Below are 72,089 nucleotides of genomic sequence, written 5' to 3' on the forward strand. Positions count from 1 at the left end.
TCCTCTCTCCCCACACATATAATAAATTATTGAAATAATAAAACATTAAGGCATGACTGACTGAGATGTGTATATATATTTGGTAAGATGTAATAAATACATTTATAAGTAAATAAAAGGAATTGTTTTTTTTTAAGTGAAACATTCAAATAAATATAGGAAAATGTAAAAAATATGAAAATAAAATATATACACAAAAAGTAAGATTTATAATCTATTCTATATTATAGTTTCTGAATGGAAGAACTAATGGAGATCAAAGCAAATATCAAAAATGGAAGAAAAAAATAACATTTTTGATAAATATGCATTTTCTGCTGGTAAAAATGCATTATTATTATTATTCAAATATATTGTTGTTGAGTAAAATATATACACAAAAAGTAAAATTGATAACCTATATTGTTATTTTTTAAATGAAAGAATTAATAGAGACCTAATAAATAAAAACATTCAAGCAGTCACATTTTTAATAAATATGCATTTTCTACTAGTAAAAATGCATTATTATTTCTATTATTATTATTATTCAAATGTAATGTTGTTAGTTGAGTAAAATAAGTAAAAGTAAAATAAATATACACAAAATGTAAAAAAAAAATGGATTAACTGCCTAGATTATCATTTCTGGATAGAAGAACCAATAGAGACCAAATAAATAAAAGTATCAATTTATAAAACCGAGCAAATATAAAAAACATATCAAATTTCCTTTTTAATAAATATGCAATTTCAACCGATAAAAAATGAATCATTATTATTATTCAAATTAAGTGTTTTAAATTGAACATTATTTACATCACAGAGCCCTTTTAAATATAAATATTCATCAAATTAAATGTGTTTGTGATGTGATATTAAATCTACATCTCTCAAAATCATAAGAAATCCAATAAGGCTCATTTGGATATTCTATCCTTTAACTTTAACTCTTTAGTAATGCTTTAATATTATAAAAAGGACCAATCAGGGTGTCTTCTTGTTCCTTTAAATGTTACTTTTAGGGAATATAACTATACTAAAATGCCTTAAACAATACACACAGTTCAAAAGATTATCTGTAATTTAATTTAAAACAATTACTTGTTTCATTTAAACAATCTTATATCCTATTATGTTTTATTTTGAGGTACTTTGGGGAACGAAAATCCTTAACGAGGGGGTGCGGGGTACAAATTCCACATTATCAATTACAGACAATCACCTCAAATACCCAAAGATGTATCAGCTTCTGCTTACTAAACTGAAAGAGCAACTCCAATCCACTGAATATATATATATATATATATATATATATATATATATATATATATATATATATATATATATATATTATACATGCTGTAACAGCCGGCAGTAAAAAATAATGTTTATTCCAGGTGAGACGCTTCATTTCCACCATGTGAACAATGTCGCCCTCTTCTGGGCTGAGAGGCAAAGGATCAATCTTTCAGAAAGCCAACATGACGTGTGTATGGAGCACAAACACACACACACACGCCATACATCTCCACACCAAATATTTACATATAAAACACTGCAGCTCTGCAAATGCATTCACTATTCAGCCTGAACCAGTCCAGCATTAACCCTCAACATGCTCATCTCACTGAATTAAAAGGCTGTAATTCAGTATATTTCACACAACGTTTTTTGCCATTTCCCCACAGATTGTAGGGGTTGCAACACAACCAGAACCAAAGACGTCTACCATGTTAACAAATAACATTCATCACGGTCAGACTAATACTTCACAATCAATAACAACACCTTACCCATTGATGACATTAGGTTTAGCCAGGGTCCTCCCAGGGGAACTGAGGTTTGCTTTTCATTATTAAATCCATTAAATCCACTGACTGCATCATGATGGCCTGAAAGGAAATTGACAAAAGCAACAAAAACAGTCAGAAAAAGAGCTTAAAAGAGAAAAACAGAAACCCAACCAAGGTTTTTTTTTTTTGCTTCTTGATTAAAGCAGATTTGGGTAATGGTTTCATGGGTGGAGCCAAGACCAAAAAAAAAGGTTCATCCACCACCTGGTCTCAATTGTCAGCAATGATAGCCCTCCAACGACCACACCTGGCTGTGTTCAGGACTTTGTGTGCCATATAATCCAGATAAAAGCAATATTTAGTAAAGTGAAGCCCCCCGAAAGTTGATTTATTTAGTTTGCAGTGTCCAGACAGTGTCTTAATAGTCACCCAAACTTTCATCATTCCTTTTTAGTCTTCGTAGTGCTCATGGCAGATTTAGTGAGTATTCAAACCAGCTCCCTGTTGAGGTTGATTCCACACTTTCACCTAAAATCAATCAATCCCAATGTCCATACTCAAAGAATGGCAGACTTTGAGGCATGTTCTTGGCTTGTTCTTGTTCTTGTTGTTACTTGATTTTTATACATATTTTTAGATCGTTATTTATTTTAATACATATTTATTTATATTTATACTGATTGTAGCTGCTACAAGGATTGCTGCCAAACGAAATTTCATTGTATCTTGTGTGCAATGACAATAAAGCTTCTTTATCTTTACGTTCTAATTATGTCCTCAAGGGTTTAGGGCTCTCTCGCAGACTTTTTGAGCTCTTTATTTATGCACAATTTCTGTAAGTTCACATTTCTGTAGACTTTGCCCTGGGGGAATTACACGTGTTACAAGTGTTGTAATGTTAAATATAGGATTAGCAGAGGAAGCCCAAAAGCGTAGAGAAAAAAGGTTATGTACTATTTCTAGACCTTGCAGCTTCTTGTACTCAAGCTTGCCAGGTGGGACATTGGGATCAAATAGCTATTCTCTCTACATTGTACCAAACTATGAGAGGATTAGCGATGTGTTGCCTGTTAATTACGGTGAAGTTGATACTTTCTATAAGACATTACATTAAAACAAAAAGGTCTGCTAATCAATATTTTATTTAACCACACTCATAATGTTGGTCTGTTGGTCCAGCACTGTGGCCCAAACTGAAATAACTCCACAAACATTTGATGCATTGCTGTTAAATTTTGTACACAAATTCATTGTCTCCAGAGGACGAATCTTGAACAGACTGGTGATTTTAGGGCGATTGTGGGGTTGAGAGTTTTAGTTTTGTGGCAAATGTCTCAGGATATATTTAATTGCCATGAAATTTGCTACAGAAATTTAAAGTCCCCAGACGACTACCAATCCTAATGACTGTGGTCAGGGTCCAAAATTAACATCCTCGACCAGCTAAGTGTGGGTAGAATTTCCTTTCGGTTGCGTAAATCTCGGAAAGCTATCCACCACACTGTCGAGTTAAGGTTAGTACCAAAAATAGTCACGCAATAAAATATCTGGCATGATGGCTAGGAGGGAATTACTCATGTTTGTCCCTTTACAGTGTAGACGTGCACCATATTACATTTTTAACGTGCGTCTCAATAGTGTTGCAAAACTAGGAGTGCTCAAGATGATCTGAAGTTAAGGAGCACCAGCCATAGCGCATATATACACAACGCCGGATATCTGGAAAAACTGATATATTTTCAGGCGTTTTTGCCTGTCATCCACACGAAAACTCCGGTCAAAGTTTTAGTTTCCCGAACGTCACAGTATGCAACAGAAAATGCATCAACGTCAGGTGTGCGACCTTTGTTTAGGCTACTGTGAAGATCAGTATGGATGCTGTTAAAGTAGTGCTCTTGGTCATGATAGCGCTCGGCAGTGTATTTAAGCGGGTTTTTGTAGATGAAAACAATCTGGTGTGTACAATGTTTTTATTGAAAACGGAGGGGGGGGGAATATTCGTTTTTATAAATACCCAGCCACGTGTATACATGGCCATAGAACGCCTTGGGTGCTCCTAGTTTGGTGGCACTATTTACTGTACGGGGTATCAGCTACTTGACATCGCAGCTCTCTTGCCGCTACCTCTAATGCTAGCTACCCTTAATTAAATAGCTATAATGTGGCGTAATTTACAATTAGAAAGCCAACTATTACGACAAAAAAACACCAACGAAAATGTGAAAAAAGCTTCAAGAAGCTGGCTACACTATAATGTTGAGGCTATGGTGGTAAGTTGCTTGGTGTGTTTGTATTCAACATAATACCTTATTATTTCAATGAAATATACTGAAATGAATGCATATGTGACATGAAAAAGGTCATTTATTTCTACCAGTCCCCTTTGGCAAGTATTCAAAAAGTTAATTTCTGACACTGACTTTGGTGATCCCCCGTGACTTCTCATGTAGCGCCTCCAGAAGGTATAAATTTCACTTGGTCCAATACTTTTATGACCTAATTTATTACCTAAAACTAATAACATTTCCATCAACCTCAGCTGTACTTGTTGGTGGTGTTTAGTGTTAATTTGCTAATGTTGCCCTTAACACCCTATGTTAAGATAGAGACCAAAGTAAATATTATATCTGCCACACTTCTGCATATTATTAGAGCTGAAATAATTAATTAAATAACTAATTAGTCCATCAACAGAAGATTAATAGTCTAACATTTTGTGGTTATAGCTTTTCAGTTGTGAAGTTCTGTTGCTTTTCTCTGTCTTATGTGGTTGTTGACTGGTAGTTAGTTGGGCAAAATAAGCACTTGAAGAGAGGCTTTAGAAAATGGTGAATAATTTATGTCTCTTGTTATGTTAACACTTGGTTAAAAGGACATGTAATCTATACATGGTCCCTGATAATGATCCAAGTCAACTATGTAGTCAACTTAACGCCAGTTCATGCACATTTAACCACCAGGAAGTTCTTCTATAATGCAAAGCAGCTTTTTGATCTTCAGCACAGTGGAAACTGAAACCACAGGATGTGAATATGTATTTGAATATATGTTGGATGTACATAGCTATCCGTTTTAACTGATTGGTGCCTTAGTGAGTTTTCTTGTGAACTAACAAACGTTTGGTTTATATTCAGTGTCACTCAACAAAGCACATTGTCTAAAACAGTCATTGTAGGTTTTTCCTTCCTCATAAAATATTTGCAAACTGTTTAAATATTTTGAAACCTACATTGTGTTACATCTATGTTTAATAGCTAACTGTTTTTTTCTTACCTGAATTTGTTGGCACAATGCTGTGTTTCTCAGTGGATGCCTACGTGTACGTTCAATGCAAATGTGCGTCCTCAAGCGAACAGAGAAAACAGGGACTCGCCCTTTTATTTAACATTTCTAATCATCCTAGTTCAACCTGTGATAGATTAATCCATAGCCCTAAATGTGTTACTTATTTTCTCAATTCATTAATTAGCTATTTGGTCCAGAAAATGGTGAAAATGTTGACCGTTTTCTAAACCCAAGGGTGACATCCTCAAATGTATTGTTTTGTCATCAACCCAAAAATAAACAGCTTACTGTCACATAGAGAACTAAATAAACCAGAAAATATTCACATTTGAGATGTTTTTTTTCTTTTCTTAAAAGATGACTCAAAAAGATTAAAGAAGTATCAAAAAAGTTGGCGATAAATTAAATAGAAACTTGCCGACTTATAGATTAATTGCTGCAGCTCTAGATACATTATCAATATGTGATATTGTAATGCACTCGCTTTAAAAGTACTGAAATGTATAGTTTAGATACACACAAACTGTTCTGTTGTATGGCAGGTGAGCCTTTTACCATTGGTTTATGGTTATTTGACCTTTGGATGGTGGTGTATGCATGTTTCTAGTGTGTTTAAAAAACTAAAATTGGAAGTTAGAAGGAGGGGCACAATATGACGGACATATTATGATTGATAACTGCTTTAAAAGTATGGTTACATTCATATAATAAAGTACTAAAAGAAGAATGCCCTGAATTATTCTTGGACTTCCAGATATTTGTCAACCCTGCTATTAGTCAGAAATATCACATGTCAAATGAAGAGTCAGGTCCTTTTGTGTCCTGTCATGTGACCATTTAAAGTGACAAAGTGAAGTAATAAGCTGAAGAATAATCAATGAAAATATTTTAGGTTTTCTAAGTCAGTGTTGGTGACAGCTGTTTAAACTTATCAAAAACACGTTAACACACTAGCAGACCATTTTTAAAAGCCTTACAATACAATACTTTCATGCCTTACATTCTTTGTGTCAGCCTACAAAAGTGTCATGTGGGTGGGGTTTGTCCCACAATACCCACAGAGTTTACACAATCACAGGAAAGCACAGGAAACCCAAGTTATTGTACTTTTCTGGTTGAGAACTCACCTGGTCGGCTTGATGTAGCAAACCCCCTATATATGTGTTGTTTTTTTAAAAGCAGCTTTTATCAATAAATTTGAAGTATTGACAGTGCTGCTGTCATTGCTAGTCACCATGAGGCAGCTCTATCCTCGGCTCTGGATGCAGGATTTCCAAGCTTATTTTTTTACAAGGAGGCTAAATTAAGTTTTTAAATTGTATTTCAGTCCATGTAGGGAGAGGCTAGTGTAAGAAGGGGAGCTACAGTGGGTTAGATAATGCAATGGGGGGGAATATGAGGGATCAGGACCCATGCAGGCCAGGGCCAAGCAGTTCCCTGACAGACCACAGGAGCTGTCTGGCACTGTTTAGCCACACACCCCAAAAGCCTGTGATCCAACAATGTAACATTTCCAACCAAGATGATGATGAAAATCCCCTTAATGTAAAAAATGATGTCAAATATAAATAATGTATAGCTGAAGCTCTTCTTAACTCATCATCTACACCTTTTTTTTTGCTACTGAGGTTTTTTTCTGTCACTCCTTTTATAGCCAGATCAGATTTCCCCGACCTTGTATTTGAGCCATTACAATACAACGAATAATGAACTATATCTTTTTTGTTTTTTGCACAGTGAAATACATCTAATTCGCCATGATTGCACGATATTAACAAGCTGTTTGCTTCATGTGTTGGCAAAGTGATTGGGGAACTTGTGTGTGGTTTTTCCTTTTTTTTTTTTTAGTGCTGAATTGCATCCAGCTGACCAAGCTAGGAATTTGATTGCGTGTATGAAATCATCTGATGCCCAGAAACACACTATTCACGATGGGGGCCTCTTTTTTCTCTCTAAGCGACCAACATCATCATCATCATCATCATTAATATTATTATTATTATAAAAAATAATAATAAAAAAATTACTCACCATGTCGATATTTCTGCAGATGACTTTAAAACAGATGGGTGTACATTTTCTTGCAAGTCAGAAGTACAAAAACACACAACAACACACACAAAAACAGGCAACACGACGCAGCTAGCCAACTAACATTAATGCTAGCCCACTGCTACTTCTCCTAGCTTTATAATAATAATAATAATTTTTTTTACAAACGACACGATAAAGCTGGCACGTAGAGCAGCTGTCCACTTTCTATCCACCGTCGTCAAACAGCCTATTTTTTTTCTCCCAGTCGATGAAAAAAGTCAGTATTTCCCCCTTGTCGATGTAAAAAAAAAAGCAGGCAGAAACTAGAGAGAGAGGTGGACACCAAAGTGCTACTGTTGGGGGTTAACAACTTTGCTGTAAAAGACGGCTGCTGATTGGTCGATGCGAGCCACCAATCACCTGTGGAGAGTTCCTCGGTTGGTGACGTCACAGCAGCACCACGGGTGGATGGAGCGAGACGTGATTGGCTGACGGTGTGTCACGATGAAGTCGATGAGTATTATTAAGCTCAATGGCTGGTTGTTATTCTTATGGCCCACTGTTTTATATTCGTTACTAGTTTTTAAAGTTTTTTTGCTCCTCATAAAAAACAAAAAATAAATTGTCACACCATCAACTGCTGTCTTCTTATGTGAAATAATATTTAAAGTTTAAAAAAAAGACTGATACTGCACATGCACAACAGAGGGTATTTACTTTACCTTTCTATGTAAAATCTCAGGAATATTGCACATTATTTTTTATCTGTATGAAGGTATATTCTGTATGTGAATCCTAGGGACATTGCACATGTATATATCTTAGATTTTCTAAATACATAAATGATTATTGATGGGGTTTTTTTTAACACTTGCAGGGCATTGTATGTCAAACACTCGCTGAGCCCCCCTAAAGGTCTGATCCCAGAAAATCGCCGATGGTATGAGGGTATATTCTGTATGTAAATCTCAGGAACATTGCACATGTATGTATTTCAGATTTTCTGTACATTGCACATTCATTTTTATCCATTTGAAGATATATTCTGTATGTAAATCTCAGGAACATTGCACATGTTTATAATCTCAGGAACTGCATATTGCAATTTTCTATATTGCAGATTTATTTACACAAAGATCCAGTTTAAGATAAGATGCATCATTTTCGATCCCCCTTAGGAGAGATTTAAAGTGACACAGCACCTTACTATGTACATCCCAGGAACATTGCATATGTCAGGAACTTCTGCATATTGCAGATTTATACGTTGCTGATTTATTTACACAGAGATTGTTTACTGTGTATAGTATTTTATTTATAACTTTCACTCTTACACTGCTACTTTTTGAGAAATACATCTTATCTTATCTAAAAGAAAAGTGATACTGCACATGTACAACAGAGTGCATTTACTTAACCTTTCTATGTAAATCTCAGGAACATTGCACACGTATATATCTGATTTTCTGCATATTGCACTTTTTTATATTGCAGATTTATTTACACAAAGATCCAGTTTACTGTATATAGTATTTTATCCTATTTTTTCTTATTATTGATTCTATTGTTAGTACACTTTCACCCTTACACTGCTACTGTTTTCCCCACAGTACTGCTGTGTCAATCTGAATTTCTCCCAAGGGGGATCAATAAAGATAAATCTTATTTTATATCTATATTACAATAAAAAAAGGGCATGTACGACATCTACAGACCACCTCACAATGTGAATGTAAAGTATTTTTAAACCAACAGCATTATTTCAAAGCATTAAAAACTAAAACTCAGACACAGGGCAACTTTCTCTTGAAGAAAATCTCAAGTCATGTCATTTAATCAACTGACCCAACACAGAACATTTCGCTGTAAAATAGTCCGCTCAAATGAACCAATCACATGTCATTTATGTCGATTCAATTGGGGTAGGAAAAGGGTAGCCAATTCACTTGATTTTACTTCATGACAGTGCTTTCTCAAACTTTAAGTAAAACCAAGAACATTAAACCATTAAAAAACTTTTCCTGAAGGTGAATAGTGAACTGATAAAGTAAGCACACATTTTGAAATGTAAATAGGAGTTCAGTATTGTTTTGAAAGGCCATTTTTCATACTGTGGATTATTTTAAAAAAAACAAAAAAACATGCTACATTTTCAATCAATACTTTCTCCACATCACTGGATCTATGGAGCAAAACTGAAGGGTACAAAAGTAAACTTTGTACCATATTTTTATCAGTTAAAATGAAACATTTAACTAACAATTCATTTAGCGACCTCATTTTAACCAGCTCAGTTTTCCCAGTGCTTCAGTATTATCTTTAAGACATGAATCAATAACTTCCTTTGTCCTTGGTTCTGATTGTGTCGAGGCAGATCATTTGTTCACATCCCTGTTGAACAAACATCCCCACATCAGGTTCTTGCACAATAAACAGACCTGGTAAGAAATGTATAATCTAATACTGGCTACAGAGACACACTGAACACACCGTGAGAAAATTATAATTGCATAATAATACTTTAACAATATAGGGGTACATTGTTTCGAATCTTTATTCAATAAATAATTTCTGAAATACAGAATTTCAAATGTGAATGTGTCGTGATGAAATTTTTAAAAAGGCACTTAAAAACAACTGTGAGAAGTGTTACCTTTTGTTTTTTTATCTTAACGTAAAAAACAAATTCTAGACATCCCTAGACCATTCCCTTACCGCTGGTCTTTAAAAACCTTTTCTGCTTATTTTTAATAAACAAGAAAAAAACAAAAAAAAATTTGATCGAGGCACCAAAACAATTACGTTGAATTACTGACATATAGAAACAAAAATGGGAACAATCCCCAAATTCATAACCTACGAGTAACACAAGGCATTTCAATATAGCAAATAGCAAATTTAGTAAGAAATAAGGCAGGTTTACGTGTATTTGGCATTGCTGTGAAGAATTAAGGACCTGAGTTGGCTTTTAAATTAAGCAAGTAAAAACCTGGAGCCAAACAGTAACACTACTGTACAAAGACGTCCTCTCATCTAGAAAGTCAGCGCAAGAAAACGTCTTTTTATAGATACATTTCAATTGATTGTTCCGATGGAGTAACTCTCTCAGAAAATAAACAAAACAACATACTATCGCCTTCATCCCTGCTCTGTGAACACATATATGGCTTTACACAGAACCCAAACATACTGTACACAATTCATTTGTTGCTACAAACAACCAGCTAGTACTACTACGTTTGAAGCGTTTGAATCCAAAAGAGACATTTAAAAAAGAGCTCAGCTCAGTTTAAATGATTACAGGCAGAGAAGAACTTTGCTCAGATGGCAAAAACAATCTAAAGACCTTTGCTCAACACCTGCCCCCTTTTTTTTGGAAACATTGATGGATTGGTAGCAGAAGCCCGCCCACCTTACTTTGAATACATAGTTATTTGGACTGGAACCCTTCATTTGTTGTCCAATATCAACGTCCAATTCAACCCTCAACAATACAACTGATGGCTTGTCGCCTCTATTTAAAAAAAAAAATTTAAAAAAAGTCAGTTCAACACATTCTCTCAAGTTCTGCAGAGGAATAAAACCCCACATTCATACAGACTGTACAATTTCCAGATGATGCATAGAAAATAAAAATAAAAGTTAGTAAAAAATAAAAAAAACTGAAATAGTGGCAAAAAATGCATTTGCTATCATTTGGTGGCTACAACAACAACAAAAAAACAAAAAGAAACAAAAGAAAAGAAACCAACATCAAACAGTGAGAGCATTATAAAAACCCGCCCCTCCCTTCAGCCCCTCGGCCCCCATATATTTTCCATACAGTGATATCACAGTGAAGGCAAAGCTCCATCATTTGCCTTCGTACTTTGGATTGACGACAGTTGTTACGGCACTTTTGTAGATCGGATTCTCTCCCTGTAAGGAAGAGAGAAAGAAGAGTGTGAGGGTGAGTGAAAATAGTTAACAGTGAATTCTTAACGAGTCAACACATCACAGCAAAGTCAAACCTTCATGTGGTTATGTTTTTTAAAAATCGTAATATCAGAGTTTTGATACCAGTACGCTGAACAGTTGAAGGTTAAGTAAAACAGTATCATGCCAAACAAGAAAAGCCACCAAAGAGTCAGTAGGCACACTATTCATATTCTTCACTGTCTGGCCTGGAGGCAACACTTTAGTTTAAGTTTAGCAGTGACTCTGTTGCCATGGTTTCAGCAGCTTGTGTCTGACTGCTGCTTCTGTCTGCTCTGATCCTTAAAGGGGAACTTGTAGCATTTTCAACCTGGACCTTATTTTCCCATCTTTTTGTGTTTAAATCGATACCAAGTAGTATTGAAACGCCTCCTGTCAAACGATATCTGCAATCAATCCTTTTTTGCACCCAGAGCTAGAAAATACGACTATTTGTATGAACTTGCTCCCAGCCAATCAACTCAAGCATTCTTGGATTTAATGTGACATGTGATTGGCCCACTGCCACAGCAGCTACAACCAGTCTGTGGTGGTGAAGTCGTGGTGAATTTGAGTTAGTGCGCTTAGTAGTTCAGCAGCCAAGATGCCACCTAAACGCTCTAAAGTGTGTCTACACTACACGCTGTTACACCGGATAAAAGCAAAAACACTAAATATGTGATGGTTATCGAATGACATACTCAATTGGAATCAGTATTACTTTAAGGGTACTTGGATTGGTACTGGTATAATCATTTTTTAAACAATACCCAGCCCTACTAATGAGGGAAACATAATCTTTGCTATGTAACTCTTTGGTGCAGTTGCACTCCGGCAATGTACGTCTAAATGTACGACTAAAAGTGATTATTTTAGCCACTAAGAGACTCAGATTGTTATTATAAGTGTCTGACAACACTGTGCTACACTGTACTCTGTACTTCTGTATCAGCTTTTGCACTTCTCCTCGAGTGAGACTTTGCTATAATAACAAACAGACCAGATCAAGTGAATGAAGATGAAGAAAAATCCAAGTGGTTTTAACATTGTTTATCGAGCTTAAGAAGTGTGACATATTCTCAACACATACAAGAATCCATCATTTTATCTGAACATTTCGGATTTCACCCAATTTGTAGATGCACGGTCTTTACTGGACAGTGTGCATAAACTTAACATGCATATTTATGAATAAAATGATCTTGATTGTTTATATTAGCAAGGTTTCTTATAAACAACCAGTTACTATTCTCAACATATACAAGAATATCAAATCCATAATTTCACCCAATTTGTAGATACAGTCTTTACTGGAAAGTGTGCATATTTGTGACTCAAACTATTGTGATTGTTTAGATTAGCAGGTTTCTTATAGTAACCACAAACAAGAAGAAAATCAAACATTATGAATCCACCTTAGTAGAAAAGCATTTCACACATCAACACACAGTTTTTAGCAGCTGTGGTTAAGCATGCTGACTTCATAACATGTAGTCAAACCAAACCTTTCCTATCATTTCCAAGTTTTTTTTTCAAGTCCTAAAAAGATGTAACTCTGCACTTCACACACACATACACACAGGAAATAACATGCAAATGATACAAACTTTGACCTAAAGCGCAGTGCCTTTATTCCCATAGCTGGGGTTTTGGAACTGGTTAATGGGGCTCTTGTAAATGGGATTCCCTTGCTAACATGGAGAAGGAAAAGAGGAAGATGACACAGCAAAAACAGAGGAAAAAGGGAATTAAAAGAAGCAAGAAAAAGGCAGCGGAAAGGATAAGCACAGAAGTATGAAGAACAGAAAACGTCAGGAAGCAATAAAGACCTACATTTTTGTTTCCCATCTTTATTTTAGAGCCTCATAGATGTGTTCTCATGTAATGACAATTATAAAATATTCATATTCCTTTCCCATTGTAGTAGTATGTTGTTTCTAGTTTCCTGTAATCTGTCACATTTCAGTAGGAGCTCTTTACTTTTACTTTTCTTTCATGTGGTTTCATTTTTGTGACCAAAAACCTGTTTAACATACAAAAACAGGTGATAGAAATGGAGGAACAAGCTATATCTAATATCTAACAATCTGATATACTGTAAATAAGAAGCTTATAATGAAAAATAAAACTAAAAAAATATCCTTAACAGCACACACTTTCTTCCTACAATACAGTTTGTTTATTCAGAAGGATTTTGTTCTCATTGCTTGTTTACTTATTTATTCTTCTTTATTGATGCTCTTTCTATTTTTGCTCTCCACTTTGCTGCTTTACCAAAGTAAACTTCCTCATCATATTTTAATACAAAAATAACTAGCAAGTTACATTTTACCAAAGAGTAACTTTGCAAACTATCTTCCTCCTACTGAATCGGAGCAGTACGGTGACTAAAAAAGTCACGTTCACCCCCCTAAACGCGAGCTGTAATTAATGTTTACTTCATCCCGTCCAGACATGGTGTGACTAACACATAACAGTGAGCAGCAGTGGAGCTTTCCATCAGCAGTCCTCCTCTTTTTCCCCCTGCTTCATTGCCTTTTATGGTCATGCAGTTGTAGCATGTGGACAGCGAGAGGCAGCACTGTCAGCGGAGGGGAAGGCTGCTCCCTCAGCGAATTAGAGACTAACACAAAGCAGCGTGGAGGGAGCCGAGGTTGATCAAGGACAGAGCGAGAGCCGCAGAGCTGGAGAGTCTCACTGTCTCCCTCTCTCTCTCAATGTCTCGATCACATCAGCCCTCCCCTCCTCCGCCCCACAATCTTACTTCATTTTAAATCTCTACTCTCTTTCTACACCACTGAGACATTTTTCTGTTGATTATTTGACATGTTTGACCATCAACAGCATCCATAAATACCCTAAAGAAACCCCTTTTTTCCCCCAATATGGTACTTTTTCATACATGTTAAGAGCTGGAAGAGCTGTTCATTTTCAAAGTTAAGGCTAGCCAGAGATTTTTTAATGCCAAGTAAACGTAGCTAATCTTGGCGCAAATACGCAATATGAACTCTACTTCACTTCAGTTGTCAATCATTCGACCTGGTGGGAAAAGAATAAAAGCCTGCACACTTGCACAGGGTCACATGACTAACTAAACTCACCGTGTCCCACTTGGCGTTCATCTTCTCCTTCTCGAACTTGGCGAACTCTCGTCGGTCGTGGATGATCATGAGCAGTTTCCAGATGAGCAGCAGGGCGAGGCCGATCAGCACTATGCCGGCGACCACACCGGCGACTATGGGGATGATGTCAGGACCTGCCGGGCACTCTGAAAAAACACAAACAAGAAATTAAATAGTTTCAACATCGCAAATTCATGTTTGTCTTGCATGTTTACAGTTAATGGGTGGCTTATAGAATTAGATCAACGTCGTCTTTCTGTGAAACATTATTACCATGTTTTATCTGTCAAAACTACACTGGTTAAGGGGGAACTAGCAAATGAATGGATCATAGATTTCATGCAGATTATAGCCTTATAGTCACTCTAACCCTAACCCTTTGCCTCCAAAAGAGCATGATTTTTTTGGCACATATGCCCAACAATCCATTTTTTTTACACAGGTATTTATCCAAAAAGGGCCACCAAGTGCCTGATACTCAATAACCTGGATGCACCTGATGCTACAGCTAAGGGAACGTGTAATATTAACTACAACAGCATCATATTCAACGTATCAAGAGTTTTAAATTCTTGATAAAATGCCAAATTAAGCAGCCCAATCGTACCCAGATTCTCCACCACGTAGACCTCCTTGGTACCATTCCTGATGGCATAGGTGTAGTAGAACCAGCAGTCGTTGGCGTCGCGCTCCTTGCAGTGAGTCAGGGGGAAGCTCTGGTCTGTTGGCTGGGGAAGCCTGTCGCGGTCCTTCACCTTCATCAGCTGGAAGTAGTTGCAGTCCCGCTGACAGGTGTCCTTCTTTTCACCGGCCTGGAAAGCTCGGCACTGCACGCAATCCCTGCGCAAGACACGACACAGCGAATGTTGACTCACCTTCCGTTACAATCCCAGATTGGGGAAACAACCTCAACAAGTCCCACCCATCCACCCACTGCAAATACCAAGCACTCAAACTTCACTACAATTAACTGAAGACCCTGGAGGAAACACAGGAAGAGGAAGCACACACACACGGCTTCAGGCCAGGGTTATTATAGTTCTGAAATTTTAGTTTTTATTTTCATTTAGTTTTTCAGTTTGCTTTTTAATTTCACTTTAGTTTTAGTTTAACAAGCGATTAAGTAGTTTTAGTTCAGTTTTTATTTAGTTATAGTTTTTCAGGTATTAGGAGGAAAGCCTTGATTTGTAGAAGCTAAAAAGATGAAATAATGCTGATACAGAGGTAAAGTTTGCTGTGTTTCTGACTGTGAGCTGTCTCCTGCTTCTCTGTGATAGCTTAGAAGGTGGACTTTCACATTAGTGGGATTTTTCCCCTTTATCTGTATCCCACAAATGTTCCCGTCACTCTTCATCACCACACTTACTTTTATCTACTGCTGGGTCGCAGTCTTAATATTCCCATATTTGGCTATGACGTCTCTACCTGGAACAACAACTACTTCTTCTTTCTAGAAAATCATAAATTGCACGTCAAGCATCTTTTTATTGTGCGTTATTCAGCAGCCAGCATCTGCTCTGCTGCCACCTACTGGAAGCAGGACACATTTAAAAAGGGAAAACAAAAACAAAGCTGATTTATTCTGCAATTCAGGTTAGTTTTAATTCGTTTTTCATTGTTCATTGTAGTTTTTATTTAGTCTCTTTTTTATTTTCATTTCAGTCAACTAAATTATTTTTTCACTGCTAGTTTTAGTTCTAGTTAACTATAAAAACCCTCCTTCAGACTTACTTGTGCTCCGCGCACACTCCGGGGCAGGTTGGACAGATCTCGCAGGTCGGACCTTGGAATTTGGGGTTGGTACATTTGCAGATGCCGCAGTCACACACGCCGCGTCCGTTGCAGATCTGTCCGTTCTTGGCGAGGCAGGTGGAAGTGTCCAGAGAGCAGTCGCAGGCGCTGCCGGTGTAGTTGGCGTCGCAGATGCACACCCTGCACTCACAGCGTCCGTGTCCTGTTAGAACAAAAGGAGATGGTTACCACATAGTTGGGGTTTTTTTGAAGTTGAAAACAAAAACAATCCCCCTAACAAGAGTGTATCCACATAAATAACCATATAAGTACTAATATAAAGACTCACTTTTATTCTCTGGCTTTTAATTGTTTAATGTGTTTTACTTGTTATCTGATTTCTTGTGTTTAAATTTTTTTTTATCTTAATTTTGATCCTATTCATATATTTTGTCTGTCTTTGTGAAACGCTTTGGTGCAAAGTCTGTTTGCTTTTTAAAGTGCTTTATAAATAAAATAAACTTGAAGCTTAATATATATATACACTACATACACACATTCATACTTATATACATGCACATATATATTCAAATATATACAAAGTAAGCAAATAAATAAATAAAAATCCTCACCTCCACAGAGTTTGTTGCCGGAGCGATCACAGTTGAAGTTGTCACACTCGCAGTATTTTCCACTGTAGACCTCTGCAGGGTTTTCTCTTTTCTTGCATTCGCAGGTGCCGCAGACACAGTCGCCATTACTGCTGCAGATATCCGTACCGTTGTCTTTTCTGCAGTTGGCGTCCAGATCCTCCGTTCGTACTTCGTCTTTGCTGCACTCACAAAGACGCCCGATGCGTCCGTCATTACACCTGAAACACAAAATAAGTGGTTAAGATTAATTCAATGAGAAAATAAAGATACATTAAATGATTGGGAGACAAATACTGGTCTGATTAGTTAGAGCTATTATTTGAGTGAGGAAGGTATTTAATTAAAATAAGTGGCAATTTATTAATAAGAAGTTCCCTTGTCGGGTTGAAGATGTACAGTTATGTTTGGAAACTGAAAACCCACAAAACACATTAGACTTCATGGCTCATGATGCACCAGCGCTGATCTAGTGAATCTCCCCTGGCTTCGTACTTACTTGCAGGCTCCACACTCGAAGGTGCCGTTGCCCTCGTGGCACTTGTCACTGTTCTTTTCGCCCGTTGCAGAGCACTCGCAGTTACAGATGAAGTTCAGTTTTACTTCCACCTCTTCTGTGAAGCCCAGCAGTTTGATTTTAATGACCTCCTCTTTGACACGTTCTGGACACTTCTGAGACTCGATGGAAATCTTAAAGGACACCTGGGAAGCAGAGGACAGTTTATAGGCGTCATTAAACCTCATCTGGAGGATGCCTTGCAGCTTATTGTGCCATTTTCCAGACGGGACCCAATACACATTTCCTTTAGCCGGGCTTTTCCTAATGTGACCCCTAGTATAAAAATGGAAATAAAATGCAACTTTGAAAAAAAGATTGTGCAGCTGATACACATTTTTATATATGCAAATGTACAAATTTGACCTGTTTGGGTTTGTTAAAAATAAATAAAAAATCTGAATTAAAACATGTTGTTGTATTCATCATATTCTATAAAATGTTCTCCTAGACCATAAAATAGTGATTGTGAATGTCTTTTTCCATAAGATTAATCAAAAAGAAGGATTAATGCCTCTTCATTCATGCTGTTTTATACTTCTTTTCCTGGTATGTACGGAAGTTTTCTATAAAATGAATCAAACATGTAGTATGTATAATGACTGATGGGTGCATTTATGAATGTGAATTGGTGTAGAGACTAATACATATTGTAAATTGTATTTGCATAATGTTGCTTTACATGTTTTTATTTTTCCATTTGCTACCTAACTGTTGTCTTCTTTTATTTAAATTAAGTGACAATTATATTAATAATATAATTATATCTACCTCGTCTCCGATGGAGATGTTGGAGCACTTCCTGCCGTTCTCGCCGGTTCCCTCCACACCGTTCTTACAGAAGGACTTGTAGGTGATTGAAACTCCATCTGGCAGCTTGCTGTTCTCCAGAATGACTTCAGATGACAGAGACTGTCCAGAGGAAAAGAAAGAAAGACAGAATATTTTACTACAAGCTGTATGCTTTGGGACAACCTCTGTGTACACGAGCCTTCTGACATGTGGAAACATATCCTCACTTTAACTATAGCTCAGTGTCTTGTCATTTTAAAAACAGGTTTAAAATGGTTTGTATAAACATGTAAAAATATAAAATAGAGACGGTATATTTTAAATAAAGCAAACAAAACTAAAAGTGCTTGTTATCTTCTAGTAAATGATGTGAGGATGTTGCAGTTTGACTCACATTATAAGCATCAATAATGAGTTTTATCACGTTGCTGGAGTTGGACGACAGCGTGCCAACAGCGGATTTGGGAATGAGATTTTTCAACTCCTGTAAGAGACACAAAGGATCAAGGTAAGATTATAATGAATAAATATAAAAATGTGCATCTTAGTGTTGAAAGACTTTTAAACAATACTCAAACTTTACCTTGTAAACAGGCTGAAATTCCTCCGTGACAGCAAAGATGGTCTGGATGTTGTGGTCGCTCAGTTTCTGGACCAAATGGGCGATGGAGGGGTAATCCTATTAAAGAATGAATCAACACAGGTATTAATAACAGAAGAAATCAACCATTTCAGATCACAGACTGTTTGGACAATGCCGGGATTATAGTACTGCGTCATACTACTTGATGCCTTCGCCTGATGTGCACCTCCAAAAAACTGTAACTACGCATTAAGGCTGTGATTAATCTGCACGACATCATTTCCGGCATTTTGGCTTTTCCGGTTTCCCCCTCTTGCCATACCTCCATTTTTAAAAATTGGAGTTTCGTCGTTTTAAAGTGAAAAGAAAAAATGGACCAAGAAGAAGAGTTTTCTAATATTTTATAGACCAAACAACTTAGTGATTAATCAAGAAAAATAATCAACAGATGAATAAATACTAGAGCCCGACCGATATATAAGTCAACTGATATTATCGACCGATATTGGCCCATAACAAATATATATCAGTATCTGTGTTTACGTTATATAGGCAGCATTTTATGTATATTTGATCCTTCTTCTTAATTCATGTTTAATATATACGTGTATGTTTTTTTTGTTCTATGTATTTTTTTACATAAAAGTTATAATTATTAAATTCCCAGTGAAATTTACTGATATAGTTCACTGATTTCATTTTATACTTTAAAGTTTATTGTTAAACTGTAACTGAACATCACAGCCTCCCTTATAAATGTTTGTCACAGGTGTTTGAACCACATTAGAGGCATCAGTGCAATAAATGTGTCTTTATGAACATATTTTGTATATATATATATATATACGATTATCAGTTGATAGATGGATATCGGAGCTTTTGTAACTCCCTAATGTCGGTATCAGCATCGGCCCCAAAAATCCTGTATCGATCAGTCTCTCATAAATACTGCAGATATTCTCTAGTCGCAGCACAGCTTTTAACATCAATAAGAAACTGAGTCCATTATTGAAAAGGTCAAGCTGAAAACGGCACACAACATGCTCACTCAACTCTCCCCGGATACATTAATCATCTTAAATAAATGATAAACTTCATACATAATAGTGGCTCATGGTGTACATGTCGTTCTCCAGATGACACTTTCCATCATTGGGCAGGACGATGCCGCCCAGCTTGCCATCTCCAGCAAAGTGGAAACCGGCATCGGTGGAAAACACCAGCAGGCGAGTCACGTTCCTCCAGCCGATTTGCTCCTAGAAAGAAGGAGATAAAGAAAAAGAGTCATCTCATTAATATTTTACATATTTTGAAGCCTTTATTGCCTCCTGAATACAGTGCAATGGAAAAATACATCTAAATGTCCTAATATCACAAACAACTACTACAAATCTAACCCTAACCCTTCTCACTAGGGATGTGCATGAGCCCATTATTTCGGGGGCGACTAACCGATATTCACTGCAATGCCGACATTCACAGGAGCTAAATAGATGATGCATCCAAAAATAACTTCAAATATTCATAATAAACAAGCTTTAATTGCTCAAACTTGTATTTATTTAACTGATAATCAGCCTTCATTTATTTACAGAAACACATTAATTAAAAGAAAAAAATCTTACAGGCTTACAGACCACTAAAAAATATAATAAGAGACGTAATGTTAGTTTTCTCAATGCGACTTTTGTCACACTTTCGAGGGGCTGTTTACAAATGTTGACGTATTAGTTTGGTGATTACTGTCATGTCCGTCTCCGTCAGTAACTGTCACAGCAGTCAGTAGTTTTTCCAAGCTGGACTTTTTGTGTGGCTTCGTCTGCATCATGTTCCCTTCAGTCAGCTAGCTAGCAGACTAACTTTCTACCGAGTCAAAGTAGCCGAAGGCAGCAGTAAAAATTCACTCTGTCAGACTCTACTTCTAAATAAGGTGGGAGCAGGCGGGGAGTTCCGGTCCTCTGAAATGATGCCAACGCAGAAGTAACTTAAAACTGCATTCTATAAAAAGGCCACCAGGGGGCGACCGTTTTAGTGTCAAAAGGACTTCCGCCTCTATACAAGTCAATGGAGAATTCACCAACTTCTCACTTGATTTCTAACCTCAGTAAACGTTTTCAAAATGGGTTTATGGTCTCAATTGCTAGTTTAAAGCCTTCTTCAATGCAGTATGATGTTCATTTGTGAAATTTTGGCCTCCCTGATTTTATATTTGACGATAAAGCAGGGTATGCATTAGGGCGTGGCTATGTCGTGATTGACAGGTTGATTGGTTCACAGGTTCAGGAGGGCGTCTCATGCCCCATCCGATACTATTGGCTTCTGAGCAGCAGTCCACAAACCAATGGGTGACGTCACGGATGTTACGTCCATTTCTTATATACAGTCTATGGGTGGGAGGTGGTTTACAAAAACTTAGAGGTCCACCTAGTGGCTGAAAGTGAGAATTGCTCTGCAGTAGTTGCTAATGAAATCTCACAGTAAACTACTCAACTCTTCATTTAAGTTTTTCAAAGACAAAAAAACCCACTAAGGTTGACTTTAGACCCTGCACACGACTATTCGGTTTTAATGACACATCCCTACTTCTCACCTCACAGACCGCCACCTGCATGATGGCATCGAAGCCCCCCTCTGGAGAGTCCAGGTTACCAGAGATCTGCTGCTGACTGACCAACTGGTTGAAGCGGTCTCCCTTGTCCGTCAGCTTCAGGACGTTCTTGTAGCTGAAGGGGCTGGTGCAGTTCTGGTTCCCTGTGCAGGGGTTGATGAGCCTGGCGGGAGTGGTGCTGATGTAAGGCATGACGGTCTTCTCCACAAAGGAGCCGAACCCTAAATGGAGGGAGGAAATAAATAAAAAGAAAATGTGTTTTATTGTTGTAAAAACTACAGCTTTTCTGTGTGATTATAATCCTTTTTAATGGGAGTCAAGTTCTTCCTCACCGATCCTGAAATCTGAGGTGATGCCCTGCATTTCCTTCATGAGGTCGGTGCCGAGGTTCTTGACGTTTTCCAAATCGTCCTTCATGGAGAATGACAGGTCCATAAGGTAATACAGGTCGATGGGGTAATCCTCAGCACGCTTGAATTTCAGATCGAAAGTCTGCGGCTCACCTGAGAGACAAAGATCACACTTTTTAGGAAAACTTGAGAGATTGTGAACACAGAAATAACACTTCAACCTGCCTGTACCTCATAGTTTACAGTTACTACTTAAAAAAAAACACACAAGGCCCTATTTAAAACACTGTACCCCTTACAACAATTCATTATTCTTTCAGCATATGGTAGAAGAATTTTTATATTATGCACAATTTTATCCCCCCCCCCCCATTTATTTATGATTTTAAAATGATCACAATATACTGTAATAATTTAAATCTGTACTGTAAAGATTGTTATTGATTAATTTTAACTAATTGCTATGTTAATGAATTGTTTATTATGTTGTATCACTGGTTGAAACACCTAATCACATTACAAAAAAGAAAAGAAAAAAAAAACCTGTCATCACTATGTAGGAAGATTTATAAAATGAAATGACAATAAATAAAATATTCTTAAAAACCTCTAAATGTTGTCCTTTGTCACACTACCATCCCTCAAAATAATTTACAAATTAATTCTAATATAGTTATTTATTTTGAAAGTGTGGCTATAATTTTACTTCAATTATCCTTTTTGTACATTTTCAGAGCTGCAATTCATTGTGTAAACCTTTTCTCTTCCACACATTTCATGATGAAGAGCAGTGACAATTCACAAAAATATATTTACTCTCATAATATAATGTGGACTTTTCTCCTGCATTAGTAAACACTTCTACTAGATTCTGCTACAGTCATTGAATATTTACCAGATCTGAGTGTCAGGCTGAGTTTTTGTGGCTGGATCTGCGTGATCTGCTCAGGGCTCAGTTTCTCGGCCACGTCCTTCTTGCGGTTGGTGACCGGCTTGTCCTGGTCTATCACGATCTTTCCGCGGGGGTTCTCAATTTTGGCCTGGTCACACTTTCTGGTTATCAGAGATTTGAGGTCATCGCAGCGGGCCGACTTGGACTCACCCTCAGAGAGGAAGGTCTGCGAAATAGACAAAAGGTAGTTATGAGAATTATCTGAGGGGAAATCTCTACCACACACCTGACTGATCTTCTAAATGCTGTTCCTTTGGTTTAAGTTTTATTTAAAGTCACTCTGAGATGAAAACTTGCTATTTTGGGGACATAGTCTGTGACAAAAATGATCTTGAAAGCATCAAGCCACATAAAACCAGCTATACAGGAGGTGTCTGGTGCAGTCAGGTCACTACAGCTGTCACAAACTTCTCATAGATGAAAAAATATGTCAATAAGTCATTTTCACTGGTGATATATGTGCATAAACATCTGGAAAGGTGCTGTAAATGTGCATTAAAAAAAACAAGATATAACAGGAATAAAAGGACAAAATACTTTTCATTTCCCATATTTTAAAACTCATTTCAGTGAGATAAGTGATCGTGATGCCAAAACTAACAGTTTATGTAACGCTGCAGACACAATTTCCAGGATCTTTGACATGATTAAGTATCTAATGGAATCTATGATCGAGTCAAAGCATATTTTCAACCAATAAAGTCCCTGACATCAATCTATTTTGTGTTAAAAACAACTGTTTTAAATGATCTAGTTTGTAGGCTATTGTTCTCAGGCAGAAGCAGAAGAAGAGAAACAGATGAGCAGGAGGCCCAGTTAAGAATATAGATTGGATGCACATGATATCCCACAAGGCACAAGAAGGTGGAGAACTTGAGACAATGAACTCAGTCAAAACTAAAATAGTCCTTTTGACCTAATTCTTTCAAAACCACATGACACACAGAAGCATTTTTTTTGTACTCCTCCTCTGCATCGACTCTTACACATCAGATAAGATTTTATTCAGGAGTTTGAAAACCACAGATATGTGAGACTCGTATTGTTCTGAAGAACAATCAGTCTGTAGGGCGAGAGAGGTGACATACAGAGAGACATTATCACTTTAGTTCATCTCAAATCACGTACATACTGTTCTCAGCAGTGGAAACTATACACAATCATAGCTTCCATGTTGGATCTGAGTGATCTGTGTTACTTAATTCTGATGTGATGTATTGACGATTTTGGTCCAGGCTGAACAATTATGTCCACTGATATGATAATAGTCCTTAAGTATGAGTTTATTAACTTAATGTGGAATCACAATTTTCATATCTGACTTAAATCAACAGTCAGGTGCCGTTGAAACTAGGCAGGAAATATGGGCAGAATCAAATATCACAAAACTTCTGACCAAATACCTCGATATGGATATTTTGACAGTATTGTAGGGATGACTATCTGTGCTTTCACAAAATATTTACACAATGAGTTTTGATATAACAACTAAGTGGATAAAGGCTGACAATAGAACAGCCGTAAGCTCATAAAATGACATTTTTACTGTAATGCAGCCTTTAAAAACAGGAAAAGACACTATTAGGATATTCAAAATCTAAGACGATATCTATAAAATATGACGTTGTCGATACAATCAGAGTATCTTTTGGATTATTTGTTTTAAATATAACGACACCAGTATCTATGACCCCATACTGTTGTATACACGCTATTTGAAATGCTTGAATTGATAAGCATGACATTGTTAAAAGAAAGAAGTCTTCATATTTAGTGCTAAGCAATATATTGATATCATATTGATATTGTGATATAAGACTAGATATCATCTTAGATTTTGGATATGGTGACATCGTTATATAGCATAAGTGTCTTTTCCTGGTTTAAAAGGCTTCATTACAGTAAAGTGACACTACTTTCTGAACTAATCCTTACATTATCGTTACATTATCGATCCAGATGTTTGGTCAAAGATATCGTGTCACTTGTTCTTGCCTTGATTTATAAGTGATTGCATTCATTTCTGCACAAGATGATGATGAGCAGCAGCTGTGTTTGTTCGTCGTCTGTGTGCAATTCAACAATTCAATGATGCCACACAAAGCCACAAAGGAAACCACTCCCACAGTTTAAGATCTTCTAGATAAGATGTTCATATGATAAAATACTTTGGTGGCAAGCTTTAGAAGAGTTAACTCACTTCATCTGTGCACCATCCACACGACTCTGCGACCTGGATGCAGTCCCCGCACGACTGAGCGTTTGCCTTGATGCATATGCTTCCCTCTGCAAGAGACAACAGAAGGTTCTTTTTTTAGCCAAGATGACAAAACTGTATTTTCCATTAGTTCAACTAACTGGAACCAGATTTAGTGTTTTTTGGCTTCAGAAAAACACAACCCAGGTCAGAAATTTGAGTCATGCTGAGAAAGACTCCTCTAGGCATGTCACCAAATGATGACTTCACCTCATAAAAAGAAGAAAAAAAAGAAAGCCTCCTACCATTAACGGTCATAAAAACACAAATAAAGGAATATAAGATTTGAGGAGTAAAATAGATGAAAGCAGAAAAGGATTACAATATGTTTTAGCCTTGCTATATCTAAAAAAAAAAAGAAGCAAATATTTGCAGTTAAAATGAGAGGTGACAAGTCAAAACCTGATAATCAATAAACCTTTAAAGTGAAATAATGAATGCTTTGGAGGCTGAGTTTCACTAGTGTGTCTGTAACAGCTGAAAATACACAACATCAAAAGCTTAGCTAATATTTAACAGTTCAGATGATGAGACATTGATGAGATTTGCAGGTTCTTACCTTGCTGCGGCCTGTTGGCCCAGAGGAGCGCTGGTAACGTCGCTAACAGAAGTAACTGTAGATTCATCTGGAATCAAGAAAAATATATAAAATGACTTAGTGCTGGAAGATAAAAACATGAATGAAACACTTTTTAAAAGAGTGACATACATGTGTTCAACAGCAGGTAAAGGTTCAAGACATTCAATAATCAGTCGTACATTTCTGATGCAGCTGTGTATGAAATGTGTCATATGAAACAGATATACGGTGTGTGTGTGAGATAATCATGCATTTTGTCTTCATTGCAGAGCTTTAATGTCCCATGATTGATCTATACTGAGAGATAATCTAAGTAATGTGAACTTAAGTGTATTTTTTTTAGCTGATTGATTCAGTGTTAACATGTGTGACAGCTTCAGATGACTTAACGGGTTTGCTGCCTCGAAGTATGAATTAATCTAGGTTTTCTTAAAGGCGCCTGAGGAGCTCTAATGCAAACTAGATGTGTATCACCTGGGTCTAGATCTCTATAAAATATAAAACCTCCAACCCCTCTCTCTCTCTATTTTCCTCACACATGTCTACAACCTACTTTTTCTTCTTTTGGGGGTTTTCGTAAGTTTCTATCCATCACCTTACACTACATTATTCTCACATGTCAACATCAGAGCTGCAACGATGAGTCGACTGACCAAAATCTAATCAGCAACTGTTTTGATAATCAATTCATTGTTTAGTAGGGTTTTTTTTTTTTTTTTTTTTAAAGGGAAATGAGCCAAAAATCTTCTGGTTGCAGCTTCTCTAATGTCAGGATTTTAAGCACAAAGACACCTTCAACTCTCTTTAAATATTGATCCCCTGATAACATCTGGATACTTTAGAAATATAATCTTACATTTTAAGTGTTTTGTTAATTTAACTGCTTTGTTTTTTTAATGTAAACTCGCCATTATTGAAATGTATCCTCAATTTTTCCCCAAAAACCTACAATGAAGGTTAATGATGATGATGATGATGATGATTTGAAGACGAAACCCTGGACTCTAAGAAACTATAACAACTATAACATTTTTAACTAGTTACTGACCTTTTATAGACAGAACAACTATTTGCTTCATCGAAAAGAAATGGAAATACTCATCAGTTTAATAAATAATGGAAATAATCATCAGCTCCAGTCGGGATCCACATTTTCCCTCCTGATGCCACTGACTAACATACCTCATGTCTCTGTGTAATACAGCTGCACTGAGGACATTTTAAGCTCTATAATAAGTGAATAATACACCTAAACAAACTATTGTACTACTAATTGCACCACAACTCAAATGTTCTCAGCTCCTGGTGACTCTTAAAAAACAGCTTTTTAAAGATACTGCATCACCTATCATGCCGAGTGTTCTAAAGAATTTATCCAGACGTTGAGGAGAAATACCTCCAGGACCGTTAGGCAGCAGCGAAGAGGAGCGGCTCTCATTTTGTTTATTCCTAATATGGAGGAATGATTAGCCCGCACTAAGCTGGCATCATATTTGCTTTCTGATAGACGTTTGGAAACTTGCATGCCACTACAGGCCTGCATATAAAAAAGGTAGATAGTTATCTCCATATGGGCATTTTTAGATAAGGAGAACAGGAGAGAGGCAAAGGGAGACCAACAGAGGCTTTTAGAGACATAATAAAAATGTTATGACAAGGAAAGGCTAGTCACGTTTACTCTTTAGGTGTTTATCTTCGTCCAGAGTGTCTCACAATGAGTCTAACAGCAGATGTGTAATAATGACTGTAACAGAGCAGCAGCAGGAGCAGGAGGAGATTTAAAACCAAGATGGCCGCGGTGAAGAATTCAAACTAGGAAGGAATAACTGAGGCTTTATTAAGAGGTCCTCTGATGCTGCTCTACCGCAGTGAGCTGGAGCCGGAGATCTGGAGCTGCCAAGTATGTACTCCGACCGGCCTTAACCTCAAAAAACAGCACTTTAATTGCAGCTATGGTCACAAATCTATACCAGAAAACAGAAAAATGTCTGTGTGTGTGTGTGTTCCCATATTTGGTCAGACTGTTTCATACGTCCTCCTGAATCTCCGGTGACACACTTCCTTGACTCTCTGCCCGACCCTCAAACTGTGAAACTGATTCCAACTCTCTATTTACCCCAGTAAAATAAACATAGGAAATAAGGTCTGTGTTGACAGTAGCTAAGTCAACAGCTACGTCCCAAAAATAGACTATATGTTAAATCATGTTGAGTCAAATGTGTTAAATTCACACCTCATAAGAAAAAAGGAACGATTTTATATGACTATCTGTGAGTGATGCTGAGGTTAAGCTGGTGGCTGTACAAACAATATGTAGATACAGAGGTTTAGGTCAGAGGGTACACGCAGCGCTGCAAAACAACCACATCCTGTCAGAGGTCTAATGACCAAATTAAATATAAATTCCCCCTTTAGTGCTCGAGTGATGGTTATCGTACTGCTTGTAGGGAAGAAGTCATGATAATAGAGAGCAGTGGTAGACTCTTTGTTTGCTGTATTTAAGCTAAAAATGACAATACAATTCACTCAAAAACCACAATTTTCATCTGGTTTGAGACACCCAGATTGAAATTATTCATTCCCTTTTCAGAATTTACATACTAATTAAAACCTGACACAAACCAAAAAATTGTGGCAAGACTTGGTCGAAAGGTATAATATGTGACAAACTCCCCAAGCAAGACACTAAATTAGATCAGAGTAGACACCAACTGCAAAAAGGGCTTTCGACACCGTTAAAAAAAAGGAGCCTCCCTAACATTCCTGAAGAGCAGCTTTGTTTGCTGCGCCGGGGCTCGTCCTGCACAGGGCTGCAAATTGCAGAGAGTTGACAGATTGGAAAAGTATTCAGGGTCTCTCCAGTGCCTGTGTTGCCATATAACGGCATCGGATAGGCATTTGGGGCAGTCATCTCCAGGGATGACTATGTAGAGGCTTTTTTATTGTACATCTGAATAGAAAAGTCTACCTTAACGTTGAGCCTACTCTACATTTTGACCGTCTTAAAATCTTTCTCTATCTATAAGCTGTGACTTTTGTGCATCTGGTTTTATTTAACTCTCACCCGCTTCTTCGTTACTTCAAAGTATGAACAGCTGAGAGCGACTCAGACATGGATAACTGAATGGCGGGACATTGAAGTCAAAGTGTGTCCACCCCCGCCACAACATCACAGCTGATAAGAGCTGATATAAGCAGACAGTGTGAAGACTTTGGTAAAACTGCTCCTCTGTTAGACGTGATAAAAAAGAAGGGTTGGTTTGTGGTGAACTCAGCAGGAAGAAACAAGGTCAAAGAAACCCTGTCAGTGAGTTAGCCATAGTTAACAAACATACCTCCTGGTCAGTGTCTAACACGCAATGTTGGATTTCTAATCAATAGCTTCTTTTATGCATTGAATGAAGTCTCCCAGTAAAAAGCAGACTGTCTGGGTTGTTCACTCAACCACTAAAGCGCCTCCTGAAAGAGCTTAGAGAGATATATCTAACTTCTTTTGCAATGAGCTAGACAAGACAGTTAAACAGATCCTAATCACATGTTGAATTAAGCTGATAAAATTTCCTCTTCCCTCTGTCTGCAAGTTAAGAAACTCATGCTGTGTGTCTCAACTCTCATACTTCTGTACTTACACTTAATATTTAGAGTGCATAAGTGCGTTCACACAGTGAGGAACTATGGACGCTTCTCGCCCTCAACGGTCGCCATCTTGGCTACGTAGCGGAAGTGGAGGGACCAATTTTCAAACTGGTAATGGCAGCCGAGAATGGTGTAGCTATGGTGAACATCGCTGCATTATACAAATGCAAATTACACTTGTGTTTTTGGCATTAAGCACCACTATACTGTTGTCACATATAAGCCATCAGTAGGTTTATTTGGTTAATTTAGCAGTCTGTAATGATTTGGTACCACCACCGATAATTGGAATGCTAACGCTAGCTTTCTAACTAGTTAATCGTCACATCTGGTAGGTGCACAACGGCAGTGTTTGATTGGAGGTGACACTAACATGTTAAAATTTGTGCAGAAGTGTACCAGATTATAGTACAAGATGTACCAGATTATAAGAACTTGATCTTTATAAAAGGATTTCTTTATAATGTACTATATATGCATTTCTTTATAAGGACAAAAATCTTACAATTTGACCAGATTGAAGCTGCAAATGTTTGACACTTTTGCTTGAAAAATGACTAAAACGATTCGCTGATATCAAAATAGTTGCATTCAAATCATTGTTGCATCTCCAGTAAATTATTTCCAGAAATCAGCATTTATAAAACTACTGAAGGGGGGAAAGTACAGCAGCATGCATCAGCTGAATCTATCATGAATGGTCTGTTTTTAACCCCTAAACCATGAAACACACACACACACACACACACATAGTTGAAGCTACTGTATCTGTCTTACATATCAGTTGGTAGGGAATCAGTTGACTACACATGTGAGGCCGTGCCGCTTCCTGACTCGCAGTAAATACTGATCATTTGTGGATATTAGTTTAACTGTAAGTCAGTCATGGGAAGATGGCCAAATGACTGCTGAGTGGCAGATGACAAGCAAAAAAAAAAGGGGAACTGTTTTAAAGTCAACACGTGTTCTCTCTCTCTCTCTCTCTCTCTCTCTCTCTCTCTCCATCGTCAAACAGAAACTATGAGTCTATAAGTAGTCGAGATGACAAGATGAGTGGCCGAGAGCCTAATATTTAGATTAAGAGTAAACCGTGTCGAAGCATGACTTTGTATGGTCAGGTTAGAGAAGACAAGAGACGTTGAACACTTTGTGTTTGCAGCGCTTGATGTCGCCGTCGCGAATTTTCATTTATTTTAGGTCCACCTGGCTGCTCGGACCCTTTCCAATGTGAGTACAGTAGTCAGGACAGTGGCATTTCTCAAATAAGGGTTTGTGTGAGACTGTGATAAACCAAGCAAGGAACGTGTACACTGGTTTTATTCAATAAAGTGTGTTCAAAGGAGATGTTTTCCTTGTAACTTCTTGTATGTTCACAGTAAAAGATGTTTGTGCTGAAACATGTGGAAACAAGTATGATTCAGCAGCATAGTTCAGCTTTACACACCTAAACAGTGGAGGAACAGGGTTTTTTTTATTCACATGAACCAGAAGGATGGTTTATCAAGAATTTCTTCCCAACAGCTGCTGCAAAGAGCCGACTGAAACTTAATCCTCTCCTCTGCAGCGCTCCTTGTTACGGTCCGCTGCCCGCCGTTGGCTTCAGACGGGTCAGAGGTGTTCTCATTCAATCTCCAATCTGAAACTACTCCTGCTAGAACCAGAGCCAGGCTTTTTATTTCTCCGATTGTAAATTCACAGAGAGACAGAGTGGCATTCCTCCACTCGTGCGTCTAGCTTTTCTTGCAAAGAATCGAGGCCCTGTGTGTGACGTCTCCTCCCACTCCGATAAACAGGAATTCCTTTGGTGACGTTTCGGTCGTGATGGAGAGACGGCAGAACGTCTAATCTGATGGACGATCAGGGAGTGGATGTTTGAGAGTCTTGAGTAACAAACCAGCGTGAATAGAGAATGATGATTCAGAAATACAGACTAAGCAAAAACCTTTAGAGGTTTTGCAACACTATACTGAAGTAGATCTCTATTAGTGTTTGCCATTAATGGCAACGTTACACATCAATGAAGAGAACTGCTGCCTGGATTTTTACATTTATGTGATATAGTACATTCACTTCCAGGTATTTGATTCACAGGATTGTCCAAAATTAGACATCAGCATATTGTTATCTTGTTTGCAAAGGGTCTTTAATTGAATTACTACATCAGGATATAAACTGATATATTTATATGCACTCAGCTGCCAGTTTATTAGATACACATAGCTACAATTAAGTTAAGTTCGCTGTAACAGCCTTGCAGTGAAATCCATCTGAACCCTGTCATAATGAGGGCTATAATGTTAATATTTGTGGTGAAAGTGTTTTATTTTAGTAAGTTTGAACAGTTTTCATGTATGTGGTTATGTACATTTTGCTCCATGGTAACTAATCAGACCAGCATGCTGAAATATCAGAAACAAAAGTTACAAAAAGTAAAAACAAAAGTCACTAGGTGGGGCGAGTATGAAAAAAAAAAATCCATTATGAGTCAGATGTCATGTTGAAGTTAGTTTCCTAATGACCAGATGCACATATATTCCACCCAATAAACTCAATAACTACTCCAATCTAACTTTAATTAGTTTAAAGTTCATAACGCCAAGTTGGATCTGGATTGTATCTGTATCCTCAATTCTTTGCATCAATAACAATGACTGGACAGAGAGCTATTGGGTTGTGCTTCACTTAACTTCTATTGGGATATATTTTGGGGTGTTTCTATATAAACCTAATTCTATATAAGCTTAATAATATATAACACATTTGTATCACTGGGGATATAATATGGTACTTCCTCAAAAAGAAAGCCCTAAAAAAATAAATAAAAGACAGTCCTTGACCTCATGTCACCTTTTCAACCCACTCTGTGTAAACCAATGTTCAAAGATCATTTTTCACTGAAAGCAGAACTGTGATTTTCTCTAGTAAGAGACGGTTTCAGTGACACTAAAAATCAGGAGGTGAACTGGAGGTTTTGACTCAGTCTGAGCAAATTTGTCACCGCTGCTTCTTTGTTTTCTTTGTCTCCGTCTGCTCAAAGATGGCGTACGATTGCTTTCAGTGTTATTAAGTAGGCAAACTCATTGAGAAAAAATTCTGGAGCAGTAGACTTCCTGTTTACCATTGGGGAGAGAATAAGGCCAGTGACTAACATTACTGCTAACATTACTCATTGATTTTAACAGTGAGTAATATGACATGTTAAATTCAATAAAACTATAAACATGCCCTTATCTGGGGAGCAGCCAGGTGATAAGACTAGAGGAGTTTCATCACTAAGCGGCATATGTAGTTCATATGCGGTCCTCATTAAAGTGAAAGAGCTGCATTATCTGATTAAAAGCTAAATATGTTTTCAGGGCTGTGCAAATCTGCCTTCCTGACCTCACAGTGACATGTTTCTGCAGCTCATAGGACGCTGAACAGACAAGCCTGGTGTTGTGTCAAAGGTGGGGCGAAAAACGCACATCTGTGAACGGTTAGTTACTCTTTACAAAGTGCATGTTCAGACTGAGGGGGGCGAGGCACAGTTCAACGAATAGGCCTGATAACGTACCTGCACATGGCTAAATGTATGGTATAGAAGCACAATTGATCGGATGGACGCAGGATTTAGTCTCTCAAGTGTCTCATTTGTCTGTAGTTTTATGTGTTATCAGTCACTAGGGGCACACAATTTCATTGTACTGCTGTTCAATGACAAAAAAAGGCATTGAACTGAGTTATCGGCAACATTTAATGTCTCATTGGAGAAAAACTGAACAAACTAAAAAGGGATTTTGCAGATTAAGCGTCTACCAGATCTGATGTGACATTTGCAAGTGTGTTTACATGTTTTTTTTAGCTGCCTAGCCTGCTAACAGATACAAGCAGTGCACTTTTTCCCCCGGTGAATGTTTGTTTGGTGGCTCGTTCAACAATCTAAGCTGCAGGACCAGACATGTATGTTCAGGTTTGTAAGTTATCATCAAGTTTTGAAAGGTGGACACAGGGCTAGTTTATCATTCACTACCATGCTGAGAGAAAGATGGTATCATGCCTCATTTCGCACATTTATTTAACAACTGAGTATTGAATGATATATATATGTTAAGATTTATTTAAATAATTATCTTGAATGATGTTTCCATTTGAAAATATGGGGAAAGAGTTACTTACTTTAAGTGTTTTACAGAATAAATGATCAAAAATCATGATATGATCAATTTTACCCTTAATTTGGACTTTAGTAACACCAGGTCAAGTATTATGTTTTTTTTTTTTTTTAATGCCAAAGTGACAACCTTATCTTATTAAATTACTACAACGTGTCAGTCACTCAGACCTTTATCAGGCATATCACGGCCAACATTTCCACACTTTAACATACACACAAGAGCTGCCTCAATCATCCAATGAGAGGACTTGAAAGATCACTGACTAATTGATGAACACCAGGGTTACTACAAATAGTGCAAGTCACCTGTCAGACAATAGAATATGAAAATGAGAAAGAAGAAAAAATTATAAAAATGGTAAAATGCAATAGATGAACAGTACGATTAAGGATGTGCTGTCACCCGATCATTAAATGTTACATCAATCAGTTGTCAACATACATAAAAAGACAAAACTAAACACTAAAATATCATTAAAATGTGAATATACTCTGCAGCTCTACCCCCTCAATAAATATCTTTAGAAAGAGAGAGAGCGAGTGCAGACTGTTTCCTGTTAAATGTTTTGCTGATGTGTTGCTTCCTGCACACACTGGTGGAAAAAAAAGAGAAAAAAATGACACAGGTGTCCAAACAACTGAGATCATCTGAAGTCGTCTGGCAGCCGAATCAGCAGTTTAAAAATGTCACGACACCCTACATTGTTTGGACTGCGAATTTTATACAAACAGTACAAGAAATCAACAAAAGCAAGTCTAAATATCACCCATAATCAGTTTAAGTTTAAAAAACAACAACATATAACTGGACTGAACCACCATGAGAAGATTTGTAAAAGCCACCACAAAGTCCTGCTGGTTTCTCCAGTGGTTCCCTGTATCATTGAACTGGTGGTTTACCACACTGTCCAACACCAAGCTTTTTTTCAGTCAAACACATCAATTCACTCCCACAGAACTGTGAAATAGCATGTTGTTGCTTAAGTCCAGAGTATCATTTTACAAAACATCCCCAAAAACCCAGCTGCAGTTTACAGAATACTGATATATGATGCACATTTCCACAAATATTCAAGACTTATTGGGCTTTGTTTTTCCTTTTTTTTATTACTACATGAATCTTTTTGTTTGGTATGTTATGTTGACAGGTGGTAAAACTTAATTGTAGATATTTTTCTATGTAATTAAAGACAAATGAGTCTCTCTCATTGTTGGTGCTTTGCTTTATCCAGCAGACTACAGAGCACCACACGTACATCTGGCACACAATGCTAGGTGTGGCGAGTCTTGATAAAGCTTCACCCAATCATCAATTTAACTTTGGATTAATCTTTAAGCCTATAAAATATCAGGCAATAGTAAATGAGGCCTATTGCAATTTAGCAAATCTCAAAGTATCATCTTAAAATGTCTTTTTGTGTCTGAACAACAGTCCAAAACAACAGTCTTGGAGGCATCTTTTGCCTGATAAGTGAATTAAATGATCAACAAACCATCAAAATGATCAGTGATTCATTTTCTGTCAGTCAACTAATCATTTCAGTAGTTCTTATAATATCCAGTTAAAATTGTAGTATTTCAAAATGATTCAGGGTTGATTTAAACTATGATAAGTCCATCATGAGTCATGTTTACAACTGATTTCACTAATCTCAAATGTGATTATAGTAAATTTGATTTTGTGATATTAGACATGTGCACATATGGCTGTGTATTTGGACCTCATTACTTATTAATAATATGACTGAATATGGAAAACTGTGTGTCTTATTTAATCAGTCTTTAATCTCATAGTTCAGTATTCAAAATCATATATTTTTTTGCCACATGTAACATTTGAGAAGTATTTTCATGTGTTAAATGAGAAGGGTTTTGTGTAAAAGTAAAACACAGTGTTGTGGTATTGGTGCTGAAACTCATGTATTATATTAACTTAGCTACACATTCACAGCTGGTATTAAAATTGCTGTTACACACCTCCTTCTCCAGCTTTACCACTTTTAATTTACATTATTTTTTTATTTTACTGATCTCCACTTTCTTCTCTTCCCTCTCCAGCTGTTTACACTGTTGTATATTGTAATTGGACTGTGCCAAAGCTATGTTTAATTAAATACCATGAATACAATGACCATATCCATGTCTAATGACTGTAAGATCAAGCACAATTTAGCATGAAATTACATTAATGTTTCTTTTTCTAACACTGCTTTATGCTCCTTTTAGGCCCTTGTAATGTGAAGCGCTTGGGGAATGTAGTTTGTTTTGTTGTCAAGCACTTTGAGCTGCATTTTTTGGATAAAAAAGTGCTATAAAATACAATTATCATTATTATTATTATCATCATCATCATCATCATTATTATTATGTCCCACAACATTCACTTAAAGTGTTCAAATGCACTTAAACACAAAGAAAATCAGTGAGAAACATGCAAAGTGAAAGTTAGTCTTTAACACAAGTCAGCATTGTTCATTCTGGGTGGGTCATCTGGTCGTTCCCATCCCCCCTCTCGCTCCCGTCTTCTGGTCTATTTGCCACCCGGTCAACCATCATGCCCCCCCACCTGCTGCTGAAAATCACAGCCCACACTCAGTCTCAAGTCCATTAAGGTCCCCAAACAACTCAGCATGACTTCCCTCTGTCCATTTCCTTCATTAAACCACACCCAGGCACCACTTTACTTTCCTCTCCACTAACAGGCTGCTGAAGGATCAGGAAGAAGTCATTGCTTCTGTCCGCAAAACTGCACGTTTACACACAAAAAAAAAGAAAAAGGAAACCAAGCCCACATAATCCACTACTGTCCAGATAGATGATTTTAACAGGTGGTTGAAGTCCGGCTCCTGATCAGCGTTTTTAAGACCAGAAAAGGAAAGAGGAAACAAGTGCTTGACTTGAAATTCCTATTTTAAATTTTAGACACCCAGCAGATAATAAAAGAAAAAGGTTTGAATAATTATATTTAGGTTTAAAATGAAAACTGACACTGATATTTGTTTTAAGGATGTGTCATTAAAACCAAATAATTGTTAATGGGAACTAACTTTGGCCTTATTACTGTGGATGTTTTTCTTTTTTTACTTATTTAAAGACTTTAATAAAGAGTTGAGCTGTGTAGTCGAGTATGAAAAGTTCATTAACAGCTACTGGAGTGTAATTCTCCATTTCAGCCACTAGGAGGAGCTGTAACATTTAGTAAACCTTATTTTGAAGTAGAGTCTGATAGTCCTGCCCTCGGCTACTATGACTCGGAAGTAAGTTGGCATGCTAGCTAGCCACACAAGCCACACAAAAGTCCAGCGAAGAAAAACTTACAGAAAAGAAAAGATAATCTTGTAAGGTGTGAAAAATGTGACACAGAGTTGAGCTATCGATGTGGTTTCACATCGACGACGCTGACTCATGTGAAAAATTGAGAGAAACTAGTACATCAACATTTGTAACAGCTCCTCGAAAGTGTGACAAAAGTTTCAGAGAGAAAAATATCGTAACATCTCTCATTGCTAATATGATGGTAAAAGGATCTGCTCAGCGAAGAAAAAAAACACGTTTATTTTTATTTTTAGGCAGTCTGTAAGCCTGTACGATTTTTAATTAATGTGTTTCTGTAAATAAATGAAGGCTGATTATCAGTTAAATAAATAAAAGTGTGCACAGTTAAAGCTTGTTTGTTAGGAATATTTAAAGATATTTTTGACACATTATCTATTTAGCGCTTGTGAATGTCATCATGCAGCGGATATTCGGTTAGTGGACATTATACCCACCGGTACATCCCATAAACATCCCTAATTAAATGCAAAATTGCTTTCATTTCTGTGTAATACAATCTTAATTCAATTATTAAATGGTGGTAAATCAGTAATTAATTCATCATTAAGACTATGTTTCTATATTACCACTATGCTACAAAAAGAGAAGTCGAAGTACTGAGTCGATACAGCTCTGACCTTCCTGTGACACAAAAAAGAGAACTAAAAGCAAAGCAAATTCACTCTGACATACACATGTTTAACATGTGTCTTAACGTCTGAGAGCCGTGTTCATATCAAACAAAGCTAACTCTCATTTATGTTAGGTACTCCGCAGACACAGCAGACTGATTCTGGTTCAGAGTTAAATGATGACTATAATTTAAAAAGGCTATAATTTTTTGGCCCTGTTTGTGGGGGTTTAGCTGTCATTAAGGAGACGATCCCAAACTCCCTGCCCTCCTCCTCGGAGAGATGAGATAACACATTCCAACTTAACAAGCGGCGCCCTATTCTGCGGAAAAACTAACGTAACTGAGATTTCCATTTCTCTTTGACTGAGGAGTGCAGAGTTCACTCGGTCAGTCTGATGTTTAAAGAAGATCTCCCCTACTGCTTTCTATTTAAAAGTGTGATGGTTTGTTTGCCTTAATGCAGGACTCACTGAAGCTGGATTTCATCAGTATGCACCTTAGAAATTACATTATTTAAAAAAGAGCACTGGAATTAGATCGCTTTGTCCCTTCGGTTTGGATTTAAATGATTTATTTTACCATATTTTTCATATGTTACTAATTCAAACACAGATTTTTAAATCCAAACCAACAATGAACTGATCCTACTTGCAAGTATTTTGTATGTGTACCCAAATATATCTTATTCCTCTGTACCGTAGACCTCCATCAGTGCTCACAAACTATTAAAAACGTGTTAATGAACCACAGCGCTGCACTGTATCACACATTCCTTCATTACGCAGAGTTTGGACATGTTAGTTTGTGAAGAAACGGCTCCAACGACTAGTAACAGCGCCCACGTTTTCAGTCTCTGGAGAGTAGTTCTGTGTAATAAGGCAGATGTTTATTAATACTTGTCATATTGATCAGACTCTGGTCCAAACAATGTGCTTGTTTTTCAAAGAGCTTCAGGACAAAATCAAGAGGTTCCAAATTGTCCAATTAATTGGGATCATATGCCTCCAAGCTTATTGAATCCTCTTATCGATGCCCACGAACAGAAAAGGCAGAACTTATCTGACTGAATACAGCGGTCTCACGCTAATGTGATCCTCAGCTGTCTTGTAGTTTGTCTTCAAAAACAGCAGCAGTTGCAAAGCTCGTTCTGATTTAATGACTCAATAATTACTGTTGTGGGACAAAACTAGAAAGTATACTGTGAACTTTCTACACCACCACTCAGAGGCTAATGTTAGCAGAGGCGCACAGCTAACTCAACACCAACACGCGGACTATTCTGCGGACCATTTATCTATTTATCTACCAGTTATGTTTCCAATATTCATCAGCCTCTATGGTCATTGATAAACGGTGGAAATAATGTGTGTGGGCCAACTTTTTTCCACACAAAGAATTGATCAGGAGTCAATAAATAATCGGATTGATAAGCAGAACTGATAATGGCATTGATATCAATAAAATCGTATCAATTCCCACCCCTAGTTATGTTATGCAGTAATGTTTTCCTTACATATCTGTCATATCCTTTAAAAAATGTATATATATATTTTTAGTTGCCAACTATTGAAATTATCGCCAACTACTTTGGTAATCAATTAATCTTTTGGGGGGGAATAAAATTCCAGTGTCTCATATGTGAATATCTTCAGGTTTATTTCCTCTATAAAGTAAAATAAATATGTTTAGGTTGTGGACTGTTGGTTGGGACAAAACAATACATTTGAGGACGTCACCTCAGGCTTTGGGAAACAATAATAAGAGATTTTTACCTATTTTCTGACATTTTATGGACTAATCGATTAATCAAGCCAATAAATCAACAGAATAAATCAGTAATGAAACTAGTTGTTAGTCACACCCTTAGACATTTTCACCAAATACTCTGGTGGTTTGCTTCATTCCTAAATACTGAGCTTATTTGTTGAGCACAACCCAACAGCAGCTACGCTCCTTAAATCTTTGTGTTTTCATGCTTCTCGTGTTTCCAGTCACATCTTATCAAGAGGTTCAACACGTTTCCTTCAGCGAGTCACTTCTCACAAACTACCACAAACTCAGACCTGAATGCAAGGTATAAAAGCCATTAAGGACAATGTTTGACTCAGGATCAAATACCCCCACCTTCCTCCTCCTCCTTCTGCATGCTCTGTCTGGCCGTCATTGAAGAGGCCTGTAACACATGACTCATATCTGACAACTAAGGGTAAAGGCCTAGTTGTTGAGTAATGCCGAATGACCCCTTCATACTGCCCCCGGACACTCCTAACTTCAAGCCGAGCTCTGTTCGCCGTGTTCAAACATCACAACAATGTAACTAAGGGAAGTGACTCACAGTGATCCACATTGGGAAGCCAGCCCTCATCTACCAGACACGTTTCCCCTCATGTCTACAATTACAAAAAGCCTGGTTTACATTATCTGCATCCATGTTGATGTGCTGTACTCCCTGTACGAGATGAAAGACGTATGTTTTCCTGTGTTCGCACTTCGATACGGTGCTGTTGCTATATCATTACGATGCTGTCTACGACCCAAACTGGGCTAGTAATTAACCTGAGGCGTTTTATTCCCATGTCACCAAAGTAGTCCTTGTAGATTACTACTTTAAGTCAAGCTTCTGTCTGACATACACACTATGGGAGTAGAGAAAAAGAAGAAGAAAAACACCACCCCTCTGGCTACAATTCCTTTACTGGAAGTGAATGAGGGAGGCAAGACCGATCTTGTTGAGCTTTGCACAGTCAACAAAGTCCTGAATCTTAAGTGGGCAAGGCTCAGCAAGAGACTCTAGACTCTGGTTAACCAGTCTGGACTTCTCCTAATGCGTCCTGGACTTACTGTATCCTCAATTACAGCCCTTAAGCGTTATGGTTTATATAGCCTGAAATGCAGTTTGCCCAGCAGTTTGGGGTCCAACTTTAAATCGAGTTTGGATTACAAATGGATGCACTTTGGTTTTTCCTGGTATGTTTTAAATGAAATGTTCCTATAATGCATTTACAACTTCTAATGGTAAAGACAGCTGTTGAGACTGGGGGAGAGTCTGGTAGGACAAATGGACTCTAATGCTTTGAAATCCAATCCTCACTTTCCAGGAAAGGAGAGAAAGAAACACATCAAACTTAAAAAACATTATTCATTATTTTTTAAACCATTTCAGAGTTCAAAAACAACCTGACAACCCAAACAAAGTGTTCATTTTCCTGTTTAGTTCAGTTCAAACACTCTCCAACATACTTCAACAATTAAAAAGCGTTTCACAACAAGAAAAAGATGTTTAAATTGATCTTTAAACAGAAAAATGTGACCGTAAACCTCAAGAAAATGGAGCAACCAGCCATGTATATAAACACACAATGCAGTCCAAATAAACCCCTTCAGCTTTAAATACTGCCTAGTATGTAGGTAAATGTGTCATTTAGGGATTTAAATAACAAAATAAGCCCCTGTAGAACCACAGGAATATACTATTTATGTTACAGTAGATGACAAACTACACTATTAGGAAAAGAAAGTCACCATTAAATCCACAGAAGAACCACAGAAAGACATGAGTTTGTTTAAATAATACAAGTTTTTAAGTCTCGTATAGTTTTACCTTTATATTGATGGTTAACATGATGAATAAGAAGGATTGACATAAAAGTAGTGAAAGACAACTTATCAGAATAAATCATCCATACTGCCTTCTTTGGCCCATAAAGAGGCTCAGTGGCCTAGTTTCTGCACAAAACCCAAATTCATATTTAATGAAAGGAGGAAAGACATGAGGGTGTAGACTGGAAATAAACCCAATATTTATTTTCTTATATGGTGTATAAGTACATTAAATAAAGCTGTTAAGATAGTTAATCCACACCCATAAGTTTTCACCCCCTGAAGACAAGCATTCCTCCTTCCTTCTCTCTCTCCTTTCCTCTACTCTTTTGTGTTTTTCAGTGGCTCTTAAAACATGGCAGACTGGGCTTTTAAAAAAAGTGACAATAAATGGTTGGATATAATAACAACACTCACCTTAAAAACTGATGCTTTTTAAAGTTGTTGTCCTTGGTTGTAGTTTTAGAGAGACATTTGCCACCGAAAAGTCTCCTTCGAGCTGCTATAAAAGGCGAAGACTGAGCAGAAGAGGGTCCGCTTTGTTTCAGACACGGCGTCACGTCTCCGATTAAAAACGTGGTTAAAGCAATCCTCTCCAATCACTTTATACTACTTTAAGCTTTATTCAAATATCAAATAAAGAGGTGAGGAGTACCCGGCTCCTCTGAACACGCTACAGCCTTACTAGTTAGTGGCTTTTTTTAATGCCCCACTTCTACCAAGTGCTACAACCCTCTTTTTCTCGGTTAGACACCGCCCTCTCGTCACAGGAAGTAACGCGGCACGAGCAGGGCAGAGGAACGAGCATACACCTCAAAATTGTGTGCGTGAACCTACATTCACCTCGGATGTGGTTCACACTGTACACACAGTTTTAGGGGTGTTGGGGTTTAACTACATTAATTTAATTAGAAACTAAATGTAACTGTATTCTGTTATAGTTACTGACAAAACATGTTTATTTAAATTTAATTTTTATATTTAAATTATAGTTAGCCTACTAATGAAAATGTTGATGATTACAAAAAAGGAGGTTACATCTGAAGTCACACCTTCAAGATTTTGCTCAGGAAGAGGGGTTTTCCCCCTCTTTTTGTAATATTTAACATGTTACTCAATACATATATTGCTATTTTTAATTCTTTGAAAACAATATGTTGTTTATATTTTGTAAATAAATCATGATGTGGGGTTAAATGGTGTCACAGTACCAATTAAGCTCATGCCAGACTTTTGACTTGTTTAATCAAAAATCTTTATTTTATAATCCAAAATCTACATCAAATAATGAATACATTTTCAATTGAGAGATAAATGTTGCTTTATAAGAAATGATCTCACTTATAAATCATGTCAGTATCCATTAAGAAAGACCTGAACTTAGATTTTGTTGCTTAATGGGTACACTTACCCTAACAGCTGAAAACATAGACAATTAGAAAAGTAATCTTACATTACTTTGATGAAGTAATTGAAATAGTTACATTACTTATACTTAATACAGCAATATAAAAAGTAAAAGCCCTGCATGAAAAATCCCACTTAAGAATTAGGGGCAAGATGTAGTTGAAGTATTAACGTAACAGTACTTGTCTGTTGCCATGTTTCCCATTATCTAAATGCTACTTAGAAAGTAATGATCTACTGGAAATTTGAGGCACAGTCATATTTATACCAGGTGAATAGTAGCTGTAAGATGAGTCACTTGGATGAGCCTCTGATGAGTAACTAGATCATACCCACCTGATGTTATCTCCAGTCTTTAATGCCAGCTTTAGTCTTTAATGTCAGCTTCAATGGATACAACTCAAGGAAATCTGAGCTTAAAGAGTTAAAAAGGGTCAATGCAGAATCTTAAATATTTCTTCTTCATTTTACATGTCATAACTTGTAGTGTTTTTAAATGTTTATGAATCGTCAATCTTACATGAAAACAGATAATTTAATGTGGTTTTAGACTTTTGGATCCCATGTATTCATAGGCTATATTTGTCATCACTTCCCTGTTTTACAGTGAAGCAGTGAAGGAACTAAAAGCTTCCCACATTCAGCTTCTACAATCATGATGAGTATGTAACAGCTGATGCCGTCAGCTGGCCAAATGACACACGTAGTCGCTCTCTCTGTTTCACATCTTTACTTAACCACACACTCATCCAGCCGCATACCTCTGATAATCTGTCCATGGATAGTTCTGCTACTGCCTCCGTAATCTTTTTCAGTATTACTTTCAAACACAGTTATATCTGGGGGAAAAACCAAATGCACATACGCTGTTTTTTTTCTCAAGGGAAATGCTCAAAAGGTTTCCTGAAGCAGTCTGGGAATAGAAACTGGTGGCAACTACATTATAGTGTGTTTAAAACAACTTGAAGTGTTTATATACTGCTAAATGCTAAATAGGAGAACTTTGAATGATGCATTAACCAGTTTATAATCCAGTCTTGTTGCCAGTGGAATAATTAGTGCTAGTTTTCCCTCAAATTAAAAAACTGATCATGCAATTTGAGAAAAAGCAGAGTCTGGAGGCAGCAGAGGTGAAACTCTCGTCAAAGAAACCATGTTGTTTTCTACTTGTAGCATTTACAGCTCAGGATGGATGTCATGTTTACAGTTAAGGCAGTTTGTACCATATATTTTATCTTCTAAATGATCAAAACCACAAGTATGAGCTTTTACTCAGCTCTCATAAAGTCATGGAGCCAGATTAATACTGCTAAGAAACATGTCTGTTTCTTAGCAGTATGACACAATATGTTGTTGCTGCCTGAAATATAACTGCACAGAAAAACCCTTTGCAACACTAAAAAGAGACCTAAACAAGCACAACCGAAACTAGCAGGGTATGGGAAGGTGGTACTGTGGCAATGCTGTGGGTGGAAAACCTCATCTAAACCGAGGCCACAAAGACAAAGTTCACATGAGATCAGACTGAGCTGAGCTGAGCTGAGCTGAGCTGAGCTGAGCTGAGCTGAGCTGAGCTGAGCTGAGCTGAGCTGAGCGCAATGTTACCATTAAATATATCTCATAAACTATATTCACTGAGCTGAGGCAAGCAGTTTTATTAGAAAAGTCATGTATTTTAGTTTGAGTCTCTGGTGCATGCTGCTGCAGTACATAAATATTTCAAGGGGCAATAGTGCCATTCTGTGGTCAAAGCATGAAACGACACTCAACAAAAGTTTCCATATGAAAGTCAAGACAACATCTAACTTCCTTAGTTTAACGGTTAGTCTCACAGTTTTAGTGTAATGGTGAATCTCCAGTAGCTCAAACATATACACAAATAAACACATATACATAAGTAAATAAGAACTAATAAGATATACAAAAAACCTAAAAATTAAACATTAATGGCTCTGTCTGTACATGTTAGTGAGCTTTAGATGTGCTGGTTGGATCATTTTTTAACATGAGAACAGTCATGTTAGTTGTTTCTCCCCTAAACTAAACTGAGCTAACTAACTCTGCTAACTTTACTGGGGGGTCATCCATATGTTCCCCTATTTCTTAGAAATGTTCCTCCCATTAAAATTAGGCCTTATGTTTCCTCAGGCCTACATTCCCACAACACAGGTATTTGTGCATGTACATGTGTTGTTGTTTTTCATCTATGAAAATGCTTGAAAGACAGGTGAAATTCTTAATTTTATTATTAAACTGGGGGAACATAGGGCTGAGGGAACATAGGGTTAAAGGGAACATAGGGCTGAGGGAACATGGGACTGTGGGAACATAGGGCTGTGGTAATATAGGGCTGTGGTAACATAGGACTGTGGGAACATAGGGCTGTGGTAATATAGGGCTGTGGTAACATAGGGCTGTGGGAACATAGGGCTATGGGAACATAGGCTGTGGTAACTTAAGGCTGAGGGAACATAGGGCTGAGGGAACATAGGGCTGTGGTAACATAGGGCTGAGGGAACATAGGGCTATGGGAACATAGGCTGTGGTAACTTAAGGCTGAGGGAACATAGGGCTGAGGGAACATAGGCTGTGGTAACATAGGGCTGAGGGAACATAGGGCTATGGGAACATAGGGCTATGGGAACATAGGCTGTGGTAACTTAAGGCTGAGGGAACATAGGGCTGAGGGAACATAGGGCTGTGGTAACATAGGGCTGAGGGAACATAGAGCTGAGGAAAAATGCCAGAAATTAGCTGTTTGTAGCCCCTAAAATGTGAGGATTTTAAGCTTTTTTGTGTCATACATGATAGTAAACTGAATATATTTGGATTTTGGATTGTTGATTGAACAAAATAAGACATTTGAAGAAGTCACCTTGGGCTGTAAGAAATTGGAACGGTTGTTTTTTCACAATTTTCTTGCATTTTATAGACAAAATGATTAATCAGTAATGAAAATTATCATTAGTTGCAGCCCTGATCTGTACAAATAACTTCCTGAGACAGTCAGCCGAAAGCTATCTGTATGTCTAGAAAGCACTAGAGAGAAGTGAGACAATGTTATTGTGAATCAACCCGTTCTGTCTATAATAAAAAAAGAAACAGTCAAGCAGTTTTTTAATTAAAACATTTATTTGATCCAATTCTTTGGAATGTAATAGTCAATGATCAGAGTCTGAGACAACAGAGACGGATGATGGTTGCTGACCAGAAAGTCAAAGTACAAACAATACTTTTAGTCACTTAAGGCCTCACTGCTTTTCCATTTTTTTACTTCCATACTTCTTCATTTCTTGTTTTTTTTCTTCTGGATCTGAGACAGCAAAATTACAGAAGCAGTATTGAAAAAAACAAAAAAACAAAACCATGAAAAAAAAATCTTGTCAAAGAAAATAATAAAAAAATAAAACAATGGCACGTACATCAGTGACAGTACAAAAACACAAGGTGATATTATACCAAGTAAATAAAATTGTTACGTTTCAAAGAGACGCATATAAGTTTTTTCGAGAATGAAAAACATCTCTGTAAATTGTACATTTCAGAATTATAACATAGTCATCTGAAACCGTGTTAAAAAGAATCAACGATAACACTGTCCTCTCCTTCCTCCCTTCTTTCTCTCTTTTCATAAATCAACATCATAAACACAGACTTTTTTTTCTTTTAAATATATCAGTGCAACATTGTTTTCACGTCTAGTGCTGCAGCATCCTTTCTTGTTTCTTTAAAGGGGAAGGAGCTTTCTCAACATCCGCTGAAACGTCGGAAAAACACACATTTCTGTCTGTAAAGTTGGACTGAATTTATATTTGAAAATGAGCCGTCGTGTTGACTGAGAAAAACGACGATTGAACCAGTTTAGGGTTTTAAGAGCTGATAGTGAGCATCTCAACAGTCAGAGCACCTTAATTTGATTAGAAACACTTGCTCAGTTGTGGGATTATCTTCACAATATCTCTAATGTCTCACTTTTAAAAGGAGAAAACAGAGATTTGATGCTAAATTGAACACTGCCTGATGCTTTTTCTTCACATTTTGAGCTCACGAGATGCCACATAATGCTACATAAAAATGGCAGGTTTAAATTCCACAGTGCAGTGTACAGACACTAAGACAAACATAATAATAATCATCAATCATGCTGTACCTGTTTAATTAAAAAAAAAAAAATCTTTGTAAGTAAATAAACTGTAAAAAATTTAGCTATCTTGCAGAAACATATGGTGGGAACTGCCCTGTTTAACATCACAGATTGAACATAAAACATCTGTCTGAGATGATAGTTCATTAATTAATATGAGTTAGTGATTGGTGAGATTTCTGGCTTTTAAAACTTAACCCCCCCCCCTTACTTATAACTGACATTTTTAAACAGTGCTACGAACAAGCGACCAGTATCACAACACATGTAGCTACAAAAGCTGAAACACAACCAAGCAGTATTATCAGCACAAGGCTTGAAGTGAAAAAAAAACAAACCAACCCAGATTTCTTTAAGAGAAGCCGATCATTTTTTATAACTGATCCTCACAGTTTGAGTGTGTCCTGATGACTGTGGTTTACAAATAGGGCCAGTTTGCAATGTTGATATCTAAAAAAAAAATGAGTAAAATGAGGATAAAATGCAAATGAGGTGCTGATTACACACACAAAAAAGGTTAAATCTCACTTCTGGTACTGCAGATAACATTTTCTAAATCCAATTTTCACCCAGGTTTTCATGTCTTTTAAAATAAAAAAAGAATGAAAATAATGAACCCTGTATTAAGGTTTTACTACACATTTCTGCTGGATCTCTGCTCTGCTCTGATTAACTACTGAACTTGTCTTTGAAACTTAAATGAGTGCTAATTACAAGCCCATTTAGCTCACGGGGGAGAGGACAGTGAAATATGTGTGTTTAATGAGCGTTGCTGCAGTTCTGAGTCATTTGCAGGATTTTTTTTTTTTTTACATTTTTACTCCTTTAAAAGATCCTTCAAAGATTTGTCTTCTGATAGTCAACATTAGAAATACAACTGCCATAAAGTACAGCACTGTTATGGCAAACAGTAAATCTCTTGGTTTTTCCAGCCAAGAAAGTCGGCATCAACATTCGGGATCTTCCATCCACACCCTGTCAGCTCATTGTAAGACGCTGATGGATCAGAAGAGAGACGCGTCTCGGCTCTCTCTTGGGACCGCCAGCCATACTTTTAGGTTAAAGGTTTAACAGTCATTTTCTGTGCCAGACGATCCATCCATGTTAGCTGTCAGCGTCTTTAGTGGTACTGAGGTTGTACGTTTTACCCTGTACGAAAAACACCACTTCCCATGAGGCATTTCTCCATAATCTCAAAGCCTTCTTCTTCTCCTTCTCCATCTCCATCGACACACAAAAAAAACAACCTCTATCCTGCTCCCAGAACACAAACAGAAACCAAATAACATCAAGATTCACAAAATGGCAACTGGATCACATTTGCAAAAGAAAAAAAGAAACACAAATGATAAATTTGTGCCTCCGTCTGTTAAAATATTTTCTGTACATTTTTCTGAATTTGAGAATGAAGGCGAGCTTGATTCCAACATAGAAAGGATACTGCGGCACTGGTGTCTTTTTCTATAGAAAAGGGCGCTCAAATATATTAAAACCTATGTACAATATGTTGGATGTGTCATGTGCCATGAAAACGAGACTTGCAGGGCTCCAACGCATTTTACATTTTACTTTCCAGACTGTAAATGTGATATTTTGACAGAAGACTATGTCACTAAAATGTGAAAGCCATACATTTATACTGCAAATTCAAATATAATCACAACCTAGAAAGCTCGAGGATCATTTTTTCTGGATGTTTTTCACGTTAATGGAAGGAGCCCTGGATGAAACGTCAGCCGATGAGAAGAAAAAAAACAACCAGCCGACAAAAACAAGGCAACAGAAAAAGTTGGAGGAAATAAAAGGCACTGTCGGAACTAGACACAGGTTGACGGGATGATGCCCGCTTCTCTTTCTCTTTCTCTTTCTCTCTCTCACACACACACACACACACACACACACACACACACACACACACACACACACACACACACACACACACACACACACACACACGCATACAAACACACACACACCTTAAATGTAGATGTCTATGATTGTGACACATGTACACACACTCACAGGGACACACACACATACTCACTCATATCATGGCTAGTTAAAAAGCCAGATAACAGAACAGCAAATTTCACATATACTCTGCTCTCTCTGTGTGAAACAATGATGTCTGAAAAGAAGAAGAAAAAAGAAGAGAAAAAAAAGAACAACAAAAACAAAACAAATCTTAGCTTTTCTGTAAAAGTACACAAACAATACTTTCATCTGAATTGGTCTCAACACCAGCATGTGATTACATGAAATCAACAAAGCACGCCGAAAAAACAAATAGAATCCTTAGTTTTCTTCTTTTTTTTCTTTTTTTTTGCTGTACATATTTTTTTATACACAGTGCCCCCTGCAGGTCAGTCCCTTCCACTGCCGCTCCTGAGAAAAAAAATTACATCGGCTCACTGTCAGCCCACTCTGCTGTCCCATTTGGTGGCTTCAGCCCCGTGTTTTCCTTCCCACTTGATTGGCTGCATCACGTGTCCAAGCGGAGCATCGCAGCTCCGTCCCTCTTTTCCCCTCACGCCTCTGAGTAGTTAGTCTGTCCATTCATCTTGTCCTTCTTTAGTTTCACGCCATCCACCAGTTCAAAGTTATAGTTTTCCAGGGCGGATAAGTTCCTGTCCGTCATGCTGCCTTGTGAGCAGGCGCAGTAGAGCACGACGCCGCAGATGGCGCCCAGGAAGACACCCAGCGCAGACATGGCGATGATGGTGATGAGGATGGGGTCCAGGGTCTTCAGCATGTTGCCTGGACCGCCGAGCTCGTTGCTGTCCTGCAAAAGAGAGTCCACCGCTGCAAGAGGGAGAAAAACATGACACATTTTAATCATTAAAGATCATACTGGTGGTGTTGCTTGTTCTGGACAATGGTTTTGAACAATGGCCAAATTCAGTATCCCTTGTTTACATATTCACATTCATTTTGGCAGAAGACTCTTAAATCCTGACTGTCAGATCTTCCTTGAATGCACCACTAAGAAAGAGTTTCCAACACAAACACCCTAATCCTGCTTTAACAGTTGAATGAATGGAAACCAGTGACTGACTGTAAGTAAAACTGATTGTATTGGCAAATATGACAGCAACAGTAATGTTAAATTTGCGTCAGTGTGCAAAAAAAAAAAAAGTACACTAGATGTATTTTCATTAGCTGGGAGGAGAAACTGGTAGTCTTCCTAAATGGGTTGAAAACAGGTAAACCTTTGCATAGTTAAATAGAGAAATAGGCTCGTAGAAAATTATTACGTGTGACCTTTTGAGGCGCGTTCTGGTTTTAATTATATGTGTTGTAATGAGAAAAAAACATTGTTTGTTGTTGTTTTTTGCACATTAATTGTATAAAGGAGGAGCAAAAATCCCATGAATGTTTGTTTCTCAAGTGGCTAATGTTCTACCAAAATTAAAATATCGACACTCTGATGACAAAATGGGAATCAGCAAGAAACGTACGTTGGATGATGATCTCAGTGGACGGAGTTGGATAATCTTCTGGATCTAGAAGAAGTAAAAACACCTTTCATTAGTAACAGTGACCAAACAGCACAGAACTCAACTTAACATAGAACATTAAAGTTCAAAGAACATTAACATTAAACTGAACCCTGACATTTTTTTTTGTTTATTAGTGGACTGGCTGTATCTGTGTTTGAAAAAGCTGTAAAAATGACATCTGACAATAAATTACGCACCTTTGCAGTCGTCCATGTTGATTCCTTCTATGATGTGGACGTTGTCTAAAGCTATGTGGCCTGTGCTATGTTTGTTTAAAAGACCTTCAAACACCACCTGCAAATAAAGAAACACACAGTCATTCAAATGAATTTATTTAAATAAGAGCTTTATAATTATGCACAGCTCATTAAAGTCACCCAAAGGTTATTGGTACCCAATGATGTGGTAAATGTTTTAAGATAAATAAAAGAGAATCAATCAGCCACCCAAAACTTTACTTTAAAGGCAGATTTTCTTTAAATTATAATATAAACACACTTTTACATCAGTGGCTCCCAGCCTGAAGGGTTGTTAGATGTAAATATATTTTTTCTATTAACTTTTCCATTTGTTTTTGTTAAATAATGAACAGTTTTACCTCTCCAGGCTTAAACAATATATTAAAGTGAGACAGTGCAAGAAAATAAAATCACTTTTTGTCTGAAAAGCTCTCCATATACAGACATACATAAACTGTGGAGAGTAGACACTGGTAATTTGTAATGGGTCACAAGTCAAAAGAGATTAGAAAACCCTGTTTTTACTGTATTATCGACATGCACAGTTGCTTCTTTTCCTGAAAATATTATTCACACTTTATGTTACAGCGGGGAATGAAAACTAAACTTAGGAAGTGAAGCTAAACCTCCGTCAGGTAAGAACTCATAAAAAAATAGCTGAGGATGAAACATTTTTCTATTAATCTATCAGTTTTCCCGCAGAAGCCGTTAAAGGTGAAGCAAGCTGGAGGATGTCCAAGTATGCACTGTGCAAGAGGAAAAGAAACACCCAAAACCAGGTCACCAGTCTATCACAAAGCAAATATGAATTTATGGTTTTCCAGTTCCACCTAAGCTGCATGATTTTGGACTGTGGGAGGAAGCTGGAGCAGCCCGAGGAAACAGACAGTATGATTTCCTGGTAACAAGCAAAATACATCTAACAATATTAATAAGTTCTCAACCCAAATGATGAAAGGGACTGCTTTAAAAACATTATTTCACCACTATTATATTTGTCACAGAAGAGATTTAAACCCACAGTCCTACAGTTACATGATGCAGCCTTTTTGAGAGAGTCACAGCGAAGACTTAGATCTTACATCTGCAGTCTATGGACAGAAGATTTTACCTGATAGGGGATGCTGGATTGTGGCAGTGACACTCGTGCCTCCTTCCACTTGCTTCCCTGATGATCTTCGACACTCCTTATCAATTTCCCCGGATCCCCCTCCATCCTCTGCCTGACGTGAATCGCTTCTTCGTGCTCGCCGATCAATAGATACCAGAAGGACATGCACAGGTCAGCGTCATGCGCCGCCATAGGCAGGCTGGACAATCTCGCCACTTTCTCATCTCTCTCCTCTTCGTCGCCGTATTCATAAATTTCACTTGGAATTAATTTGTCACTCAGCTGCACGTAGATGAAGTTCCCTGGTTTTCCTGCAGGGGCCAGCATAAGACAAGGGAAGAAATGACTGTTTAGTGTGATAAAGGGTTCTTGACAGTGTGTAAACACACAATTTCGAGATGTGTTACCCCTTTGAAATTCTGTTTTAGTATCATTTCAAAATAGGACTCAGTGAGAGGTGAAAATACACTCAGCAATCCACATTTCTGTGGATTTTCACAAGCCTTACTTTGATTAATATCAACCTCTATTATAACAAAACTCTCAGGGGTTCATTGTATATTCCTTTTATTATATTTAATCCAATGTTTAATATTGATATCTAGAGTGATATGTGTACTTTGAAGTGTTTCACTGTCTTTTCTCTTCCAATACACACTGAAAAACATCAAATTCAAGGACTTTACAAGGTTTTTGATGAATGACTCAATATCAGCATGCTTCATTATATGACTTGACATTCTTGACGTTCATCTTTTTTCCTTGTGATCTCGTTAAGTCATGAAATCAAGGTGAGATCATTCATTTTAGAGATGCTGCTGCTGCTGCCTTCACGAAATCATCCATCATCGGAGATGTGAATGCAGAGAAGGCCAGAGAGCTGAGGCATACTGATGAATCTGAGCGCTTGACTTTTTAAAAAGTCAAGTGTTTGAAGGCCATCCATTCATTTTCAAAATACTTTAAGGCTTAAGGTACCTGCAAATTGTGTTCGGTACTATTCAGTGCTGAATACACAGCGTAGTTATAGAAAATTGTGAACAGACTTCTGCTTCGTTGCACGTCTTTGCAATGCAAGTTCCTGTTATTCTTGCTTATCTGAAGTTCAGTTTGACTCTGATTTGAAATTTCCTATAAGTCCCTATTTGTGTAAGGAAGGGGCACACAATTACTTGAGGATATCCTCGATTTTAATCTCATCTCAGTCTCAGTCAGTCAAAAAAAAAGATTTACATTTGTAACCAGCTCAGCCTTGCATGAATGTCACCAATTTCTGCTGGGGAAGTTCTCATCAATATGGACCAACTTATGGAAATGTGTGCTCTTGTCTTTGGTTTGTCTCAAAATGCATATCCAAGTTGAGCAGCTCCAGGGTCTACATGAGCGTGACACCACAGATCGGGCTTGTTTAACTTGCATAAACTCATTAGATTGTCCTTCAGAGCAGGAATAAGGTGAAGTGTCTGACATGATTTTGTTTTTTTACATTGCGTTTCCTCATTTTACTGTACTGTTGTGAATTCCCTGCAGCGTTGCTATTTAAAGCTTTGTTAAACATATTCCAACTTCCACCGAAAGAGGTTTAGATAGGCTTTCAACAGCTGCATAGTAACCATAGAGAGCCATGAAGTGCTGTTGCAAAGCATCTGTTGAGTGGCACTGGTTAAAAACATACTCTTGAACACAAAGGTGAACACAAATCTCTTACCTGTGTGGTCGAAGGCCGATGCTCTGTGGACGGGAGGAGCCTCAGCGAGCTGGAGGATCCACGTAGCCCCTCTGCCGGGCTCTATGGTCCAGCCGCAGAACGACGCCTCAAAGTTACAGGCAAACCACACATACCCTGCAGCAAAGAGAGAACAACAGTTGTAAGAAAGTGGAACCAAAAACGTTTTAATTGGTAAATTGCCTGGAACAATTGATCAGTTATTGAATTAACTGTTTGAGTCGATTGAAAGAACTGGTTTCACTTAGTTTTTTCATCATTTCTACATTTCTAGAGATAGTTGTTGTTAGTTGTTGGTTTGGTTAATTATACTGTGCTGTTCAAGTGCTAAGTTCCCTGTTAACCTTTCCTTCGATACATGTGGTGTCACCAAGATCCAACCTCCTTCTTCGGCACAGTTAGTGCAACATTATTAGCATGTTCCCTCACTGGCTTCCCACCCACCAATACGGTCAAACATGTTTCTTATTTCCGTGTAAGAACAAGCAACGATGTACAGGCTTTTTTTGTACGCTACACTGGGCTACACACAGGTTGCATTCAGACTGAAATAGCCCTGCGCTAAAACAATGCAAGGTGGTGCGTCGGTGGTGTCGTGTTGTTTAAGATGCCGGTGAGACAGTCTTAAGGCTCATCAGCAACTCTACAACTCTGGAAAGTTATAGCATCTGCAACTATTTTGTCTTTTCGTCACGACGATCTAAACAGCAGAAATACAGTGTTCGCATTACAAGGTAATCCACCAGGAATCTGCACTTGCATGTAGATGGCCAACACAGCGCTTTAACAGATGACGTTGCATGAAATATAAACCAGGTTGAAGATGTTCACACTGGATGGCCCTGCATTGTGTCCCTGGAGCCCCTTATGTTGGCACCCCTACTGCAAGGCATTAATGTTAGTCTGAATGCGACTTTTGGGCCAGCATGCACGGGCGTGTTTCATAGATTTGCACATACAGCATGTTAAATGTTTCTGTGTTTTTCGTCACTATTTCAAACCTGCTTCCCGACAGGTATTAGATCAACCAATCCGTTTGCAAGGCTCTGTGACCTTCACACTTGTTTACATGTTTTAGCAGAAGCAAAAGTCCACCTTAATAGAGGAAAAAGATAATAACCAACAGACAGTTTTTACAGGGTAATCTGCTGCAGTTGGGAACAAGAGTGGAGACGGCCTCGAGAAGGAACTGCAAGTCTTGTAACATCAATATTAGAAAGCTGTTCTTGCTGTATTGTACACTCAGTATAAATTGTGTAGCTTGTGGAAAGCATGTCACACCAAACAAAAGCCTTGTGCAGATGGAATAGGGTGAGAAAGACAGGGAGACAGTTGTGAGTGTACGCTGTGGGGCATTTCCCTCCACAGCCTCGCTGAAACACAGGAACTAGGACGTCAACGCTGATAGAACACAGCACTGAGTCGTACATGTGTTTGGGATCAGGACATCAAGAGAGAGAAAGAGAGAGACAGAAAGAAATGGAGAGACCTTCCACAGAGAAGGGCGTGATGCCACCAACATGAGGATGTGGTCCCTCTCTCCAAAAAAACATAAAAATCCAAACAGAAGAAAAAAAAATGACATCTTTTTCTCTGTTTTCCTCCGTGTGTAAGCGTTTGACTGGCGGCAGCGGTTCACCACAGCATCCAAACGAATGCAGAAATCTCTGAACACTGGACATTTTGTTTCTGAGAGGCTAATAGGATGCAGAGATGACCGTGGAGCTGGTAACCCCCCCCCCCCCCCCCCCGAACCCCAAGCTGTCTTCATGTGATGCCTTCGCTCAGCTAATTGAGACCCAAGAGGCCTTTATCCTCTCTCTCCAGCTCTCACTATACCTCTCTCACTTCTTTCACCTTGTCTCTCCTTTTTCTCTCATCTCATCTATTCATTCCTCTTGCCAACTCGCTCTGTCTTTTTTCACTTTGTCTCTGTGTCACTGCTACCATTTTTCTACCTTTCTGCCTATTCATCCCTCCCCTTCTTGGCAATGGCAGTTCCCTCCAAATGAATTGAATTTAGCGTATTCATGAGGGATGATAAACAGTGTTACGGTGCAAAGATGTTTGAGTAGAAAAACAGCTAGGTCACCAAAACAAAGTACTCCATTTGGCTTTGAATGCTGCAATGAATGCAGATGATGTTTTTCAGTCATGCTGGCAACAAGTTTCTGTAGATGGGAATTTAAACCTGACTGAAATATTTCACCAATTACTGCCATGAAACTTTTTTAGAGACATTTGTTGTGCTTGAGGGGAGAATCCCATGACTTTTCATCTACTACCAGCTTGTCAAAGTTCTGCTTATCCGACATCTATTTTCCTACACAATGTATGCTAATGACTTTGGTGTTCTCGCTTCACATTTAGTGCCATCATTAAGTCAAATGTTCAAATTTGTGCAGGATTTTGGATTTTGACCAAATACCTGTTAAGTAAGAAAAACAAGTTCACAGAAAATCATTCATGTCAAATTTTAGATATTTCCATATACAGTACCAATGAAACGTTTTGATACACTTTCTCATTGATGTGAATGGGAAGGTGTGTCCAAACTTTTGACTGGTACTGTAAATTTGACACTTAGGTTTCACATTTTGATATCCGTACCAGCAGATCAGTGCTAATTAGCAAATGGTAGCATGCTAACAGGTTAAACTAAATATTATAGCAGCTTAGAAGGGATGGTGATCTATTTGCATTGGTGCACTGGCATATATGTTAATGATGCAACTGCCCCGATTTAAAAAGTATGCACCGGATACAAAGCCTGCAAAAAATACCTAACTCAATAACTCCTACTACCCTTTTCTGGAGCTCTCAGTTACAATGGCAGCAGATGGAGGTGGCTCGGTTTTCATCATGTGACCTAAACAACTTCTGTCATGTAATAACAGATGGTTTTATTTGGAGGTGAGATCCGAACCCCCCCTGTGTCTGTTCAAAGGTAATGACGAGGGAGCCATCTCCATGACGACGCCACTCACTGAGGATCATGAGTATCTTGTTCAAAGCTCCTGGCAAAGCTAGTAAACGGACCTTGAGTAAAGATTGATTGATTAATGTTTTGGTCAACATAGTTTGAATCAATACAGATACAAATGATTGTTACACGAAGAGTGTTTTTTTTTTATATCTGAGTCATCATTACAATGGCTCACTTTAGCAGGAGACAGGATGCAAACCTCAGCCGCAAATGTCAAAAAATCAGATGAACTTTTTACACACGATTTTCCACCTCTCAGAACAAATTCATCTTTATTTCAGCTTCTCTCTCTCTCTTTTACTGCCTGTTTCGCTTTCTTTTTTCCATCTTTCTTCATTTGTGTCCCTCTCCTATTTCTCTCTCTCTGTGGCTCTCTGTGGCTCTCTGTGGCTCTCTGCAGTCCAGTCGTGTCAGGGCTAAGCAGTATAATGCAGAGTCTCATTTGTGAATTGGGGCGATGAAAAAGCCATTTACTCCCCTTGGATGTCGGGTTTCATTGTTCTTTGTGACTGCAGTCTGTACTGTTGGTGACACTGAATGATGGGTCTTATTGGCTGAATTAATGCACTGATCTGGCAACCCTTACAGCAGCGCTTTTTATTTGTGGCTCAACTTCACTTTTAAAAGAAACAATTTGAAGAGAGAAGAGAAGAAAATACTAAAATAAGACATGAAAATAGAAGAGAAACCAGAGTTGAACACAAGAGAAAACAAGGAAATGTGAGAAGTGAATATAAGCAAGTAAAGTGGAGGATGTCGAAGTGATGGAAACAGACTCTCACCTGGAAGGAAGTCCATGGGATTATCCACTGCGGTGCCTCCTGTTATAGACAGATGGAACAGTCAGAGTGGGGTCAAAGGTGAGGTGGGTTGGTCCCACCCACACAGATGCCAATACATACTCAACATACCTCATGTTACTGTACCAAACTCATGTCAGATGCACTTAAATTTAGAGAAAATCCCCCCCAAAAAATCTAAAAAATACAAAAGGATACAGCTTTTGTTTTGGGGGGGGAAACTCTGTTTCATACAAAATCTCTCCTTGCAAAGTTCAAGCTTTCATATTTCAGAAAATAAGGATATCGCATTTGATGAAAGGGAAGATAAAGGAGAATTTTAAATGTCCTCAAGGCAATTAAATCTTAAAAAAGTAAATAAATTTAACAGAAAAAGACACAATTCGGTCATAAATTAAGCCCAGAGAGAGAAGATGAGGGAGAATTTTTCATGGTCTGTGTCCAACATGTTTTCTTTCTGTCAGAACCAAGTTACGGGATGAAAAAGAAAAAAGGCATCCACAAGAATTTAATCCCCATTCACCTCTTTAAACATTACAGTCAAGCTGACTTATATAAATTATTCTTGTTGTTTTTTTTCTACATCTACTTCAACATGTCTGAAAGCACTTTAGGGAGTGAGAGAGAGAGAGAAAGATGAAGAAGGGTTTGGAGCTGAGTTTTGGTGGCTTACTTGTCACTATGTCGTAGTCCTCAGGTGCCTCAACGTCAACGAGACAATCCCATTGTCCTTCCTTGCAGTTGGTAGTCAGCGTCGTGCCGGGGACGGTGGTCGGTGCGGTGGTGGTCGCACCAAATGTGGTCATGGGAAGCATAGAAACGGCTGGTTTGGTGGGAGGCGCCGGGGTTGTAATGTCTGAATATATAGAAAGATAAGAGACAGTGTGTAAGTAAATAAGATGGTGAGGGAGAGCTGAATCAAGAGACTGTACACAAATATACTGGATGTACTGCACGCTTCCTCAATTCATTAAAAATAAAGATAGATGAAGACAAATATTATAAGAAAGTAGAATCAAATAACACACATTCAATCTTTATACAGAATATATACACTGTAGTATTGATAGTGTGTGTGTGTGTAAAAGTGTGCATCCATACATACAGTGCGTTTCAGCTCAGTTTAGAGTACAAACATATTTTAAAGTCGGTAGAAAGTTTTTGAGGAACTCAGGAATCTTTTTAAAAACTAAATTTAGTATCTGCCCCTCCCGAAACCCCCCCCCCCCCCCCTCCCCCCCCATATGATTGAGTAGTGCTTTCTGATGATCGAGGAACTATCAGGGTGGAGTTTGCAGAACCAAAACTTGCTGACTGATCAAACATAATGATAGAAATGGAGTGTCTTTGCAGGCTGTTTTAATGTGATTACAAGCTGAAGTAGAAGAATGGAGTTATGTACTGAAGCAGAAACACAAGAAAAAAAGCTAAAATAAAATAACAACTAGAAGGTACAGTGATCAGGGCTCGTTGCATGCAAATAAAGTATCTCAAACAAAGCTGTTATTAAGTTTAATTAACTTAATCTTCATGGTTCCCTTGGTGGAAATACAGATAAGAAATGTGCAAAACGTTTTTGATTTAGTTCCTGTGTTCAGTTTCGGGAACTTTTTGGTCTTAAAAGTAAAAAACAATAAGCCTAATGATATTCTTAATGTTCATATTCTCAAAAAAAATCCCCCAAAACCAACAATAAACTACAATTAACATTAGCATTGCCTGTGTCCAGAGTCTAATATATCTTATCCCTCTCCCCATTGTTTTTCAAAAGCTATTAAAAACTAATTAATGATGAGCCACACTGTTGCAATGGGTGACATGTTGCTTCATTAACACGATCACACACACACACACACACACACACACACACACACACACACACACACACACACAGTAGTTTATTTTGAGTCAATCCCACACACACCATCCTGCTGCGAGAAATGCTCAACACAGCTCGAAATGTGGATTAATCCGTCACTTTAACTCAAGAATTGCACTACAAAACTACAGTGCCCCGTTGTTTTTGGAATGTATTAATCATATTTAAAAAAAAGTGAAACTACAGATTGATATATGAAGTATATTTTTACATTTGTGACCTGTTTTTTAACCAGTGGACATGAAGAAGAGGGCTAAAGACAGGCTCGGGTCTGAAAGTATTAAGAGGTGAATCAGTTTTGGACATATCAACACGGCAGACAAGCGCAGGAAGATGTAAGCTTTCAACACAAAGTCTAATTTTTCTTAATTCAGGATGCCTCTATGCATAGTAATAAGATCAGAAACTCAATAAGACCTTTGCTTTTGCTTTATTCATGTAGGAGTATTGCATATCCTTTGGGGACAGAGATATTAGGTTGAATACCAGACTCTCTCATTAACAACCCTGCAAAACTCAAGTGTCTCGATTTGCTCGATTTTTCTGAAGATTGAAGTAGTTGAGAGCTGGCACTCTTCCTCCTCATCAAGGACCAAAGTAATAATGACAGAGACTCTTGTATCTTGTTAAACTCGACTAAATTCAATGTCTGGCAATGTGTTTTTATGGAAATGAAGCAAATTGAACTTGAATTAGCATATGTAGGCTATGTTAAAAAAAATCACAGATGGTCTGCATGTAATTAAACTTTGTCAGGAAACGTGTCTGCAACACTTTGAGTGGGATGGAGGTTTGCTCGCACAACAGTGTGGATGTAAGCGGAGAATAAACGATTAAAGCTTAAAGCAAAATCAGCTATTAAACTGCTAAAACTGATCTGCAGGCGTTCTACATGCATGTTAGTTTCTCCTCCTCAGGATTGTGTGAGCTTAAACTGGGATCTCAACGTTTTATTAAATTAAAAAAAAGGAAGAGACTCTTACGTAGGATTCATACTTCTTAGATTAATTAACAGAAATCCTTTTTTGAGTAGGAGTTGCTCAATAAATCCAAATGGACTGCTAATGAATTGTACATATCTAGCACCTTAAATGAAAAGGGCTTTTTGGTAATAACGGAATTAATACTTTTTTTTGACAATTTAACTGTAAATCAGCTTGTTTAGCTTTTAAGAGCACTCGAGGTCAAAGATTTATCATTATGTGCATTAATTAAGAGATAAACTGCCTCAATTGAGCATCAAGGTATGAGAAAGCTGGGATTTGGATAATTGGACATGATTGCAAATGTCTGTGAGTGTGTGTGTGTGTGTGTGTGTGTGTGTGTGTATGTGTGTGTGAGGGGGGGGGGGGGCGGCCTTTCCCAGGGAACACATATGGTTTTCATGCATGTGCGTGTGTACATACAGTGTGTGTGTGTGTGTGTGTGTGTGTGTGTGTGTGTGTGTGTGTGTGTCGTTGTGTCGGTGCTCTAGGCAGTGTGATTAACGTGTCTCGGTCTGTATCTTGTCTCCTGTCACAGAGTGTGTGTCATCTTTGTTCTCTTCTTTTTGAGCCTGTGTTCACTGAGAAACACAGATGTCCTGTTTCAAATACCACACACTCTCTCTCCTCCCTCTTTTCCTCTCCTTTTTTCTCTTCTTTGCTCCCCCTCTTTTCACCTCCTCTCACCACATACAGTCTCCTTTAATTCATTTGTATTTACTTATGTATCTTTCACATTTGTTGTTAAGGGTAAGGACTGTTTATTTGTCTTTTTTTGGATTAATAATGACTTAAATTGTTTATATGTATTCATCCCAGTAAAGGAATTACATCTTTATTGGACAATTCCTCAAGTCATGATTTACATCCTCTGGAAACTAAAGGTGCGGAGGTCAGGCTTGTAGTGCATCTGACTTTCATATGAACACTGAAACCTGCTGTAATCTTTCCTCTTGTTTATACTGACCAGTAGGGGACAACATCCACAGTTTTCAGCAAAATATGTATTTTAAAATTAATTTGAAGATAATATGAGGCTTCATCTGTCTGAGTAAGTCAAAGAACGTGGATATCTCCCACAGTTAGTCTTTTCATTTCAGTGTTTCTCTGTTGAGCTGTGGTGGAAAGATAACAACAGCATGAGGGAGTTTGGCAACAATTAGACTGTAACTTTGAAAGACATTGATATCTGAAGACTCATATTAGCTTCAAATAAACTTTTAAATACATGTTTTGCATGGAAGGATAACTGTGGATTGTTTGTCTCCCATCATTTACATTGAAAGTGCATTATGAAGGGATCTGTTAATGAGTCAGTATGAACAGAAAGAATCATTACAGCAAGAAAAACATGTGTCAGTGTCACCTGATTGGACACCTGACGATTGTTTAAGGACAGACTTGAACCTATCTTTTAGTGTTTGCCTTTTTATCACAACAGTGTTTCTCTAACCTTAACCATACCGTAGTTGTAGTTGCACAGATACTGAAGAAGCTTTTAAAACTTTGTCATTGGATGAAAAAAACAAAAAAAAATCAGAATCACCAAATATTGCTGTTCTGGTCTGAAGAAAGGGTTTGATATTGGACTTTAAATTAGTTTTCCTTCAAGTATGCAGAGGAGGAGCATGACCACATGAAGCCCAGCAAGTCATATCTTAGCCTGCTCACTGACAAGAGCCAATGCTGCTTCTCATTTTACAAGAATTCAACACAGAAATAAACTTCACTTTATAAATATGTAAACCACAATTAGCTGAAGTTTTGAATCCTCCAAACTTAAATAGAGAAAGGTTTTTAAGGGCGTCTCAGGTGCTGATTAAAGGGTCCAAAACTCTCTGATATCTTCCATATTTTGCACACTGCTTTCTCTTCTCTCTTTCTCTCCTCTACTCTGCAATTTCAGCTAGTTTGGCTGATTCTTATCCTCCTCCCTACAGGGGCAACCAGATACTCAAACTTCTTTAAGAGTGCCTCCCGTCTGCTTTTTTCTGTTCCTATCTCGCCTACTGTGAGAGGTCGAACCCTCCTCTCTCTCTCTCCCTCTCTGTCTCTATCACACCTTCCAGCTCTGACCACTGCTGCAGTAGAGATAGTAGCCTGCCATGGCATGTGTCAGCCTTTTATCTGCCCTCTCCCTCTCTCTCTCATTACACCAAACAGTATAGATAAGCACCCTGAAGTGTAAGCAGTTCACTTTTTAATGACTGATTGACTGGCTGACTGAAGCCATGCGCACATTAATGCTCGGGGCTTCGGTGCATGTCGAACATTTTTCTTCAGCACTAAAATTTTTCAGCTTTTCTAAAAATGTTGGTGTCTTTACTGAAACACACACAAAAAAGCATAGGATCAGGGCAGCAAATGCCATTCACATAGTGTCACATTATTTGACGTCTGTGGCAAAAACAACATAGTACAGACAGAAGAAATAGACAAAGCAGCCGGGATGTGAATGTGCTAGAATAGCTGCTTTTGTGAAGTATAATAAAGCTTAGAAGTGTGATAAAAATACTGGTTTATAGAACAAAATACCAAAAATACATCACATGACAATAACCTGCTGATCATATCTAAATCATATTGAAAAGTACTGTCTATGTGTATCCACTTGAAGGCCTATTGAATGTTTTTGGTGGTGAGAAAAATGTTGTAGTTGGAAGCTTAAAATGATTGGCACACTGGCAGCATTGAAGTATGAAGAGTTTCCTGTTTGGCTGCTTCACAGTCAGACTGATTGAACCTCAAATAATTGAGATGCATTTGGTTTCATTACATCTACAGAACACGTTGTCATGTTAATGTGGTTGTGTGGTTTTAACAGGTGATTGTGTTTCAGACTTGACTAGTTAGTGTACTGTTTCTGGACTGTGTCTGGTCTCATGATGTACTGGTTTTGGACGTTAGTGTGGAACATTTGGGGTTTAAAGGCCCCTTTTATACTGCTGCCGAAGACAAAAGTTGACAATCGTGAGAAAAGCGTGGTAAAATCTTTGACTGTGCATCTAATTACAACTACAGCACTGGTCCTAGATCTCACTGTAAGAGACATGTCCACTGATGACCAACGTGGAGAAAACCTGATGCAAAATACTGATAAGTGTCATAAATTTAAGCTGCTATGCCCAAGTCTACAAACAAACCAATCAGAATACGACATTTAATGACACATCTGACAACCTCAAATTGATATCGCACAGTCTGACGCAACTTATAACCAACATAAACCTACACAACCGTTGTTGTTGTGTAAGGCTCACCTCTGGCTAAATGCATGTTGGTTTAATGCCTACTAGTGTGCTACTGTTGAATAATTTGTCTGTTAACTTCCAAACCAGCTCAAAAACTGATTCACATGCAGCTGCAGCTATTAGTACCTCCACTACTCTATCTGCAGGTTACTAGTGTCATATACTGCAATTCTGCTGCATGTGTGTGATCCTTTTTTTGTAATAATTTATGAAAGTTGAGCACCAATCTTAACCGACAACTCGGCCAAAGCCAGAAAAACCACAGGAGCATTCTGCCTAATATTAACCCTGCTGTAATATCTCAATATAAAAAAGTAATATGCTGAGACAAATCGCCTCAGGGATAACAGTTAAGTTTTCCAGAGTAACCTGATCCATTTCATATTTCTCTGATTAATATTGTTTGTGCAATGCTGGTAATAAATACATGTAAGGATTTAGTGTGCCGTATCACAAGGAGTAAGTTCTGTATGCTACATAGCATAACATATTGATTTGAGTACTGCAGACATTTACAGTAAAGTCATAGATTCATATTTCAGGTAATAAAAGGATTATTCTTAAATAACAAACATGACAGGGATCCTGGAAGACATACTGCATCATTAAGGAGATTGAACGAGACCAAAACACTCATAAAATGAAATATCTCCTGCTGTATAAGCACATTTAAATCAGCTCGGACACTCACCGTCCAATTCACAGCCCAGCAGTTCTAGTCGGAGGCCCACGCCCTCGGTGGTGGCCCTCTCCGGGTAAATCCGGACGAAGCGGGCCAGTACCTGATCCAAGGACCTGAGCTCTGGGGTGTCGTGGTTCTGGTTCCCCATGAATATCTAACGGAGGAGAAAAGAGGGAAGGGAGATGAGTTCAACAGATGTCACAATCAGCAAGTTATCAGTGATATTTGGAGCATTAACAGTTCAATTAACTGTATGCTCTGTGCATTTTGAGAAAGAGATTAAATGAGAGGCCATAAAGTTGCAAAATACTTGTCGGATCCAACCTGCAAAAAAATCCTTTGGGTTAATTTTAACTCAGAGTACAAGACAAATTGAGTTCACAGGATGTCTGCAAATGTCACCAAAGCAAGTTTAAATACTTATTCTAGTGTGGGTTAAAAAGACTAGTTTTGCAAGTTAAATGAACATAAAACTCTTCTATCAGAGAAGGGATCAGTAAAACTCTAAAATGTAATTGTAGGCTATATAATACACAGCATAAGGAGTTGTTGACACCTTTAAATTGGTCTCAAGACTTAAAGAAAATCTGCTTTATGAGGACAAATCAAAAAATCAGTGTTGTCAAGTAAGCGATAAATCTGACAACAGTGGATTATTTCTAGAGTTGTAACCCAAACTCCAAAAGTTTACTATTTATTTAGAAGACGAAGAAAAGAAGATAATATTCACAACTGAGAAGCTGGAACAAGTGAAATAATGCTCTTTTTGCCTAAAAAATGACTCCAAAGAGTAATTGATCATCAAAACTGCTTCACTTGTATCATCCCTGAATCTTCCCTGCTATTGTTCTAACTCTCCAGCGCTCATTGTGGCGGTAAAGCCCGTCCATCTGGTGCAGAACAAGAATAAAACAAACAATAACATGTACTGTTTGAATCCAAGTCTGCTTCTGATCAAGCGTCGGACAGTTTGATAAGAAGCTGAAACAAAATGAAAGAAGGAAACAAAAAAAAACAAAAGCCAGGAAACCAAAACCAGAGGCCATCCTTTCATTTCATTTCCAACATGGAAGCAGCACAGATGAGAATGGTTACCGTCACACTGGGAGCCAAGTGGTGGGACACCGAACCCCCAAAAGCAAACCCTGCTTGTCTGAACTGCTCAGGTTTCCTCTTGTCTGATGTATCAAAAGCTGCTGTAGTGTAGCATTATAGATGTAGTGATGATGTAACTCTGTGTGTGTATGTAAGGAGCAGAACATTTTTGTTTCTGAGTCTCAATCAGAGCAAAAAACATTCCAAAATCATCCTCTTTGTCTAAATAGATAAATACTTATGGCTGCATGCTGACACTTTAGAATACTATATATGAGTACCCTTTAGTATTTACCATATATATCTTGTATACAAATGGTATATTTAATTGTAGAAGCTCTTAACATCTGAATTGCATGTTTAAGTCTGGAAGTTTTCTTTGTGAAATGCACAAAATCCACACAAAAGTGCCACCTAAAATATTACATTTTATCCATAAAAGTTGCACAAGAAAAATAACCAGCAAAGAAAGACAGTAGCTCTAAAATTAGCTGCTCTGTCTCCCAGGTAAATGCTATATGCTAATACTATGAATTGTTCTGTTGTTGCATTATTCATAGGTGCTTGTGTACTGTACAGTCAGCATGATATGCAGCATGTTTTTTTTTTTAATGCGCCTTTGAATAAGTTCACTTTATGAGATATGTTGCTCTGTTTTACATCCAGGCTGCTTTTCAACATATGGCCAAAAAGTAGACTTCGAAGCGAATTCCGGCTCAATTACAGTTTTTCTATATTTTATCCAAAGAGACAAAAATCTAAGTGTCTTGGTAAGGTGTTAGGCTACTTTGTGATAACAAAACAGCTTCAAAATCTCCCATAGGTGTTCCAGCGGGTTGAGATCTGAAGACTGTAAAGGCCACATCATCTGATTCACATCACTTTCATACTCATTAAACCATTCAGTAACCCTCGTGCAGATTGTCATCCTGGAAGAGACCAATCAGGATGGAAATGTTTCATCCTACGAATAAAGGTGATCGCTCAAAACTACTTTGTATTGATTTGCAGTGACTCTTTCCTCTAAGGGAACAATTGCCAGCAAAATGCCCCTCACAGCATAACAGAGCCACCAGATCTCCTCACAGTAGGGGTGAAACATTCAGTCCTGTACCGCTCTCTCGGTGTACGCCACACACTCGCCCACCTGTTGAGAATATGCTGAAGGATGACTCATCTGACCATATCATTTTTTTTCTCCACATCTCTGTAGACTAGTGCATTATGTTTTTGCACCGCTGAACAAATGTGCATTCATCTCTATAATGAGGGAGTTGTGCACTGCAACCCTGCTATAATATCCTTTTCTATGTAATTATCAACGGACCATTCTTGCTGATAGTCTAGACTGACATTTCCTTATATATCGCACTAATGCACAATCATCAAATGTGTGCTGTTGACCACAATTTCCGACCATATTTACTTATGTCCTTCTCATAGATCTAAATGCCAATGTCACTTTAGTCAGTGTTCCTATTGAAACACCAAGCAGTCGATCAGTCTTTGTGACTAAAGCTCCTGCCATCCAATCAACCCTCTTTCAAAGTCAATTAGATCTTTTCCTCTTATTATAAAATCAGAATCAGCTGGGTCTGCTCAGCTTTTTTATACATGCCACAGAGCATGATTAGATGTTAATTACTTGATTGTACCATACAGTGCACCTGTGTGGAAGCATCTGCATGCGTTATGTTTCTCGACTCCATTAATTCAGGTTTTTCCTCTCATTTTCACCTGTCTGTATGTACAAATGTTGACAGAAAACAGTCAGAACAAAACTGTTTGATTCATGCTAACAGCTCATGAAGCGTACAAACGGTCATCAATCAAACTGCGACTATTGAGCGTTACTGCCAAATGAAAAATATGAAAGTTGAACAAAAATGTCAAAGAATTGACTCACTATCCTCATTCAGCAGTCTTATTTTACAGGTCTTTATGATTTCCCAATCACTTCTAGGAAGTTTCTTAGAGAGGACTATGTCATTCAGTAATAATGACATAGAAAATTGGGTCAGCGTTTAATTAGTACACGTCCAATCAATTCATTAAAAATAATTGCAAGTGTAAACTAGAGAGTTTATCACTGTCCGCTGATAATTTTTGGTAAATTACAGATTTGTCTTCAGGCCAGAATATAATTCTACATTTATGGAGGATGAAGTTTCCAATAATAATTGAATAATACATTAATATTTACTTGGGTTTATATATACAGGAGCTTTTCTTTCAAGGAAATTCTTAATTTTTTCTGTCAATAGTACCAAATAACAGAGTTACTTTCAATTAAACTTTCTTCAAAATCTTGTAAACCTGTAAAATAAGGTGTTGGTATTACCTTCATTTCAACAGTTTTGCATCAGTTTACTTTGTCATTTTGCAGTACTAAAGTAACAACACTGACAATATAGGAAACATGCAGTTTGGTGCATGTTACATGAAACACAAATGTTGCTTTTCTTGGAGCATATTTCCATTTTTATGTTTACGTAACAGGAAGTCTACCACTGTACTGTATGTATGGACTCATGTTTAAGCATGAGCACACTGTATGGACAGGGTGTGTGTGACAGGCATTCGTAAATGTATGTAACAGCCGGAGCCTCCCTAAAGCTTCCTGCCTTGTCTTTTGAAGAGGTTTTTATAAAAAGACAGGAAACAGAGTAAAGAGGCAGAGCGGAGGGGACAGAGGAGCATCTAGATCTCCGTCTGCAGTAAAGCAGCAGGAGTCAGACGGGTGATCTCGTCCTCTGCCCCGCCATCTGGAACGCATAGAGGAGGATGTCGCACCGATTGGGGCCGGCCCGAGAAACAGGAAGTCGGAGTCTTGAAAGCAATGACATGAATTTCCTTTTGAGGATCAGAATCAAAGTCACTTAAATCGCCAAGTAGGGTTAGAAACTAAGAGTGGTGGGTTCTGATATTTCCAGAGCTGAGTTGATTTCCTGTGGTACTCGGAGACATTCTTGACGTTTGATCTAGTCTCCATCTTTAGTGCTCAGTGCTCGCTGCTGTACCCAAAGACCAGCTGTCAATCAAACCATGTGAGCAGCTCATTTTCTTTTTCGTGAAGTTTGAGTTTTAAGGTGGAACTATCTTGTTAATTTGTTAAGTGATGGATATTTTACTTATGTTAAATAGACAGTTCTGTTCATTGAAAGGTAGAGGAAATACTATGTAATCCTAACCCATCAGTTTCTGGCTCTGACTCTATATTTTTATATTTCCCTATTCAATTCAGGTAAAACTTGTATCATTACATATTGTTTCACGGTATTTTAGCACTGCTGATGAGGTAAAATACTGTTTACAGGCTCACATAAATCAATTTCCCTCCTTTTTTTCTTCTTTGCTGGCTGGTTGGTTGTGGGCAGAGCTTATCTATTGCCTCATTGACTCACGTGTATTAAGGGTTCATGAGTAGCATCATTGGTGTCGACTTTGTTTAGATAGTGTTGGCCGAGACAGAGCCTGTTTCCTTTATGAATCAACCACAAGCAATAACAGTTTTCTAGGAGAGCGACCGAAGCCTGGACGTTATTAGAGAGCTGAGTATGAACACCCAAACTGAACAACAAGTTTGATTAACACAACTAAATATGTCTTTTCAACACCAGTGCAGAAGTTAACGAGAATATTGGGGGGCTATGATCTGCTGTGAAGTGAAGTGACACAATAAATGAAATTATTTCCTAACGAGCTTCATCTTTCCTTATGTCAAGGTTTTTTTTGTCGAGTACTTCATACAAAAGCATCCACCATCCACCAGACAGCAGTTTATATTCCTCCTTGCCTTGCCTAAAAGAGGGGGGGGGGGGTTAAATGTGGTTAAATGTGTAGATAGTTGTTTGGATTTATGCAACTTAGTCAACCAACCTTGGGCTTGGTGCTGTTCTCCTCTTTGACCAGGATCCAGTCTTCTCCGTTCAGACTGTGGCCCACCTTGAATCTCTTCATGAAGACGTTCCTGTCGCGGTGTCTCCCCCCCTGGATCAACACACCGCTCACCATCTTGTCGTGACCCAGATCCACCTTACCAGGGAGCACAGGAAAGGGAACAGCTGATTAGCACACACACTGGCTGGCTATAACAAACTCACAGTATTGATTGTGTAAGAATAGTATATCAGTGTTTGATTTGGCCTAAAAACAACAGCTACACTTCTATCCTGCAACATATAATGAAATATATCAGGCAGGAGAAGCAGGTATATCAGTTGTATTGAAGGTAAACATGTGTTACGATACGGTTATTGAATCTGATTTACAGAGCAGATATATATGCTGCAGTGTGAATAAACTTAATTTGAGGTGGACTCTCCATCATTAAACTGTGACAGTTGTGAACCTACCTGTAGCCACTCGTTTCTGAAGGGTTGCTTGGTTTGTGATCCGGTCCAGCCCGATCTCCCCGTCAATAATCGTGCGTTCTCGGCCACCCAGCCTCGATCGACGAAAGATGAGGCGCTGATCTGAGCATCTGCGATCTGACCTGACACCATCCCCAGCATCCCTGAACAAGGGTAGTCTGTAAAGAAAGAGAAAGAATAATTTTTTTTAGAGGTCTTGTCACAGTTAAGTTTAGTTCACAGTTTAGTTAAAGGACCAGTGCTTAGGATTTAGTGGCATCTAGCAGTGAGGTTACAGATGCAACCGACTGAATGGTTTGTTTGTGGATGGATTCTTATTGTATTGTTTACTATCATTAACACCACTATAACTACAAGAAATGCTATGACTAGTTTTATTATTGCCAACACAATTACTAATACTGCTTCAACTGCTGTGCCACAAAGACAGCAGACACCCCCATATTTCTTCTGTTTATACTACATTAGCTGTCTGGATGAACAGAGGTGTTCACACATTTGTCTGAGCAGAAGACAAAATTTATGTCACACTAACAATTGTGGCTACAGAGAATATGATTCATGCAGAAGGCTCTGTCCAAAAACAACCAAAAACCCATGGGCAGTCCAGGAATAAAGCTGAACCTGACTCAAATTTGCTGCAACACAAAGCTTTTTCATTTACCTTAAAAGAACCTGATGCAGTTTATAACTGTGCTTTGCATTTCCTTACAGGGAATAATATCATGCACATCACTGTGTACTACATGAAACAAAAGGCTGGTCTTCCACATTCTACTATTTTTATTTATAAATCTCTCACCAGAGCACAGCTCAGGACTGTTTACCCCTCGGGTAATCCCTATAAAAGGCAAGGGACTCGATGTTTGGGATTGTAAATGTTCTGGTTTCTGTTTCCATTCTGGTGATTTCTACAGGAACATAGCTCTGGCTGCATGAAAGCAAACAGTCCGAAATATCGCCTGGACCGAAAACACCTACAAAAAGTGTTCATGTTTGTTTGGTTTTAAACTGTTAATTGAGTGTAAACTGGCTATTTGTGAAACTATCCAATTATAGATGCTGTCTCTCAACTCCAACTCCGTTCTCGTGTCTCAAGTTGCTAATCGGACTGTAAACAATGACCAGCACATTAGCCCAGATATCTGTTACCAGGATATCTGCTAGCTCCACACCCCTAAAATAGTGGCCATCACCCTGCTGGGTTCCAAGATTTCCTCTGGGGCAATCACTGAACTTAGGAAGATTGCCTTCCACTATTTTGCACCTTACAAGTGGAATGAATAATAGAGGATTTTAAAAACTTGAATGTTTGCTTGTTTTCTGATGTTGATCTCAATGAGATAACCTGATTAAATAAAGGTTATGTATACATCTTGTGACACACTGCACTGGCTGTTGGCCAATCAAATACCTGCAAATTGAATATTCCTGTTATATTTGTAAGGCGAAAGGCATAATTGTGTATACTATGCGATCGCTGTGTTGTATAAAATGATTCTGAGCTGTAAAATGGTGTCTTATGGTAATGGAGTCGAGTAGAACTTTAAGATCCTATATGGCCAATTTGGTTTAAAGACAGTAGTTAAACAAGTAAATACAAAAAGTACAGTCAGTCTAGTTTATATGTAGAACACATTTCATAAACAAAGGCATCTGATAAGCCTTTAAACTCCTACTTCATGGACAGTATTTTTTGATTTGGTTGCTATTTTCATGTTGCATACCCTGTAAGATTTCTGCTACTGTTGTGTTATTTCCTGTGTCTGTCTGAGATTTGCATACACATACACATTTCACCACAGAGGCTACAAGTGAAGAGGCAGCTAGTTGCCGAATCCCTGGAACAAGTTCAAAGTCTTGTTTTGAGGGTATATGACACTGACAGACTAACTGGTTGTTGCATGATAACGAGACCTTGAGGCTACAATTCAATCTGTTCAACTGCAATCTGTTTTCTCTAATGTTGCTATTTTAGGTGTCGGGAAGTATACTTGGGATAAATAGTGTTTAATTGGGAGACTTCAGCTGTGCTTTTAGTTTTTCTTGGAATAAGAAAACTTTTAGGGAACTCGACAATACTTGGAAACAATGATCTGGTCATGGCTAGCCAAGTGAAATTCATTATCCACAACGAGCTAAATCTAATATCCGGACTTAAACAGTTGTGTTCTCAGTGTGACATTTGTATTTGACAAATGTTTCCAGAGTTATATCTGGCGCTTAACAACAGCTCCCAAGGATGTAAGTTCCTCTACAATTTGAATTTATAGCGTCTCCCTGTTTTTTTATGGAAACTTCCTACAATACTGTGTGTTGTGTGTATATTCCTGTTTTTTGTGCTTATAGATACAAAATATGGACAGAAAAAAAGGTTCAATGTGCAAACAAAGAGTGTTGTTCATGCACTTTTTTCTTATTTATATGGCATGTTTGGACTAGGACTTTAGTTTAAGATTAAATTTAGGGTCAATTTTATGGTTATGTGTTTTATAGTGAATTATACTTCTGTTTCATGTGCAATGTCTGCATACACAACACACACACACACACTCACAGCTTCCCCTTTTTAAGTCATTATATTTCTTTGAATCATCTGTCCAGCACTCTACAGCCTGTTCTCCTATGACTAAGAGTCTAATATCGCCTATATGGGTATCTCCTATTGAGAGTTGCTTGTAGCACATCAAGGACCGAGGTTTATATAATGTTAGAGGATGAGTAATGAGGCGGCATGATTTTCCTCTGCTCCTCCGTAATGAATAACTGTGTCCTTCTGTGGGAGTTTGCGCTCCCCCTTGGAAGCAGTGATTATTTTAAATCAACAGAGAGCAGCGGGAGATTCTCATCTGACAGCCAGAGGGATGCTCGTTTGATTCACGATGTGCAAAGTGAGAAAATGTTATTAACGGGAGAGTGCATGGTCCAAAATGCACAGTGGCCCAGTGCCAGAATCAGGTTAAACTTATTTCAGTCTTTGCATGAGGTGTTATTTATTTTGTATTACTAAAAAAAATGCTCATAAGTTTAAGGAAGTGCATGTAATATCTGTAAAGTAATACTTGTGTGTGTTAAAGTGTAGCAAATGTATAAAAAAAGTAGATTTTGCATTTGTAAAAGTAGTTTATAAGAGTAAGTTTACTGCAAAAATGGTTAAAAAAGTAAGAAGGTTTGGTGGAAAAGTTCAATATTGTTATTGAATGACTAAAAGGAAATTTCATGATGAATTATAATGCACATCAATTGTTAAAATGAGCAGATAAGGGAACATATATGAAAGCAGCTAGAGTTAATACACATCTTTAATAAAAGAAGTGTGAAATAAAGCAGAAAAGTCTCAAAACAT

At 37.9% G+C, this 72,089-nt stretch overlaps 3 protein-coding genes across 3 annotated transcripts in view; all 3 read right to left on the bottom strand.

The window, feature by feature from the left end:
• Window positions 1-7,423, bottom strand: part of LOC133990412 (enhancer of polycomb homolog 1-like) — a 40,025-nt gene extending 32,602 nt beyond the window's left edge. Inside the window, exons 1-2 of the mRNA XM_062428720.1 lie at window positions 7,092-7,423; window positions 1,776-1,874 (exon numbers count right to left, since the gene is read on the bottom strand). The gene's annotated coding sequence lies outside the window, so the exon portion shown is untranslated. The remainder of the gene's footprint in view (window positions 1-1,775; window positions 1,875-7,091) is intronic.
• Window positions 7,424-10,852: 3,429 nt separating this feature from the next.
• LOC133990404 (integrin beta-1-like) lies at window positions 10,853-41,278 on the bottom strand. The gene is made up of 16 exons (XM_062428709.1): window positions 40,985-41,278; window positions 25,209-25,275; window positions 24,593-24,678; window positions 22,336-22,558; window positions 21,423-21,593; window positions 21,073-21,311; window positions 19,583-19,738; window positions 18,483-18,578; window positions 18,294-18,383; window positions 17,879-18,019; window positions 17,051-17,253; window positions 16,534-16,772; window positions 15,902-16,124; window positions 14,778-15,010; window positions 14,150-14,316; window positions 10,853-11,012 (listed from the first exon to the last, which is right to left on the bottom strand). Exons 2-16 carry the CDS (start codon window positions 25,273-25,275, stop codon window positions 10,947-10,949), a joined length of 2,400 nt encoding a protein of 799 aa, XP_062284693.1. The 5' UTR covers window positions 40,985-41,278; the 3' UTR covers window positions 10,853-10,946.
• A 7,139-nt stretch (window positions 41,279-48,417) lies between these two features.
• Window positions 48,418-72,089, bottom strand: part of LOC133990402 (neuropilin-1a-like) — an 82,464-nt gene continuing 58,792 nt past the window's right edge. The window contains exons 9-18 of the mRNA XM_062428707.1: window positions 68,726-68,901; window positions 68,250-68,405; window positions 63,285-63,429; window positions 57,154-57,336; window positions 56,463-56,501; window positions 52,677-52,811; window positions 50,969-51,279; window positions 49,816-49,912; window positions 49,577-49,621; window positions 48,418-48,920 (exon numbers count right to left, since the gene is read on the bottom strand). Coding sequence (XP_062284691.1) covers window positions 48,646-48,920; window positions 49,577-49,621; window positions 49,816-49,912; window positions 50,969-51,279; window positions 52,677-52,811; window positions 56,463-56,501; window positions 57,154-57,336; window positions 63,285-63,429; window positions 68,250-68,405; window positions 68,726-68,901 — 1,562 coding nt within the window. The 3' untranslated portion in view covers window positions 48,418-48,645. The remainder of the gene's footprint in view (window positions 48,921-49,576; window positions 49,622-49,815; window positions 49,913-50,968; window positions 51,280-52,676; window positions 52,812-56,462; window positions 56,502-57,153; window positions 57,337-63,284; window positions 63,430-68,249; window positions 68,406-68,725; window positions 68,902-72,089) is intronic.

The sequence above is a fragment of the Scomber scombrus genome, chromosome 11 (genome assembly GCF_963691925.1).
Source record: "Scomber scombrus chromosome 11, fScoSco1.1, whole genome shotgun sequence".
In the NCBI taxonomy this organism is placed as follows: domain Eukaryota; kingdom Metazoa; phylum Chordata; class Actinopteri; order Scombriformes; family Scombridae; genus Scomber; species Scomber scombrus.

Bases quoted from the DNA above. Each gene is read 5' to 3' on its own strand.
- LOC133990404 (XM_062428709.1), bottom strand. From the start codon at position 25,275: ATGAATCTACAGTTACTTCTGTTAGCGACGTTACCAGCGCTCCTCTGG. The intron at 24,679-25,208 runs GTAAGAACCTGC...TGTCTCTTGCAG, and splicing joins GGCCAACAGGCCGCAGCAAG to AGGGAAGCATATGCATCAAG. The intron at 22,559-24,592 runs GTGAGTTAACTC...TCTATTTCGCAG, and splicing joins GTGGATGGTGCACAGATGAA to ACCTTCCTCTCTGAGGGTGA.